Source organism: Haematobia irritans, chromosome 1 (genome assembly GCF_050003625.1).
Source record: "Haematobia irritans isolate KBUSLIRL chromosome 1, ASM5000362v1, whole genome shotgun sequence".
Taxonomy (NCBI): Eukaryota; Metazoa; Arthropoda; class Insecta; order Diptera; family Muscidae; genus Haematobia; species Haematobia irritans.
Genome location: NC_134397.1, coordinates 139,388,915 through 139,449,862, shown reverse-complemented (window position 1 = coordinate 139,449,862; position 60,948 = coordinate 139,388,915). Strand labels below are relative to the sequence as shown.

General features: G+C 32.7%; 3 protein-coding genes across 5 annotated transcripts; 1 reads left to right on the top strand and 2 right to left on the bottom strand.

Moving 5' to 3' along the window:
- Positions 1-601: 601 nt before the first annotated feature.
- LOC142221907 (uncharacterized) lies at positions 602-15,306 on the bottom strand. Of its 3 annotated transcripts, none has more exons than XM_075291774.1 (3): positions 14,998-15,306; positions 5,633-5,918; positions 602-3,984 (listed from the first exon to the last, which is right to left on the bottom strand). In XM_075291774.1, exons 2-3 carry the CDS (start codon positions 5,873-5,875, stop codon positions 3,250-3,252), a joined length of 978 nt encoding a protein of 325 aa, XP_075147889.1. In that variant the 5' UTR covers positions 5,876-5,918; positions 14,998-15,306; the 3' UTR covers positions 602-3,249. The 3 variants fall into 3 exon arrangements, with proteins under 3 accessions (XP_075147889.1, XP_075147891.1, XP_075147892.1); XM_075291776.1 differs by lacking the exon at positions 14,998-15,306 and adding an exon at positions 14,876-14,894; XM_075291777.1 differs by lacking the exon at positions 14,998-15,306 and adding an exon at positions 14,605-14,623.
- A 2,706-nt stretch (positions 15,307-18,012) lies between these two features.
- On the bottom strand, positions 18,013-19,129 carry LOC142221908 (U6 snRNA-associated Sm-like protein LSm5). Its single transcript, XM_075291778.1, has 4 exons — positions 18,990-19,129; positions 18,644-18,734; positions 18,246-18,442; positions 18,013-18,190 (listed from the first exon to the last, which is right to left on the bottom strand). Exons 2-4 carry the CDS (start codon positions 18,690-18,692, stop codon positions 18,161-18,163), a joined length of 276 nt encoding a protein of 91 aa, XP_075147893.1. The 5' UTR covers positions 18,693-18,734; positions 18,990-19,129; the 3' UTR covers positions 18,013-18,160.
- Positions 19,130-21,345: 2,216 nt separating this feature from the next.
- LOC142221906 ((E3-independent) E2 ubiquitin-conjugating enzyme UBE2O) lies at positions 21,346-40,253 on the top strand. Its single transcript, XM_075291773.1, has 11 exons — positions 21,346-22,039; positions 27,761-28,014; positions 28,082-28,289; positions 28,354-29,250; positions 29,350-29,498; positions 29,560-29,995; positions 30,068-30,157; positions 34,242-35,623; positions 35,688-36,025; positions 36,084-36,320; positions 39,155-40,253. Exons 1-11 carry the CDS (start codon positions 21,563-21,565, stop codon positions 39,328-39,330), a joined length of 4,644 nt encoding a protein of 1,547 aa, XP_075147888.1. The 5' UTR covers positions 21,346-21,562; the 3' UTR covers positions 39,331-40,253.
- Positions 40,254-60,948: the final 20,695 nt, after the last annotated feature.

Here is a 60,948-nt window from a genome sequence, read left to right as displayed (position 1 = left end):
GCAAAAATTTATACATTTTTCCTTTATTTGACATTTGCAACCTATTGAAATTACAATGTGGCGGCGGATATTGTTGTTTTTGTATAAGTGAGAGTACCCTTCTAAATATGCCTTGGGAAGAACCGAAATTAACTTTCGGTTAATTTCGTTTTCACATGAAACATTTGCGATAGAATTGGATTGTAATGCAAAATAAAATAGAAAAACATGAAAAAAAAAACATTTTATGTTGCAAAGACAAGATAAATTATCCTTGGTCCCTGCAAAAGTAGAGTTCCGCACAAGTTTGGTGACATGGTATCCATTTGAGTTGTCATAAAGTTTAAAAAAATTCATTCATATTTTAATGTACTTACCGAAAAGTGTCTTCATGTGATAGTGAATATATAAATTATAGGTCCTCTACAATATATCTGAAATATGTTCTTTTAGATATTATGGTTGATCTTCTTCATTCTGGGCAATAAAACCACATATATATATTCTTTATATAACTGTAAAAGTGAATGCATCAGGTCATTCACACATAAACCACAAACACTTAGGAATTTTAATTAAGACTTTAATACATGTAGGCCTATAATCAATACAATAAATGAGATTTCATTAACTGGAAGAGCCATTTTATTATTTCTATTTTGATACTTGTTTTATTTACTATTTATGAAGTAAATAGTTAATTGGATACTCTTTTTTGTATTTAACATAACTTAAATACATGTTTTAGATGTGGTTAATTGGAATGTATGTGAATCAATGGATATATTAGGGTGGGTCGATATGTTTAATTGTTGTTTGCCATTGAAATTGTATAGAACTTATGATTACAAATAACTGTTTTATATCGACAATAGTACAGACTTTAGCAAGATATCGAAAAGTATAGCCACATTTGATACCTAATTATATTCACTCTGTATAGAAATCGGTGTCTGTTGTTACATTATCGTAAATATTTTGTTATTATATGAAAATTTGGGATTTTCACAATGCATAATAATGCATATTACATATAATGCATATTGCTAGAAGTTCATTTTTTTAACCGTACACAGAAAAAAAATCCTAATTCAATCGCGAAATTAATAGATCCAATTAATTGTTTAATTGAAAATTCCTCATTCACTAAAATGATAGTATGAATCACAGAATTAATTGGAAATAAAATATATAGGGTAAGTGCAGCAAATGTGGTAAAAATGGGTGTTTTCGATAGCCAAAAATTCCCATAATTTCAGATATATTTACGAATTTATTAAAAAAATCTCGTTTAGCACGAATTCATAAAATGTACAGGTACACCATAATGTAGATCTTTTTTGTAAAAAAATAAATGCAACATATACATCGCAATTGCATACATTTTATGCTTATTTAGTAGTCGTCACTTATTTATACCCGAAAATTAATAAATTGAAAATATACCTTCACACAAAACGAAACGATTAAGAACCACCAAAAAAACAGATTCGAGCACACTTAAACGTGATTTTTTTTTTCAACTGGCACAAAGAAAGAGTTGCAAAAATTAAACTGATCTTTGATTGCGTCATTCTCTGACAGCCATAATCTATTCAGCTTGGTTTAGTTATCCTGTATGTTGTGAGATAGAGAATAAAGCTACTATACCACATTACCAGCCTGTACCACATTTGCTGCACTTACCCTACTAGATTATAAAAATAATTGATTTATTCGGCACTTTCAAGTAATTTTTTAAAGTGTACAATTAAAAATTAAAATAGATTTTGGTCGAAAAATATCAATTGTGCTATTGTTTATTTGGTTATAATTATTTTTCCTTTATATGGAACAATTTTAATGTAACGAGTTTATATTTTCTTATAAATTTTTCGACTATAATTATAGTTGGATTTTTGTTTAGATTTCAGTCAAAATTTACTGAACCAGTGAATAGTATGAAACTAAATATTTCTGAACGAAATATTCACTTATATTTTTAATTGGATTTGTTTATTTAAGTAAAATATTAATTGGGATATTTAATTTGAAAATTTTAAAATTGTCATTCATTATCTTAATTCGCTTTTTTTGTAATTTTATTAAACAGTTAATTATATTAACGGTTTCAACTTTTTTCAAATGGAAATATTTTGGTGACATTTTTCAGTGTACAGTGAAACCACTCCAGCTTAGGTACCAACCATCATTTCGAATGGTAGTCACTACATATTGTAAAAGTTGTCGATTTGAAATATCAACTTCCTAAAAGTTTAGTATAATAGTTTACCATAATTTCACATAAGTTCACCCAAAGAATTTTGTTAGTAGAAACAACAGAAAAGTCTGCTAAAACACCAAAAAGTCTGCTGAAAAAGGGAAAGCAATCACTGTTTGCTGAAATAGCAGACATTGTCCGCTATTTTGTAAGCTCGAAAACGCTAAAACATGTTTTTGTTTGGCTGAAACAAATAAAAATGTCGTAACACAATAAAAACAATATTTTATGAATATCTATAGTATTTACCCAAAAAAAAAACTGAATATTTATCAAATTGAGGCATAACAGCAAACAAAATGTTTGCCTATCGCATTTAGGAGCTTGTAAGCATATTAATGTGCAAAACATACCAAAAACTACTTTGAGTATTGACTTATTTTCATTATAAAATTCATTCATTGTTGGGAGCAATTTAATAAATTTATCGGGTTTAAAATTAATTATATTTAGCAGATAAACGCGATTAATTCAATGCGACTCCCAAAAAAAAGTACCGGCTTTTGTTCATTTCCATGATAACATCAAAACTCATTTTTTTGGAAATGTAGATTTTCCGATTTTGATTACAACCCGTATGATCAGTAGTAATGGATATTACCCGATTTTGCCGAATATCACATTCCTACAACTTCAATTTGGAATAAGTTTAGCTGTATGTTTAGCATTTACAGGTAGGCCCCATAGAATTCATTTCGATCCACCCTAAGATATATCCATCTAGAAAAAATATTTCTCTTTCTTGAATGTTGTATTATATATCATATGCTGTTATGGATTACTAGCTAGCATGCTTTCTATGCTGATGATGATGATTGGAATCATTATTATCGTTGCTCGTCATTATTGTTGTCTTATAGAAACTAAAGATGTTGGTGATGGTGCTGTTGAGTATGGCATTTATATATTTCTTCGTTTTGTTTGCTTATTTGTGTGATGCTGATCTGATGCCGTTCTATACTCTGACCACAAGTTCTGTGCATGATTCAATTTTTGTGCAAGATTTTTGTTTAAACAACTAGAGGAACTTCTGCATTTGTGGTCATTGATTGTGCAGCTAAAACTACTGGACTAACTGTAACTGATGTTGATGTAGTTTGTGTCTGGTTTTGCTGTTGTTGGTGATGATGATGATGATGCACAGATGTTGTAACATCTTCATGGCCATCTTCGTTTATTTGTAAATTTTGCATTTGTACAACCTGCTCAACTGGTTCTCGATTATTATGTGAGCTGCTGCAATCTTCATTAATACCGACATCGTCATGTGCAACATTGTCGGTATCCTCCACTTTAGCTCTATTAATATTCACTTGTTGTTGTTGCTCGTTTAGTTCAATGTCATCAACAGATGTTTCATTACTTAAAACCTCTCGCATGGGGTCATTTAGTGTCACAGCGTTTGTTACCACCATTATTTCGTGTTGTTGTTCTTGTTGCTGATGTTGTTGATCTTCTTTTACTTGCCTTTCATTTGAATCTAATTGTGCATGTGAAATTTGCTGTTGCCGTTGAGGATGTTCCTCGTCTTTTGTCATATACTCATTACATTCATAATGATGCAGATCGTCATCATGATGAGTTCCGGCATAACCATTTGTAAGACTTCCACACCCATTGTGTTTAGCAATCACAGCTTCTTGTATTCTTTGCCCAATGTTATTATCGATTTCTGTGATTTTCTGTTGTAGTTTATCTTTGAAATCGAGAGGCCATCTACGATTCCATTGAGTGAAGAGTTTTACCTGTATGGGTTATAAACCAAATGGAAAGAATTTTAGTTGTTTCCATACGCATATGGATGGGAAAATTTGTATGTTATAGAGAGCTCATTTAAATAATAATGCATTAATATATTCGTAGGCATCGAAGCTTAAAATTTCTACATTTGATTACATTTAACCATCATCATGTTACAGACTTAAGTGAAATGGGAAAAGCTGAGAACTAATATTGCATGTTAAATTTTCGGCAAAATAGACCAAAATGTCAGTGAAAGAAAGTAGTATAGGGCCTATACCCACACTACACCTACCCACATCATTGTGGCCTGCGAGAGCAAGGTGGATAGATAAATCAACTTTTGTGTAGAAACAATTCAAATCACTCCGTAAAACTAATGTGAACTTTTATTATTTAGATAATGAGGGCCAACTTTACAAACGAGAGACATAATCCCAGACCTTTGGCCGATTGTTACCACACAGAAAAAAATTTCACGAAAATTTTTCCAATTAAAATTTTAATTGAGTTTTAAAAAATATTCAATTAAAAATTTAATTGATTCACCAAATTTTTTAATTGAAACGAAAATCAATCACAAAAATTAATAGCATCAATTAATTTTTTAATTGGATCAATTAATTTGTTAATTGACCTTCAATTAATTTTTTAATTGATACCATCATTTTTGTGATTGAAGACATTTCAATTAAAAAATTAATTGGATCAATTAATTTCGTGATTGAATCAGAAAAACAATTTTTTGTGTGCACCGACAATTTAATTAAATCAAGGGGATTCTTAAGCTTTATTTCATTTGGTAAGCTACATTTGAATATATCCATCACCTTAACATCCCAGCAAAAACAGCGTCGCCAAAAAAGTAATGAAAATGTTCTTTTTGGATCCGGAAGTGGTGCGAAATTGGCTCAGAAGCGATGATTTTAACATGGGCTTGTCATAGGACGGATATGGTGGACATCCGTCCTATGACAAGCTAATGTTAAAATCAACAGACGTTGCACTGAATTTGCATCACTTCTTAAGGTGTGATGCGAATCCAGTGATTTGGATGTGAATTAGAATTGGATGTGTTTTAAAATTTTTTTATGATTTTTAATGCATTATAACGCTTGTCTGGAACGTTTGACATCAAATATTTTCAAAAATTCGCAATTTTTCTAGAAGGGATTTAGCATATTTTTCGGCAAAATTTAAATAATTTGCACTATTTTATTAATTTTTCGTCTGTTTTTAACCAATTTGAAACAATAAAATTTTAAATTTCCAATTAAAAATATGAAAAAGCGAGTTATAAAAAATTGACTCAAATGAACTTCCTGTGCAGTTAAAATAAAGAACATCCTTGGGAGGACATTTTTGGAACTGCTTTTAAAGTTGTGCCTTAAGAAGAACTTCCAAATTTTTCTTGCTGGGATGATGCGTTATCAGTTAGTATATAGACTATTTTTTGTTTATGCTAAGATTTTTCCTATTTTATAAAAAACAGTATTTATTTCCTCGTAAACAACAGAATGTATGTAACAATTTTACATTATGTAAAAACACGTGTGATAATCATTTTTTTAACAAAATATTAACTACCTTCATCACCTACGATACTTTCATTTTTGATTTGATTTGTTCGGCTTTGTATTGCTTTGCACTTACCCGACACTGAAATAAAGACATTGGTTTGTCGTTTAGATTTAATGACCGTTCCATGTTATTTGTTAAACCATTCATGTTTATTGTTGCTGGAACTGTTGGATCTATTGTGGCAACATGGCTAGTGTCCGTTATGTAGTCAACCATTATGGGTATAAAGTCATCTCTTTGCAATTCACTGAACTCGTTAAACCATTGTACGATATAACGGAATTCACCATCAACGGTTAAATTATTCATGGACATTTTAATTGAGAGTGCAACTGATATTACTTTTTAATGATGTGATCTAAAAGGTAAGACGGTAAAAGGTATTGTATTTAGTATATATTGTTACAATATTTATTGGAGAACCAAAGATGTTTGGGCTATAAATAAAACATAATTTGAAAATCAACCATAATTTCTATGTAGTTGGCCACTCCATAAGAAACATATATATTTGCGACCACATAAGGTATATAATTTAATGGGGGTGAAATTCGAAAAACTACATATGCCGGTCTTTCACCATGTTGTTGTATTCAAGCTGTATCCTTCCTTTTTTCTTAGAAAATTGTGATATAACCCCAATGGAAACCAGTCACTTGATATGACCTAAGGGCAAATTTGTCCTAAATTCAGAATAATAATGAAATTGGCCTAAATTCTAATAGAATATAAAACGTATAAATTATAAAACATTAATGTTAAACACTTAATTTACAATGATTTTATTGGACTTAGACAAATAAAACATTTTTATTCACGGAGAATGAAATTCTCCAGACCATAATCATATTAATATTATGGTAACTTTTTCATTTTAAGGTGAGTACTATGTTCGGTTTTTTCACCAAAACACTAAACTAAAAGTACAAATACATATATTTATGAAGACGATTATATTTTGATCGAGTCTTGCCAAATAATAGATGGAAAAGATCAAAGGAATTGATTGCAAATAATTTTATGTTTCTAAATTAGTTAATAAAAAAAATTAACCGTGAAAACAAGCTGGTTTTCAGCTTGAAAACTGAGCATAGTACTCAGCTTTAACCCGTATTCTCCCGAGTTATAAAATAATCATCCGATTATAATAACGTTTGATTCACAACATGTATAGGCTACCTTTAGTATATATATGAAAAAAAAAATGGTCATATCGGGTTCAGGTTTCCGGAAAATGGGTGTCACAATTAACAAAGAATACCCTTGTTGTTTTTTATTTTTTTCGGTGCAGCGATAACGGTACACTGGTGCATTGAACATGCCAATGTTTCTGTCGTCATATGACGACGCTGTGAGAATATGGGTTAATGTCAATATCTAGATATGTAATACCTCATCCACATTACACTTCGAAACCCCACTTTAACTAGACTTTAACTGTCATTTGCTTTATAAAAAGGTATTTCAAATCCATTGTTTTGGTAGATTTTGAGCGTATTGTGAATAGACTATAAGTGTATGAACATTTTAATAATATTGTTACGAATGTGATATTTCTTGATTTAAGTTTATTTAAATTAGTTTGCGTTAATTTAAGTTTCAAATTGTAACGATAAAGTTACGTCATAGCTTGTTAGAGTCATTTCTTTGTTTTCTAGTACTTTCTTAAACATCTTTTGTGTTTCCAATCGTTCATTGTAAAAGTAACGCCTTTTGTTGTATGCCTGCACGACATCTACCTAATCTAGTAGAATGCACTAGATTATTAGCATAAGCCTAAAAGTATGTGTGCCATATCACCTATAAAGTAACGCCGAAAGAATATTCCAGATGGCTGTAGGCAATGAAGATAACCAGTTGAATATGTGGTGTTAGATAAATTGAACAAGATAGTTCTAGATGGTTGTAGGCCAGACTATCCAGAATTTTCGAAATCGTCAAATCACGGTATATAAGCCCCTGGCGGAGGGAGCAGTCAAGTCAGTCGTAAGCTAAAGTTTATACAGTACACATCGTAGAGCAAATAAGTGAAACCAATCAGTTAAACAAATAAATTGTAGATTAACGTTATTGAAAAGAACTGTCTTTTTAATTATCGGGTAATTAAATACGCCTCAATATAAAAACGTAACAATTGGTGTCGGAAGTGAAATAACGAAAAAAAATCTACAATGAAGTTTAATCAGCTCCGAGTGGAAGACTTGAAAAAGGAATTGAGCAAAATGGGGCAGTCGACTACAGGAAACAAGGCTCAATTACAAAAGCGACTACTGGAAGAGTTCGAGCGGCGCAGTATTGATATCGAAACACATGAGTTCGATTATAAGGAAGATCTTGACGAATCAGTAGTATCCAGCGCCTTGGAAACTCCATCTGTAGCTTCTAATGTTGTTGATTACACATCGATGGTCAATATTTTAAGCAAAATGATGGAAGAAAATTCTCTAAAAATGCAAGAGAATTCTAGAAAATTGGAAGACAAATTCGACGAAAATTCAAAAAAGATGGACGAAAATTCTAGAATTCTAAGTGAGAATCTTCAACAAATTGCTGAAGGCATGGAAAAACGTGTGGACCATATCGAAAGCCAAATTGGGGAGCTGGATAAGAAGATTATTTCTGTGGATGAGAAAATTATGGTTCATGATGAGAAGTTTCTACACATTGAAAGAAAAATGTCAGAGCTGGAATTTAAAGGCGGACCAGTGCGCGTTATCGAGGGCTCAAAAACCAAACCTCCTGTTTTCGATGGCTCAACTTCATTTGATGTCTTCAAATTCCAATTCGAAATGGTTGCTTGTAGAAATTTGTGGAACGACAACGACAAAGCAATTGAACTTCTATTGGCATTAAAGGGCAATGCCGCTGACGTGATACAAAGCATTCCCGCTGCCTCTAGAAATAATTATAATGAAGTAATAGCGGCACTTCAACGTAAGTACGGCGGAGAACATAAGCAAGACATCTTCAGAATGGAATTAAGAGGAAGAGTCCAGAAGTCAAATGAGACTCTACAAGACTTTGCAACAGAGATTGAGCGGTTGGTGCTTTTGACATATCCAGGAGAAAGTCATCCACTTGTGGACCGCATCAAGATCGAGACCTTTGTGAATGGAATTAGAGACCCTGATATAAAATGTGCAACATATGCGTCACAAAAGGCTACATTCGCAGAAACAGTAACATTTGCACATGCACAAGAAACTGCGAGATTGTTGGCACGGCCTCAAATTCACAAAGTACGCAGAGTAGAGACCCAGTGTGAAGAAACGCAATCGGTCATTGAATTGGTAAAAGAGGCTCTAAGACAGATAATGCAAGAAATGAAGCAGCAGGCAAATAAATCTAGAATAAAATGCTATAACTGTGATAAGGCTGGACATCTATCCCGGGAATGTAAAGCGTGGCGTAAAACGTCGGGGTCAATCTCGCCATCTCCATTAAACAATAATCATAAGAAGGCGACCACAAAGCCAAGCGACTCAAATTTAAATTTTGCGGATAATAGAAAAGGTGGCAAACAAGTTATTGATCAAGCCTTGACACGACGGCATTGCAATGTAGAAAGCACACGCCACTCGAAGGCTGAACCACAGGAGACAGTTGTAAATGTCAGGCAGTTACACATCGAATCTGGCACAGACTGGTCAACAGAGCAACGTAAAGATCCCATTCTGAGAAAAATTATTTCGGCGAAAGAAGAAGATAAGAAACCCAGTAAGAAAGACATCGCAGCCGAAAGCCCACTTATGAAATCATACTGGGCTCAATGGGACAGTCTATGTCTGGTCAACGGAACCCTACAACGTAAGTGGGAAAGTGAAGATGGCAAGAATAGCCGCAACTTGATAATCGTGCCAGATTCTAAGGTAAAGGATGTTTTGACGGAATTCCACAATGGACCTAGTGGAGGTCACTTAGGAATAACCAAAACAGCCGAGAAAGTGAAGCAACGATTCTACTGGGTTGGATGCCAGAAATCAATTGCTGAATGGGTGGCAAATTGTGAGAAGTGCATAAAGGCGAAAGGGCCAAGACGAAAAAGTAGAGGCCTTATGCAAGAGTATAGGCCAGGAGCGCCTTTTGAAAGAATAGCAATGGACGTTGCAGGGCCTTTCCCAGTAAGTGATTCTGGAAATCGATATGTCCTTGTGGTCATGGACTACTTCAGCAAGTGGCCAGAAGTTTATGCCATTCCTAACCAAGAGGCGAAGACGATTGTAGATGTAGTCGACAAGAACTGGATATGTCGCTACGGTGTGCCGACCGAGATACACTCAGACCAAGGAAGAAATTTTGAATCGGCCATATTCAAAGAGATGTGTGACTCCCTTGGTATCAAGAAAACAAGGACCACGCCATTGCATCCGCAGTCTGATGGCATGGTAGAAAGGTTTAATCGCACTCTGGAAGAACATCTTCGAAAGGTGGTGGATAACGGCCAACGAGACTGGGACGATCATATACCAAAGTTTTTGCTGTCATATAGATCAGCCATACATGATTCTACGTCACGAACACCGGCCAAGGTCCTATTCGGAACGGAATTGAAGTTGCCCGGAGATTTGATATTTGGCGCTACACCCAATGAGCTCGCCATGGAAGAAACCAGTAACGACATACCAAACACATTTGGTAAAGTTCACGAATCAGTGCGAAACAAAATAAAAATGGTTAGCAACAGAATGAAGGCGAGATATGATCGTGCAGCAAACACTGAGGGCTTTAGTGAAGGACAACTGGTTCTGCTATTCAACCCGCAACGAAAGAAAGGATTATGTCCTAAACTACAAACACAGTGGGAAGGCCCATATAAAGTCATCAAGAAGATCAATGATGTTGTATACCGCATTCAAAAAGACGACAGCCCAAGGTCAAAGATGAAAGTCGTTCACCTGGAACGTTTGGCTCCATACGGAACGGGTTCTGTGCCTATTCGGGACGAACAGGCTTAAGCGGGAGGCAGTGTTACGAATGTGATATTTCTTGATTTAAGTTTATTTAAATTAGTTTGCGTTAATTTAAGTTTCAAATTGTAACGATAAAGTTACGTCATAGCTTGTTAGAGTCATTTCTTTGTTTTCTAGTACTTTCTTAAACATCTTTTGTGTTTCCAATCGTTCATTGTAAAAGTAACGCCTTTTGTTGTATGCCTGCACGACATCTACCTAATCTAGTAGAATGCACTAGATTATTAGCATAAGCCTAAAAGTATGTGTGCCATATCACCTATAAAGTAACGCCGAAAGAATATTCCAGATGGCTGTAGGCAATGAAGATAACCAGTTGAATATGTGGTGTTAGATAAATTGAACAAGATAGTTCTAGATGGTTGTAGGCCAGACTATCCAGAATTTTCGAAATCGTCAAATCACGGTATATAAGCCCCTGGCGGAGGGAGCAGTCAAGTCAGTCGTAAGCTAAAGTTTATACAGTACACATCGTAGAGCAAATAAGTGAAACCAATCAGTTAAACAAATAAATTGTAGATTAACGTTATTGAAAAGAACTGTCTTTTTAATTATCGGGTAATTAAATACGCCTCAATATAAAAACGTAACAATATGCATATGGAAAATTGGTGCATATGGTGCCACTAGCCGACCTATTACAGGATCGGTACCGAAACTCCAGTTGATCGCAATTTTTAAAAATTTATATTACTAAATTATATACTGTCTTCGTGTTAATATCTTATTGGAAATACAATTATTAGAATAATCTAATCTATTGCCCAACATATTGGAAAACTTTTTCCTTTCCTGACGGTTCGCATGTTCAATATAAAACAGGTTCTTAAGATGTTGTCAAAGACTAGTTCTAGGGACCTGTCTAAGGATTGGTCCTACAAAACTATGCCAGGGCGATTACTTGGGAATGAGTCCACCGAAACGTAATATATTTTGTTATTTTCGGCACATCCCTACGGGAAATTGGTGCAAATTGCCACCGACGGACCCATCACAGAACTGGTACCGATGCTCCAGTTAGTTGCAATTTTTAAATAGTCGTAATTTATTGATTTCCGTACTCGCTTGATATTAAAATCTGTTTGAATCTATAAATTTGGTGAAATAAAATTATCAGAATAAGCTATTTTTCGACATATTTCAAATGGTTTCAAATGTTCGAATGCGATTCGCATGCTGAAATAGTTTTTTAGAGTTTGTCCGAGTGTGGGTCCTGAGGACCTGTGTCCTCCTGCTAAATTGTCCCAGTACGTGTCCTTTGGAATGTGTCCAAGACGTGCCCTAAAGTGTAAATTTACCCCGTCAATGACAAACCCATGTTAAAGTGGCCGGTCCCTTCCATACATTTTGACCAGAACTAGGACTGGTCCATATACATCAGGGACTAGTCCTGTACCGGTCCTGTGGTTGTTCCATTTCCGGTAGGGATGTTTTTGTATAAAATTATTTCTTCCATTTAAAATTAACAGAAAATTGATTTTTTTTGTAATGTGCATAATCTTCAAAGGTTGAAATATCCAAGGGGGTAAAATTTTATTTTTACGACATTTAATTGTCCAAAATTTAAATGTTCACTTTAAACGGCCTAATAGCGTATTTTCTAAGATTTATCCAAGAGAACTTCATCGGAAGTGAAAAATATTTTTGGAGGATCCGCGGATCTACTTAAAAAGGAATGTTTGTGGAACAACCATGTTAAAGTAACTGGTCCCTTTCAGATTTTTTGGCCAAAGCTGGGAATGGTCCATGCACACAAGGGATTAGTCCTGTACCAATCCTGGGTTTGATCCATATCCCGTAGAAATTGTTTTAAATAATAATTAAAAATTAGTTTTATTAGTGAATCTAGCACGAGAGAGAAAAAATCACAATACACAGCACTGTAAAAATTTGTGTAATGGATTTGTTTGTTAAAAATACTTTGAAATTAAAAGTTGGACTGTTTTTAAAATAATTATTTCTACCAGCATTTCATTCCCATCGCTACCATAGACTCTTTTAAGTAGAACTATAACGATCGTCAACTGTAATGGGTAAATGTTCAAAAAAAAAAACTTTAAAAGTATACAGTGTGACGCAGAGTATAAAAATGTTGACAAAATTTTCTATAGAAATAAAATTTTGACAAAATTTTCTATAGAACAAAAATTTTGACAAAATTTTCTATAGAAATAAAATTTTAACAAAAATTATCTACAGAAATAGAATTTTGGTAGATTATTTTTGGCTCGAGTGGCAACCATGATTATAAACCGATATTGACCAATTTTTGTGTGATTGGGGATCGGCTATATATAACTATAGACCGATATGGACCAATTTTGGCATGTTTATTAGCGGACATATACTAACACCACGTTCCAAATTTCAACCGGATCGGATGAATTTTGCTCCTCCAAAAGGCTCCTGAGGACAAATCTGGGGAGCCATCACCAAGAGTAAACAGATTCTTATAAATTGTTCGAAGAAAACTGAAATGAAAACATTTCTACGCTATTTTTATTATTTTGATCAAATTTAGATATCGCCTACGACTGTCTTCCACTTGGTGGTGAGGGCCATCTGAAAATCCCAAAAAAAATGGCAAGAAACGGTATAGGAAAGTCTTGAATGCGCATCACAGGTAAAATGCTCAAAGAAAACGACAGCAAAAATATGTGCATGATCGCACCAGGCAACTATTTGAACAAATGAATGTAAACATTTTTCCAGGAGTATTTTAAAAAATCTAAATATTATGGATGAAAACTCTAATATTGTTATGTTTATAGGTATATGAGATAAAAATGTCAAATCAAATACTTGTCCTGTGTGACCGGTTGCCACTCGCGCCAAAAATAATCTACCAAAATTTGTAGAAAATTTTAACAAAATTTAAAAAAATCTTATTTTGTGAGCATGTATCTGTATCAGTTTTGTAATTAAGTCTCTTCTCCGATGGAACGTCTTCTCCGATGGAACGAAATATTGGCTTCAATAAAATAAAACTCAAATAAAAACATCTGGAGTTTTTTTCATTTATGACCTCGAGATGGATTAAAAACAAAAATAAAGTTAAACACAGGTCAACAATCCAAATTAAATAAAATTTTAATTCTATAGAATATTTTGTCAAAATTGTATTTCTATAGAAAATTTTGTCAAAATTTTATTTCTATAGATAGTTTTGTCAAAATTTTATTTCTATTGAAAAGTTTGTCGAAATTTTATTTCTATAGAAAATTTTCTCAAAATTTTATTTCTACAGAAAATTTTGTCCAAATTTTATTTCTGTAAAAATATTGTCACAATTTTATTTCTACAGAAAATTTTGTCCAAATTTTATTTCTGTAAAAATATTGTCAGATTTTTTTTTCTATAGAAATTTTTGTCAAAATTTTATTTCTATAGAAAATTTTGTCAAAATTTTATTTCTATAGAACATTTTGTCAAAATTTTATTTCTATAGAAAATTTTGTCAAAAATGTATTTCTATAGAAAACTTTGTCAAAATTCTATTTCTATAGAAAATTTAATCGAAATTCATTGGAAAATATCAAGGTAGTTTCCTTTTTTTCATGATTCAATATTATTAACCATCGGCCAAGTTTGCCCCCATCCCCATTGCCACCATAAGGCTTACCCCTCCATATTTAACGGTTGGCCTGACGTGGTGTTTTTGGAGACTTTGTCCTTACCAGGTTGTTACTAGTAATATTCTGAAGTCATTACCAGTTCTTTTGCATCGGATGGAAAGCGGGTTATTTTTGTTTCATATAACTTATTTCCAGTCATCAACGGTTTGATCTTTGTGGGCTTAACAAGACATTTTCTATCTACTAAAAATTACAAAAAGTGAAAACATGCACACGGCTTTGCTCCCCACTGTAGATATCGTCTACGAATGTTTTCCACTTGGTCGTGAGGCCCATAAGTGTCTCGAAATCCAAAAAATGTTGGCAAATAAGGTTTTAGGTATGTCTTGAATGTGTATCACAGATAAGACGTAAAATAGCAACTGAAATACTAGGGATATGCTCGCACCAGCAAATATTTGAACAAATTAGTGTTAACATTTTTTCCAGGATCACGTACATTTTCACTTAAAAAAATATCTTTTTGGTACATTTAAAAAAATTGTGTTTTCCATCCCTGGAACACAATTATAAAACTAGTCGCCACAAAAGATCATTTAACGGTATACCCAACGACCGATGAGAACTTGATATTAATTTCAAGTGGGATGACGTTTAAGCACAACTGAATAGATTGAAGCTTTGGAAATTTTGCAACACATCTAAAAACTAAAAAAAGCTCTTTTATATTGTGTCTTATACATTTCCCATGCACTTTTTATATATCCGACCTGTGGGATAAAATTTATACACGAATTCCATTTGCATTGTACATATTTTTCGGTAATATAACTTTGTTTTCTTGCAATATAGTTTTTCCACTAAGAGTACATGCATGTTGACATCTTTTCACCTTTTTGATATTCCGTGGAATTTTTTTGTTGGAACGCTTTATGTAGTTCTTGTGCTCTACTGTTATTATCCGTAACTACTGTCTGGCCCGTTCCACTGCTAATGTTTAACTACTACTAGTTTCCTAACGTTTCAATTCCTCCACTCACTGCCACTAACAAGCAGTTAAAGAAAAAGCAATTTATGAATGCAATCAGATCAACAAAAAAAGTTTTGTTGTCGTGTAGTGCCAGCTAGCTGCACTTTAAGCAGCTCTCAAAACTAGAATTTAACCAAATCTCTTAGCCGACTCTTGTTGAAGTTGGCTAACTTGATTACGTTCGTTTGCTTTGTTTATCTGTTCTTTGTATTTTGTTTGCGTTTGTTTTTGTATCACTATTCGTGTTTGAAAGGATAAACAAAATGCAACTCTAATCATAGAGTTAAAGACGGCTTCGCACTTAGAGACCGGCATACAGGTCTTCTTTGGAAATGCTTTACAATTTTTGCCAGCAAAATCTTCTAACGGCATTTGTATCGAAATACATAGCAAAATTATATTTTCAGCACGCAAAATTACCAATGCATTTCTTATGGGTACCTATCTTTAAACCCGATATGCAGCTGCAGCGAAAATGCATGCTACGTGCCGTGATAAAACAGTTTCCATGTGTTTCCTATGAGAGAAATACAAAACAATGGACATAGGTATTTCTTATGGATAACAGAAATTTTTCTAAAGCTCGTTGAGCAGTTCATGCGAAAATCCCTATCGCATAATGAATTCTGAAATGTATTTATTGTGGTAGCAAATTGCATAACCATATCTCACGAAATTTACGGTAATTTACGGCAATGTATTTCTTATGAATACCCGGCCTTAAACCCTGTATGCATCGCAATTAGGACTGTCACCCGGGATAAATCCCATCCCGAAATCGCCGGATTTTCGGGACGGGATTAATCCCGAATTCCGGGATTTTTTATTTTGTATCCCGGGATTTTTCGGGATCTCGTAAAAATAATTTCAATTTGTTAAATTTGTTGTTTTTGAGCATTATTTATTAATTAGAGTCTTTCCGACAAATTGGGTTAATAAACAAAAAAAAAAAAAAAATGGGTTAATAAACATTTATGGTACACCTTGAGTGTAATATGGAATTCGTTCCACATTAAGGTGGGTACTAAGTTCGAATTTAGCCGCTAAAATCAAAAATGAATCAGTAAAAAATGTATAAAATTATACCTCTTTGATGCAAATTTTGATATAACTTAATTAGCAACATTTTATAAAGTTTATATTCTTTAAAATGGATTATTTAAGAAAAGTAATTGTGAAAAAATTGCGATTTTAGCGGCTAAAGGTGGGTATTAAGTTCGAGTTTAGCCGCTAAAAACGTTATTTTTTCACGATTACTTTTCTTTAATCATCCATTTTAAGGAATACAAACTTTGTGAACATTTGCTTTGGGCTTTTCCCCATCAAGTTATAATAAAATTTGCAACAAATATGTATAATTTCATGCATTTTTCTTACTGATTTAGTTTTCACTTTAGCGATTTTAGCGGCTAAACTCGAACTTAATACTCACCTTAAACTCGAAATTAATAATCACCTTAAGATAGCGATATGAAATTCCTTTTTAAATTATTTTTGTCATAATTTTTTTTTCTCCATATTGTTGGACTAAGTGTTCGTTAAGTGTGATAGCAATTTGAAATTGCTTTTTAATTTACTCTTATGTTCTTTTGTTATAAAATTGAATTAAACTAAAATGGTTTAATGTACAACAATTTTTTGTCGCTGTAGTTTTCGAGATCCCCAAAGATTCCATATTTTGAAATCCCGAATCCCGGGATTTATAAAAATCAATCCCGAATGACAGCCCTAGTGGCAATAAGACAGTTTTACGTTATCGCATTTTATCCTATCACCTACCGATACTGCAGATTTGTAAATGTCGATAAGCACGTTTCAGGGACTTTATGGCAGAAAAGTGTACCAATGCATTTTTTTGAGTACCTGTCTTTATAAACTTTATTTAGCTCTAGAGAAAATGAGTGCTACGTGTCGATAAGAAATTTTGTCAGAGGTTTCTTATGAGAGAAAATGTTTCAGAGGTTTCTTATGAGAGAAAGATCTGCCTGGTGTGCAGATCTTTCGAAATTCATGTTTCATGCCAATATTATCGTTTAGCCCAAAACCCAAAAGACATACTACAAATATAAATAGGTCCGGTCTTCCGATTTAACTTCTTAACGATATACATGCCTCTATTCGATTTGCTTGGAATAATGAATTTAAAATTGCTCAGAAGACATTGCTTGTGAATGTAAACAAATTTTCCATTTAGTAGTAATTTAAGTACCGAATATATTCCGCTGACACAAGTTACATCCAAAATTAGTTGTTAATAAGTTTCTATTGGTATATATCGTGCATACGATTACACATTTTCCGAAGGTAATAATAACACTAGTTTACACTGAAAATGTACATTTTATGAGAGGTGATTTTTCTTATTTTGATCTGCAGAATTCGAAAAAAACGTTAAAAAAATTTCCGGAGGAAAGGGGTCAATGTAAACAAGATTTTTTTGTAAATTTGCCCTTTTTACATCAATGAACAACTTATCACAAATCCAATTACACACGCTTATTCGTCATTTCAGTACCTTTCATTAAAGTATCAACAACGATATAGTCGGACATTTCTAACTCGAGTGCGAAAAATACCAAAAATAAAGTGATATTTCAAAAACTGTTACATAAAAAAAATTTCAAAAATTTTTTTCGAATTCAGCAGATCAAAATATATAAGAAAAGTCACATCTTATCAAATGTACATGAAAAAAAAATTATTTTGTAAACTAGTGTAATCAATGCCCACTTTCATATTTTTTTGAATACCGCCTTTTTAAAATCGTCACTCCCTACGACATTTTTTAGATATTAGTTTATCTTTTCCTTAAGATATTAAACCTTTTTTTAAATCAATTATAGCCGTTTTTCTCAATTACGAAAGCACTAAACACAATTATTTCAAGTAATTTATTCGTATTATTTCATATGATTCTGGTTACAAGGATTGACAAAATTATAATATTGCCTATGTACAAAATTTATCCCAATCTCTTGGTTTTACATACAGTCTTAACTAGGGAATATACGAAATGGGATAGGTTTTATTCCGGAATATCTCCACCAGGTACTAACTGAAAAATTAACTTAAATTAATTTAATAATTCTTTTGTAAAAAGTGTTCTTCACCATTGTTATGTTATTGCCATTCAGCAAGATTTGGTCAAGCTTAGTTATCCGCCTCCCTTCGGGTGTGTTCTCATATTCAGTAACATCATCTAACAGCATGTTGACGAAATCATCGAATCCCAGTAGTGTTCCTACCATCTCCTTATCGTTTTTCATAATAATGTGAATGCGGGATCCTATGCATTTGTCAACCAATTCTGTGAAAAGTATAAAATGATTTTAAAACAAACAAATTCCAATCATGTCTTGTAAAATTTCAAAAACATTTCATTTTCCTCAACATTTTTGAATTACTTCAGATAATGGAACGTTTTATGAAGTAAATTTAAATATAGAGTACTGGATCTAGCGATATGAACTGCAACTTTCATGTTTCTGCCCGTGTCCTGAATACTCACCCAAAGGTAATAATGTTGACACATTTGTGGGAGGAGGTACAGCAGTCATCTTTTCTAATTTTTTAAAGTCAACGTGTGTGGATGAATTTTCCTACAAATACATTAAGTGGATTAAGTTAGGAAGTTCAACAGTCATAAAAGATAACCAAAGAAGAGCATGTTGCAATTTCAACCAGTTGGGAATCTGTAGAAACTTTTAATCGGTAGCGACTAAAGTGTATTTTCTTAATTTCTGATAATCAATACCGACAGTTCTCAACATGAATAGTTTCTAATATTAAGGAGTATCTCTAGGTGAGGACAAACGCCTCTCAAAATAGTTAATGTTTTGGAGTTTACTACTTACCCGGCCTTTCTACTTTTCTACCGTTCCTCTTAAATACAGCACAAATATTTTGTTGCGAACGTCAAACCACAAGCAGCTCAAAACGTTTGAGAGAATTGTTTTTGTGTAATTCACAGATATTGATAGCTTGTAAACTATGGTAGGGTTGCCATTTTCCTGTGTATAAATGCTGACATGAATAGCATGGTCCGTCTAGACAAGCAAACTTATGCGCTTTACAGACTATCAGTTATTCCGGACGACAGTGCTCGTGTCGAACATATCCCATATATTGTGCACATTATAAGTTAAGCCCGAAGGCATAATCGATACTGCTGCTTGTTTATGGGATCGATAACACATTTAATGATTATTTAGTCATCGCCGACAAGTCGTATCGATCCGACACACTGTAAAATTCTTTACAAACACCGACATTCCGTCCGGAATAACTGATAATCTGTAATTCGCTTTACAGACTATCAGTTATTCCGGACGACAGTGCTCGTGTCGAACATATCCCATATATTGTGCACATTATAAGTTAAGTCCGAAGGCATAATCGATACCGCTGCATGTTTATGGGATCGATAACACATTTACCGATTATTTAGTCATCGCCGAGAAGTATCTATCCGACACACTGTAAAGGGCACCTGATACGGTCGGATAAACCCTGCGACACAACAGGTTGCGTCGACAAATCCGATAGTATAAGGTCGTGTTCGGCTGTCGCGGGGACGTGTTGGCATAAAATCAAAACAGCTTTGATATTCTCTGGTTGGGTGGTACAAGCCATTAAGGGGATGTTTGACAAACATTATCAAAAACAAATTTATTTTTACATTAAAAACAGGCATTTCTGCAATGAAATTAATGATGGATCGCCAATTCTGGTTGAAAATTAAAGAAATATATAAATCTATACCAGTATTGTGGCAAAAACGTGGAAAATTTCACTTCCAATCAATGGAAAACCAGGCGACAAGTATTTTGAAATTCATCAAATAATTTGTAAAGGCCGGTACTATGTTCATTCTTGCGAAAAATTTTTATGGAAACCATTATTTCGCACATAGAAAGCGGCGTTTTTTTAGGTAGCTTGGAGCGCTATTTTACAGGGAGCGATATTGGATTAAGTTGGTGGTTGTTGCTTGTTTTTACAAAATAACATTTTATTTTTCCTTGGGCAATTGATCTGCTATTCCTTTGATCCTTTGTATAGTTTCGGAACAAAAATATGGCCCGTGTTTGATTTATAAACCCGCACAAATAGTTTTTAATAAATAAATTATTATTTCTTAATTCACCGGCCTTAAAGGCCGGTACTCTGTTCGGTTTTCGCGTTGAAACTCCATACAAAACCAAAAAATGCGAAAAATTTGCGAAATTTTTTCCATTTGTGATACTTTGTTTTTTCGTGTTGAAAAACTGACGTTTATAGCACGGCGCCATTTGCAATGTGAATTAAGAAATAATTTATTTATTAAAAACTATTTGTGCGGGTTTATAAATCAAACACGGACCATATTTTTGTTCCGAAACTATACAAAGGATCAAAGGAATAGCAGATCAATTGCCCAAGGAAAAATAAAATGTTATTTTGTAAAAACAAGCAACAACCACCAACTTAATCCAATATCGCTCCCTGTAAAATAGCGCTCCAAGCTACCTAAAAAAACGCCGCTTTCTATGTGCGAAATAATGGTTTCCATAAAAATTTTTCGCAAGAATGAACATAGTACCGGCCTTAATATATTAAAAAGTGGATTACTTCAGGAATCATTGTTTTGATACAAATATCAAGATTTTTTTTATTAATTTCTTCCATTTTTTCAGTAAAAAATGGTTTCACCCATAAATCTTCATACAACTTCATTGTTTGTTTATGCTCCTTCTTATTTTGTTGATGTTGTCATCACATTTGTTCCTGCAGTGTAAGGGCAAAACTTGAACGAACACACAACAAATAGACGAACCTCTGTCGCAGTGTTTATCCGAACGTCTAAGGCCCGCTTAAGATTCTTTACAAACACCGACATTCCGTCCGGAATAACTGATACTCTGTAAAGCGTATTATGGGAACAAAATTTTTCGCTAGAGGTACATACTGGCCTTAATGGGGTGCTTTTCTTTCGAATGGGATTCCGTACGATATACAGGAACAGGATTTTAATATTAATTTCTAGTGTATATGCGCTTCAAAAAAAAAATAAATAAATAAAAATAATTAAACAAAAAAAAAATAATTTAAAGTCTGTTGTTTTTCTTTTATTTTATTGTTCATTTCAAATATGAGATGACCGTTAAATATTTTACAGTTGTCAGCAAATGTCAATTTTATTGTTTCCTGTCAAACGACGATGTTCGTCTTTGGTATCTGTTAGTTCTTCAAGGCAACAAGGAAAAAGAGGAATAGGAAAATTTTTTAAATATATTTATTAAATTAACTCAACGAAAAACAAGAAAAAAATATTGCAAAATTCCTATTTATTAAGCAGATACAATTTACAAACGATTATAATTTAGTTTATGTAACGAAATTAAATTTCTCAAGCGGGGAAATACGATAATTTTTGCTAAAGTGAAATATAATGGAAGTGGTGGACACTGAAGTCCCTAAAGATGGCCCGTCAAATATCAGTAATATTCCCCTTGAAGAAAATAGCGAAAATAACAAATTGCCACAACATGAATCATCATCCTCTACAGATTCGAATTCAAGTGTGAAAACAAAAGAGTCTGATGCCATTAATAAATCTGGTGCCTCACCCAAATTACAAATAATAACAGAAAATAATAGTATCGTTTTAAGTTCACCTCAAAATGGTAATGACTCAAGTTCTTCCGCTATTGTTGCGGAAGAAGGAACTCCTGCAGATAACATGTATTTCTATGAAGATGAAGTATTTCGCATCGATAAGAAAGGGCGTGTTAAATTTGGTTGTGTTTTGCAAACAGCAGCCGACCAAGATGATAATGATGAAGAGTTTGGTGAGACATTGTCCAAGGGCGAGGTGCGTGTCGCCTGGTATCCAGAAGACAAAGATAGAGTTCATGCAGAAAATACGGTAAGTTCAAAAAAAACATTTCCAAACAAAACTAAGTCATTACCATAATTTATCAACCAATTCTCCATAGAAACAGTTATGCAATTTTACATTACTCTGAAGGATAACTGTAAATTGCTATGATTTCTTATTCGCTTCAAAATTGTTTATGAAAAATATCAGGTAGAGGGGATGAGCTGATTGTTGAAGCAATGAGCAAAAAATGCGACAATTAGAATAGACATAAGCAAGAGAAAGAACAACAATAACTGTCACATCTATTATTCGAAGGTTATTTTCTCCATATTTCAATGTTAAAGCTGTTTGAAGGTTATTGAAGTTTCAGCTCCCGGTTCCTCAAAGGAATAAAGTTTAAAAGAAAAGGAAAAAAGTAAAAACTTAATTGAATGCATAGAAGGATTAGTTTGACGAGAATTCTAATCCAAGGTTTCTGATACCATCTTCACTTTAGCTTAACCTCTTGTACCCATAAAATATTTAGAGGAAAAATGAAACTGGAATAATTCATATAGTTCATATATCTCACGTTAAATTTGCGAATCAAAAATGTAATGAACCAGTGATTAATCCATAAAATATTTTAACTTAAAATGTTTGGATAATGGTCCATTCAACCATATGCCACCATGAGAAAGTGGAAGCTGCGAAAGCTCACTTTTAGTCAATTTAAACGACGAGTTTGTGATGAGGAGCAGGATACATTCAGGATTATTTAAATTTTTTTCTCTGTGCTCCACATTCCATATTCAAAACAATTTACTGATAGTTTGTCGAAAAATTTGGTCTAAAGTTTATGTAAAACTTGTAGTTGTATGGTTGACTTTTCAGTATAATTTGTGGAGTTTGTAAGGCTTGAGCCATGTTGTAATAAAACAAAGTCTTAGGTTAGGTTAGTTGGCTCACTTAGACTATTCAGTCCATTGTGATACCGCACAATGGTGAACTTCTCTCTTATCACTGAGTGCTACCTGATTTCATGTTAAGCTCAATGACAAGGGACCTCCTTTTTATAGCCGAATCCGAACGGCGTTCCACATTGCAGTGAAACCACTTAGAGAAGCTTTGAAACACTCAGAAATGTCACCAGCATTACTGAGGTGGCATAATCCACCGCTGAAAAACTTTTAGGTGTTTGGTCAAGGTGGGCATGCTAACCATTGCACCATGGTGGCTCCCTAAAATAAAGTTTTGGTTTTATAATGTTTTATTGCGACATATTTCCAATATTTCGAATACCATCGTTTTCAGTCCTCAGGGAAATAAAGGAGATAAAGTTATTAGCATAGTTTATACATAAAGTTAAACACAGTGGCGAGCTAGTTACTTTATCTATTAAAAATTGATTTTTCTTGGGACATACAATGAAGGTGTTCGACATATTCGAAAAATATCACAATCAAAAACTATAAAAACAAAGATTTTTGGAAAATGTTCTAATTTTTTTAAAGCACTTCTAAAAATGTTCTAGTATAGGTATTCTTTATGTTTATTACACGGGAAGCTCTTTTAATGCACACTTTTAACGGGTAATTTTAACTTTTTTTGTTTCAAATAGTTTAAAAACAGAGTAGGAACTAATAAAATTGTACAAATTAAAGTTTGTCAAAAAAAAAAATGCTAAAAATATTGCTAATAATGCATTAAAAATCATAAAAAAATTATAAAAATTATTTATTAGGCAAAATATCACAAAATTTTTTTAATTCACATCCAAAACACTAAATTCGGATCACACCAAATTCAATGTAAGGGCTGTTGAAGCCAATGTTAAATGCTTCTGCGCCAATTTTGAACCACTTTCGGAACCAAAACGAATATTTTCACTACGTTTTTGGCGACGCTTTTTTATTGGGTTGCTATGTAATTTGATGTGCTGATGCTAACACAGATATGCCTAGTTATGAAATAGGGGAACTTTTCCATTCAAGTTTTGGCAAGATAAATGTCCAATTGTCTTCATGTATGTATTTGCACTCTTAATTTCAATGTTTTTTTGTAGAAAAATCAAACGTTGTTTGTTTGTACCTCAGTTTCGGCGGAACATCAAAATGTGTTTTCATTTTTTTAAAGCATGACTCTCCGTTCGGAATCACCTCTATCATTGAGCTTACAGAGAACATCAGCTTTTATAACTTATCTAGGTTAGGTTAGGTGGCAGTCCGATGTATCGGGTTCACTTAGACTATTCAGTCCATTGTGATACCACAGTGGTGAACTTCTCTCTTATCACAGAGTGCTGCCCGATTCCATGTTAAGCTCAATGACAAGGGACCTCCTGCCTGATAGGCGAATTTGCAAAAACTGTTGGTGCGAAGTATAATGACTACTGTATGAGCTGTCATGATGCGGAGGAAAAGGAATCAATTAAACACCTCTTGTGTGAGTGTCCTGCATTTTGTGTAAGGCGTAAGCGAATTTTAGGGGCATATAGCTTTAGATTACTGGCGGACCTGGAAAAAGTTAACTTAAGCAGTCTGTTAATGTTTTTGGAACAATCTGGTTGGTTCAACAAAAGAAAATAATAGAGAAGGTTCAGTGGTTAAAACTAGAAGTCCCCATATGTAATAGGTACTTTTAGTTAATGTGGTATCACAATGGACTGAATAGTCTAAGTGAGCCTGAAACTTAATCGGGCTGCCACTTTAACCTAACCTGACCTACTTCAGTTACGGGAATGGAATAACAATTTTATTTAACTCATGGGACTTCGATTGGAAAAAAACGTACAACATTATTGAAATTGATGGCAAAATATGAAAGACACTGTCATAGATTTTGGATCCTGTATCCCTCACAATATATGTTGAATTAACAATAACTTTGGAATAATACTATCAAATACTATCATTTGGGCGAAAATACATTGTGGGAAAAGGTAGTGTAATATATTTTAAGCGAAACGAAAACCCACTTAATTAATTTAGTTAATTAAACTTTATATTGATAAAAATAAACATTTCAGTAAATTAATTTTTAATATTAGTATGTCTACAATTGGCATTAATGGCCTATTCCCGTATCTCATATGAAATCTTTTTTTTCGTAATATAAACGAATTTCATATGAGATACCTCAGGCCAACGTTTTGAAAATACTCATTTCTGATAATCAATGTATCGATGTCCTCATTCCAGAATACACTAAGTCGAATTTGAATTTTTTGATGGAGTTCGTTGTTTTTTATTCGGGATGATGTGAATTGCATCCTGTGAAAAGTTCGAATTTATTGGACACTTCTATCAAAAGTTATGGTTAATATTGTATGTAGCTTGTGACTAAATAAAGTTTTAAAAATTTCCAATCCGAAAAGGGGAAAAAGCTTTCATCGGTCTAAAGTGGTCTAAGTCATTTTTAGCCATGTTCTATTATCACTATTTTGAATTCGTACATTCTAAATGAAATCTACAATAAATATGATTTTAAGGCAAAAAAATACTTTGAACTTGTTTCCTGTAAAATTCACTTTTTAGACTTAGCGTACTTTGAAATGGAGACATCGATATGATATTCTCGTGCAAAAGAAATAACATTCCAAAATAGAAAACCCAAAATTGATTCGAATTCGAGTGACTGTTTTAGTTTAGGTTAGGTAAAGTGGCAGCGATTTATTTCAGGATCACTGAGACTATTCAATCCATGGTGATAACACAGTAGTAAACTTCTCTCTTATCACTGCGTGCCACCTGTTCCATTTTTAGGCTAATGGAAGTACAAATTTATTTATTTTATTTATTTATATATTTACAATCACAATGAATTATGAAAAAAAACAGGTAATATAGGTGCTAACAACATGGGTTTTCGGCCTAAAAATATTTTAAAAGAATTAGCCATTTTGTTTAATTTTTAGATGGAACTTCTTATTTGCCATTCATATTTGGTTTTTAAAAAACTCTATTGGGATATAAATATTCTTCTTCTTGACATTGATAAGGCATCTCAAATTAAGGTGCACTAGTTTAACAGGGTAAACCATATATTGCTGGTTCTCCCTAATTTTATCTCATAAATGTTTGAATTTGAATTTATCGATTTCAAATTCTGGATCATGGTGTCCATACGTCATGGAGACGAGGCCCTCACGGTCGGAAAGGGCGGGAAAGTGGGCGATGGGACCGTTCGGCCAGGCCGAATCTTATGTACACTCCACCATGGATTGCATAGAAACTTGTACTAAAGACTGTCGTCCCCAATCGAATTACTTGGGTTGTGGTAACACTTGCCGAAGGCAAGGTATCTTAAAACTTATTAACACCGTCTTCTCAATTGTAAGTTAGTCCATACGGGGTATATATTAAACAAATAAAAAAGGCCGATTTAAATACGTATATAATTCAGTTTGACAAAATTTTCTATATTATTAACACCGTCTTCTCAATTGTAAGTTAGTCCATACGGGGTATATATTAAACAAATAAAAAGGCCGATTAAATACGTATATAATTCAGTTTGACAAAATTTTCTATAGAAATAAAATTTTGACAAAATTTTCTATAGCAATAAAATTTTGACAACATTTTCTATAGAAATAAAATCGTGCAAAATGTTGTATAGTAATAAAATGTTGACAAAATTTTCTATAGAAATAAAATTTGACAAATTTTTCTATAGAAATAAAACTTTGACAAAATTTTCTATAGAAATAAAATTTTGACAAAATTTTGTACAGAAATAAAATTTTGACAAAATTTTCTATAGAAATAAAATTTTCACAAAATTTTCTATAGAAATAAAATCGTGACAAAATTTTTTCTAGTAATAAAATGTTGACAACATTTTCTATAGAAATAAAATTTTGACAAAATTTTCTATAGAAATAAAATTTTGACAAAATTTTATATAGTAATAACATTTTGACAAAATTTTCTATAGTAGTAACATTTTGACAAAATTTTCTGTAGAAATAAAATTTTGGTATGGACCGATATGGACTAATTCTTGCATGGTTGTTAGAGACCATATACTAACACCATGTACCAAATTTCAACCAAATCGGATGAATTTTGCTCATATATGAGTCTCCGGAGGTCAAATCTGGGGATCGGTTTATATGGGGGCTATATATAATTATGGACCGATGTGGACCAATTTTTGCATGGTTGTTAGAGACCATATACTAACACTATGTACCAAATTTCAACCGGATTGGATGAATTTTTCTCCTCCAAGAGGCCGGATCGGTTGAAATTTGCTTCTCTTATAGGCTCTGCAAGCCAAATCCGGGGATCGGTTTATATGGGGGCTATATATAATTATGGACCGATGTGGACCAATTTTTGCATGTTTGCATGGACCAGCAATTTTGCATGGTCTGAGCGTCGGTTTAAAAGGGGGCTATACGTAAAAGTGGTCCGATATGTCAAACTTGCAATACCATCCGACCTACATCAATAACAACTACTTGTGCTAAGTTTCAAGTCGATAGCTTGTTTCGTTCGGAAGTTAGTGTGATTTCAACCGACGGACGGACGGACGTGCTTAGATCGACTAAGAATTTCACCACGACCCAGAATATATATACTTTATGGGGTCTTAGAGCAATATTTCGATGTGTTACAAATGGAATGACAAAGTTAATATACCCCCATCCTATGTGGAGGGTATAAAAATATGTTGAACAAAAAATATCTTTTGTTTTCCTATACATTTTTTTTACATTTATTATAAGAAGATATAAAACCTTTGCACTAAAAAAATCCTTTAAATTTCATTCACTTGTAGATCGGTTTAGTAGATCGTACATTAATGCCTGGAGATGTGGTGAGACGTTTGTTACGTGGAAAAGAAACTCAACGAGGTTACTGCCGCGATATTAATATGAGAGCAGATGTCAAGGTATTGGGCACTAAATATGTAATTAAAAATGTTAATGCTGAACGTTTAAGAACGTTCGCAAATTGGCAAGTGGATAGTGCTGTGTATTTAAATTCATGGGTAGGCAGTATCTCAGAGGTGGAAAAGAAAGCTGTTATAAGGTAAGAAACCATAGAAGCGTAGTCCGTCCCATAGTATTGTAAACAAAAATTCGGTCTTTTCTTGCAGATCAATAAATGGTTGTCGTATAGAAATTTCATCAAGCCATTTCCATTTATTTGAAGATTTTGAAGGATATAAACGGGGCAATTTCGCTCCTGCATTCTATCCTGGTAATACAATAATTGGTTCTTTACCTCCAATGGAAAATATCAAGATATTAACCCCGGATATACCATTGAGCAAGAATAAGAAAGGAAAACCATTACTTAGAAAGGTATATTCGAAAAAACAAACAGAAATTGAGTTTTATGTGATTATTGTTTCTTTGAAATTTGTAGTTTAAAATTGAAAGTATCTATACCGCTTCCGTTTGGGTCCATTGGCAATGTAAAGCCCTGTCAGATGAGGCAAGTTTGCAGTCCATTACATCACAGCCACCATCTCGTATAACTGGCGAGGATCTGAATAACCTAAAACGTTTGAATCTCTTCGAATCGCTTATGCTGCAAATCGATGATCAATGTTATCTAACATTTTCTTCCTGTGATACTATTATGAAAAAATCAGATTGGGAAAACGAACAATCAGAAAAATATAAAATTATTTTTGAAGAACAGATGAAACTCCATCAACAATTTTTCTTTAATCCACCAACATTGAATGGACCAGCTGCAGGCGGTTCAGCTGGAGGTTTACACCATAATTATGAAAAGTTTAAGAAAAAACTGAATCTAGGTTTAGACGATAAGGCCACAATTAAATCCAAAAGAAATTCACTTAAAAATGGTAAATATAATAATAGCCATCCCAATAGAGAATCTTTAGCAAATCTTAAAACCACATCGGCTAATGAAAAAGAGGATGAAAATGAATGGATATCCATGGAGGAAGATGTTGATGATGAAGATGATTTTGACCCTGAAATCGGCCTTAAACCTTATAATCTTACCGATGATGCACTTAGCACTACAACAACTATGTCAACAGGATCAAGCCCCTCGCGCACCAGCCCTGTCCATCTAACAAAACGTCAACTCAAGAAAAAAGCTCGCAAAAACTATAAGAAACCATTTTTATGTGAAAACAAAAAGGAATTTTGCCCCAAAGAAGGTGAAGATTTAGCAACAGAAGCTCTCTTGATATATAGTACTGCAACAGTTGTCTGGCAAGATGGTACCATAGAATGTGATATACCTTCGACGGAATTATATCCCATTCATCATATTGATAATCATGTAAGTGTAAGGGATTTATTTCAGTAGATATGCAGCAGTGAATTTTTTATCTTTTATATACACATACCTTTTACTTTGCCTTTTTATTAATAATTCTAGGAATTTTTCCCCGGTGACTTTGTTATATCAGGAATCGAGGAGTCCGATGTCAATTATCGTGATTATGGTGTCATTCAAACTGTAGATCACGAAGGAAGAATTGCTCGCGTAAAATGGTTTACAACCTATACATCTGCAGATGAACCCAAGTAACTATAACATAAAATGTAAAGTAATTTGCATAGTTTCTCACAGGCATTGTTCCCTTAGGCCTTCCTATAAAGGTGAATCGGAAGTTAGTGTTTATGATTTAAAAGATCATCCCGATTTTCAATATCGTCCTGGTACCATGGTTATACGAGTGGCAAATTTTGTTGGCGATGATGCTAAATGTACAGCTGGTCAAATTATTGATAATTGCATTGATGGTCATGTTAAAGTCTGGTGGGTTGATGGTCACATTAGTATGTGTTGGCCACAGGATCTTTTCGAAGTTGGCCAATATGATCAAGGTGTTTGGGAACGTGAGTCAGAGGATTCCTGGGAAACAGAATCGGAAAATAGTGAATATGGTGGTGGAGCTGGCAGTAGTTTAAAATTGTCCATGTCGGAATCTCATGTATTATCGAATATTGAAAAGGCCCGAGTGGCTGTAGCACGATTAGAAGAGATTTTCAATTTAAGCCCGAATTTACAAAATCCGGAGGTAAAGAAGCTACGAATGAGATTCGAAGCCTTTATTAATTATATCTATTTTATTATTTTTTATTATTAATAGGTTATGAAAAAACTACTTACAGTGTATAAAGGTTGTCGTTACTTGGATCGTTTACTAAATACAAACTTCTTTCATGAAGACAATTTCATGGTAGGTATTTATTTTTAATGTTTGAAACAGAACAATTTAAAAAAAGTTTAACATAATTTGTTCAACATTTGATTGATTGCTCACTTCCGGTCTGAGTCGAAGCCAATAGCATTAAGTAGAAGGTTGTAGTTGTTTGTCTTCTTATATGAAGTAACGTGTGTGAGGAAAACATTTTTATCGTAAGGTGACATAAATCTAGCAATAATCACCGCATCTTGAGAAAGATTTTTCTTTGTGTTATTTCTATTCTTCAAATGGTGAATAGACTTCAGTTTCGTTACGGACACATTACAGTTGGTACAAATCCTTCCACAAACATCGTTTAGATTTTCACTCTCTTCGAAAGGAATCCCATTTATACGGACATCCGCAGCTAATGGGACATTTTCTTGCCTGAGCACTTGGAGCTTCAATTTCTTTACTTCATATTTTAGGTGTGCGACTTCCTCAACAACATGCTTTAATTTAGTAATTCTTTCATTTATGTCAAAGAATTCCTCTCTAAGATCGCAAAGTTTTCTATCAAATTCGTTCAGGAGACGTTTTTCGGATTCCCTTAACATAGTATTGAAACGTTCTTCAAAACCCTTGTTAATAGTTTCAATATGATCTGTCGAGTCACGAAGCACAACGGTCGTCCGATCTTCAAATCTCTTACTAAGTTTTTCAAAACGTTCATCAAGGAGCTGCATCAAACGAAGGGGAGAGTTAGTGAGACGAGGCGTCTTGGGAATATTTCCCACCAACGATCTGTAAATATGGGAGTCACAAGCTCGTTTATTGGTGTTTATGGTATTCGCTCCCGAACAAGTATCTATTGGTTTAATAATCAAAATTTTCTATAGAAAGTTTTGTAAAAAATTTGTTTCTGTAGAAAATTTTGTCAAAATTTTATTTCTATAGAAAATTTTGTCAAAAGTTTATTTCTAAAGAAAATTTTGTCAAAATTTTATTTCTATAAATTTTGTCAAAATTTTATTTATTTTCTATAAACATTAAATTTTGTCAAAATTTTATTTCTATAGAAAATTTAGTAAAAATTTAATTTCTATAGAAAATTTTGTCAAAATTTTATTTCTATAGAAAATTTTGTCAAAATTTTATTTCTATAAAATTTTGTCAAAATATTATTTCTATGGAAAATTTTGTCAAAATTTTATTTCTAATTATACAATTATTTTTCGAGCTTTATGGACAGATATAGATTAAGGAACATGGTTAATAGAGCCATTGAAAAGAAAACGCCAGATACCAATCTATACACGCCTGGACTGTACATGTTTCGGTTCGGGCGAATGAACCTTTCCACAGCCTTTAGTATAGATCTGGCTGGGAGAGATAACTCAATTTTGGGCCCTTTATGCTAACTCCTTATGGAGAAAACATTTGGGAAATTTTCCTCTTACAAATTGAATCATCTTTTCTCCCACTGTACATCATCTTTTCATATAACTTACGAGTCCCTTAATCTTATTTTTATTTCGTTTTGTTACATAGTAATGCAACAACACGAAATTTATTTTTAGAAAGCTAATTTGTTAGAATTCACCTAAGTGGTGACGTCAATTGCCTGTTTCGGTATCAGGCTAACATGTAATATAATAAGCAACGATGAGCCCGTCGTAAAACTAGGAAAAACACGACTAATGTACGCGTTAGAATTGTTGTTGTATCCTGGAAACCAGTTTCTGTTAATTGTCATATGTTGTAGTTGACTGTAGAAACAATAAGCATTGTTCGACTGTTCACCACTTAGGTGAATTCTAACAAATTAGCTTTCTAAAAATAAATTTCGTGTTGTTGCATTACTATGTAACAAAACGAAATAAAAATAAGATTAAGGGACTCGTAAGTTATATGAAAAGATGATGTACAGTGGGAGAAAAGATGATTCAATTTGTAAGAGGAAAATTTCCCAAATGTTTTCTCCATAAGGAGTTAGCATAAAGGGCCCAAAATTGAGTTATCTCTCCCAGCCAGATCTATACTAAAGGCTGTGGAAAGGTTCATTCGCCCGAACCGAAACATGTACAGTCCAGGCGTGTATAGATTGGTATCTGGCGTTTTCTTTTCAATGGCTCTATTAACCATGTTCCTTAATCTATATCTGTCCATAAAGCTCGAAAAATAATTGTATAATTAGATATAATGCATTTGGACGTCAATTGCCTGTTTCGGTATCAGGCTAACATGTAATATAAAATTTTATTTCTATAGAAAATTTTGTCAAAATTTTATTTCTATAGAAAATTTTGTCAAAATTTTATTTCTATGGAAATTTTTTTCAAAATTTTATTTCTTTAGAAAATTTCGTCAAAATTTTATTTCTATAGAAATTTTTGTCAAAATTTTATTTCTATAGAAAATTTTGTCAAAATTTTATTTCTATAGAAAATGTTTTCAAAATTTTATTTGTATAGAAATTTTTGTCAAAATTTTATTTCTATAGAAATGTTTGTCAAAATTTTATTTCTATGGAAAATTTTGTCAAAATTTTATTTCGTTTTTGTCTTTTATTGCAGCTTAAAACCATACATTGACTAAACTACAAGTGTAGCTTAACCAACAGAGGAAAAGAATGTTTGTCAAATTTATTTGGGCAAAGCCCTATAGACTGCAAGATGGTTGGATGGACGCACGTTTCGGAATTACCTCATTCCTCATCAGCATCCTCTACTTGCAGCAAAACTATCAACCAATTATCAGAATAAATTCAGGCATTTTATTAAACCCAACAAAAACCACACTTGAACCCTCCGAAAAAAGGTTTTACATTGATAGCCGGCTTATGCCGAAATAAATTCGAAACAAACATTTTTTTTGCTGCAAGTAGAGGATGCTGATGAGGAATGTGGTAATTCCGAAACGTGCGTCCATCCAACCATCTTGCAGTCTATAGGGCTTTGCCCAAATAAATTTGACAAACATTATTTTCCTCTGTTGGTTAAGCTACACTTGTAGTTTAGTCAATGTATGGTTTTAAGCTGCAATAAAAGACAACAACAATGCTTAAAGAACAAAACCAACAATAACAAAACAAAACAAATGGAAAATTTTATTTCTATAGAAAATCTTGTCAAAATTTTATTATTTCTATAGAAAATGGTGTCAAAATATTATTTCTATAGAAAAGTGTGTCAAAATTTTATTTCTATTGAAAATTTTGTCAAAATTTTATTTCTATAGAAAATTTTGTCAAAATTGTATTTCTGTAGAAAATTTCATCAAAATTTTATTTCTATAGAAAATTTCATCAAAATTTTATTTCTATGGAAAATTGTGTCAAAATTTTATTTCTATGGAAAATTTTGTCAAAATTTTATTTCTATAGTAAATTTTGTCAAAATTTTATTTCTATAGTAAATTTTGTCAAAATTTTATTTCCATAGAAAATTTTGTCAAAATTTTATTTCCATAGAAAATTTTGTCAAAATTTTATTTCTATAGAAAATTTTGTCAAAATTTTATTTCTATAAAAAATTGAAAATCCACCATATGTGGTGTTCTTTCTTATCAATTTATGATGCCCAATTATATGTTTATCTCAATGACAATTGACCTTCATTTTATAGCCGAGTTCGAACAGCGAGTAACATTCAGAAACACCGACAGTATTTCTGAGACGAGATAAACCAAACCCGAAAACCATAAAAACGTTTAAGTTTTTGGACGAACCCATGGCCCTTTGTATGCAAGGCGGGCATGCTAGTCATTGCACTATAGACGCTCCCAATTTGTCTATTTTTATTTTAGGACAGCAACCTCCTGCTGGAAAAAATATTTTTAGAAGGGGAGTGGCAGATCTGAGTAGGATCCTTGAAAATAGTGTAGCTAAACCGGTTCGGCCATAGCACATCATCGATTCGCAGTCTAGTTTGGTGGCTTGATTGTGTCCAATAATCTAATACTAGTGACAGTTTATCAACCTAGAAATTGGTTAACAGGCCCATAGCGAAAAGAAGGATTTTTTTTATTTTTGTAAAGAAATCGATTATTGCAAACTTAATTAGGTGTTTATTTGAAATTTATTTTTCAATTTAGTGTATATTGTATTGTCAATCACCCGTTAATCTCTTCCATTCAGGGCCTTATTGAACGAGTTCGCCGTGTTGGAAAACAGTCTCTATGTGATCGTGCTCAAGATCAGAAGAATCGTCTATTCAATGATGGAGCACAGGCAATCGCAACCAGTCCTAGCCCAACAAAATCTCAACAACATATTCAATACTATAGTGCTATTGTGGCAGTGAATAGCTGTGGCCAAAAACAATCCATGCAATCAGGACAACAAATCTTAAGTGGTTTATCGTCCAAGGAATATGCTCCAAAAGTACTCTTTAATATATCTTCCACACCTTTCAAATGTGCCAGTAATCATGCGACCAATGCGACAATGTCTTCGACTAATATAAAAAAGCGTTGCTCACCGGTTGCTGCACGAGAGCAGAGAAAGAGTGATAAAGTGCCAATAGAAGAACAAACCTCGGAAACTAACTGTGATGATCAACATTATGGTGTTGAAGCTGCCGCCACAGTACAAGTGGTAGTACCACAATTCGAAATATCACCTAATAAAAATAAACAATACAATGCCGAAAAGAATCAACTTTTAAACTCGGCCATGCTGAACATTGAGAAGGCCTTCGAGAAGACAAGTCTATTGAAGACCTTCACGGACGATAGTTCGGGCAATGCAGTACATAATATATCCACATCCCAAGATGATTCGGGTAATTACTCGCGTAATGAAAACTGTGATGGCAGTTCGACAAGCTGTACAAGTTCCTCAGATCTAACAAATATCGATACGAATAATTCCATAACCAAAGTAAATGATAATCAAAAATCAATATCCTGCAGTAGTATAGAAATACCCGAAGATGTTGCCCCCGAAATGGTGTGTGTCCGGTTATGTTCTTTACTCAAGGAACAATTGGTGAAATGCCTTGATGAAATACGTGAAAAATACTATAAAGATGATCAAGTTAATTTAAGCGATATCTTTGATATCGATCAAATGGATGATGAGACTTTAGAAACTGTTATAGATTTTCAAAATTTAGAAGATCAAGGAAAAGAAACCAAAGATAATGCTACTGATGTTTTACCACTATCTATGGAAAATCAGAATAATGATAACGATAATGATGGCGGTGAGGACTTGGACATAAATATGCAGTTGACCACCACAAAAGAATCAGTTGTAAATTCAAATGATGCGGGTGAAACCTCTACGCCACCTTCTAATTCTGCAACTGATAGTTCTATTACTAAAGCAATTGAAGCTGGTCTTCACCCTATAGCAAACGCAAGCACCGAGTGTTTCCAAGTATTACCTGCAGCGCCTAAAAACCACAAATTTCATTTAACTATATTTCATCCAAATAATACGCAACAATATTATAAGGCTGTGCAAAGAGAGCATCGTATGCTAAAAAATTCTCTTCCACCGGGTGTGTGGGTTAGGTAAGTTAGGGTGAATGTTATCGCCGAATATCATTTGGTAAAATCCTTTAACTTTTTTCCGCAGAATTTTTGAAGATCGTATGGATCTGTTAAGTGTTATGATTGAAGGTCCCAAAAAAACTCCATACGAAGATGGTATGTTCTTCTTTGATATACAACTGGGACGTGATTATCCCAAGGATCCGCCATTGTGTCACTACATTAGCTATTGTTCGGATCGTTTAAATCCCAATCTCTATGAAGATGGTAAAGTGTGTGTATCACTTTTGGGAACATGGACTGGAAAGGAAAGCGAAATGTGGGGTCCCAAAAGCACTTTGTTACAAGTAATAGTTTCCATACAAGGTCTTATTTTAGTACCAGAACCATATTTCAATGAAGCTGGCTATGATAAGCAAAAAGGTTAGAGAAAATGTCTGGGCACAAAAATATTGGCTTTCATCATTTCTTTAATCCACAGATACTCAACAAGGCCGAGAGAATTCAAGAATGTATAATGAAATGGTTATGATTAAAATGGTTCAAGCTACAACAAAATTGATACAAAATCCTTCCGAAATATTTCGCAATGAAATTATAATACATTTTAAAAAGAGTGGTATGCAGATGTATGAACGTATTAAGGGTTGGATGGAATTATCGAAAGAAAGTCATAGGCGTATGTTGCCAAATACCAGTGTGGATACCGGAAAAGAAGGTAAATAGTTTTATTGGTTAAAGGGTCTGGGAATATTAAAACTTATCTCCTAGACTTGTCAACCAAACGAAAAAAATCGATTACTCAATTTTTGCTAATAGAAATCGGCTTTTCAATTGTTTTTGTTCGTTTTTACCTACCACCATATAATTTTTTGCTGTTATGAATAAGAAACAAGTACGATAAGTCTAAAGTCGGGCGGGCCGACTATATTATACCCTTCACCACTATGTATACCAACATTTTTGATACCATCTTAACACCTTCAAATTTGTTAGGAGCTATATAAAGGTTTATTTTCACATATACAAATATTTATGAACCGATTTTTTAAAATTTCACAAAATCTCTAGATTCAAAATTTAAATTGGTTAATGACCGGGACAAAAATCTTCATTTATGATTTATAGGTCGATATATACGAATTAGAGTATAGGTAAATTTGAATCATTTTTGCGAGTTTTCGACTTAACAGTGACGATTTTACAAGGAACATGTGGGTATTTTGGCCATATTTGCTAAAATCGGAAGAACATATATATGGGGGCTTTGTCTAATTCTGAGCAGATTTTGATAAAATTTGGCACACATTGCTAAAATTTTAATTGAACTCTCAGTGCAAAATATCAAAATTTTCGAAATTAAACTTTGGCCTCCGTAGTCATATGAATCTGAGTCGGGCGGAAGATATATATGGGAATTTCATCTAAATCTGAACCGATTTTAACCAAATTTGGCATGTGTTGCAAGAATGTTAGTCCTACTGTATGTGACCTCTGGGGCCATATAAATGCGTATCGGACGAAAGATATATATGGCAGCTATATCTAAATCTGAACCAATTTCATCTAAATTTGGCATGCATATTAAAAATGTTATTTCCATTCCCTGTTCACAATTTTAAGTAAATCGGAGGAAATGGTCATATCTGTAAATCGGACGACAGATATATATGGGAGCTATATCTAAATCTGAACCGAATTCAACCAAATTCGGTATGCATATTTTAAATGTTAATGCTACTCCCTGTGCATTTACGTAACTCTGGGTAAAACTTTGGCATCTGGGGCCATAGGAGTGTAAATCGGACGAAAGCTATATACGGGAGCTATATCTAAATATGAACCGATTTCCACCAAATTCAGTGTGGATATTTATAATGTTAATTCTACTTCCTGTGCAAAAATTTACGTAAATCGGAACAACAGATTGGCCCCTGAGGACATAGGGCAAATCGGGCGAAAGCTATATATGAGAGCTATATCTGAATCTGAACCGATTTCACTGATATTTTGCAAAATTTACGAGACTCACAAAATATTCGATTATACGAAATTGAAAGAAAATCGGTTGATAAATACGTCATTTATGACCAGATCGGTTATAAATATATAAATGCAGCTATATCTAAATCTGAACCGAAAATCAATAGGGATCGTCTTTGAGCCGAAAAAGGACCCTATGCCAAATTTGAGGACGATCAGACTTAAACTGCGAGCTGGACTTTGCACACAAAAATACATCAACAGACAGGCAGACGGACAGACAGACGGACAGACAGACAGACGGACATCGCTAAATCAACTCAGATCGGTATACTAAAAGATGGGTCTATGACTACTCATTCTCGGCGTTACATACAAATGCACAAACTTATTATACCCTGTACATACAAAATTATTAGGCTCATATTTGGCATTAAAAGTTGATTTGTCAACTTTGACCAATATAAAAAAGAAGACTTTTAAAACTCAACATTTCACAGAAAAAGTATAGCCAATATTTTTTTCAATTGAGGTAAATCAACAATGCTGCCCGATTCCATGTTAAGCTCAATGACAAGGGACCTCCTTTTTATAGTCGAGTCCGAATGGCGTTCCACATTGTAGTGAAACCACTTAGAGAAGCTTTGAAACCCTCAGAAATGTCACCAGCATTACTGAGGTGGGATAATCCACCGCTGAAAAACTTTTTGGTGTACGGTCGAAGCAAGAATCGAACCCATGACCTTGTGTATGCAAGGCGGGCATGCTAACCATTGCACCACGGTGGCTCCAAAAAAAGTTTTAATCATAATTTATTATATTAATTAATTTCATGATTGTAGACTAATTTTTTTTTTCTGTGTATTAAAAGTGGGCTACGAGTTTTTGACTTTTTTTGCCAAGACTTTTTATATTCCTACGCTCAAACGAAGTGAACCCTCTATTTCACTAAAGCCAATTTAACATTATTTTAGTTCATGGAAATATTATGTTTGGAGAATGTTCCCTTTATTCTAGTAATTTTTTGCGTACGTTAGTTAAATGAACTAAAACACGGGAAAAAAATTATACACAAATGAAACATAAAGATTTACTAGGATAGGTGGCAGCCCGATGTATCAGGCTCACTTAGACTATTCAGTCCATTGTGATAAAAAAAAATTTACTAAATTCGTACACAAAACAGTTCATTATTTCTTTAAATTTGTACATTTTACTACAAATGCGCCCATCTTGAATTTCGTATGGCACTAAAGACATTCTTGCAATTTTGAAATCCAATTTTTTCCTTCAAACTACAAAATCTTTTTAATGAGTGAAAAAATTAATTATGTAATAATAATAATAATAAATTTTCTTGATTTAGTCGAAAAATATTTATTTATTTTTGTGATATCGGCGCGATGTCAGCGTTTGTAATACTGTTAAAATTTTCTAAAAATAATTTAACTTTTCTAAAATTTACCAAAAATTTTCATTTTTGTTGGTTTTATTGTTTTTTTTTCAGTGTGGTTGATTACATTTAATTTAGACTCAACTTTAAAACTTTTCTAATTTTTTAAATTGCAGATCATGGACTACAAACCGCCAATGCTACATATAATATGCCTGATTTTCCATTGGTACCAGCGAGTCGTGGATTTTGTTTGAGTTTAGCCGGCCTATTGGAAACATTTCGAAATAAATTGAGTTCGTGTATAGAAAATGTGGTCATTGCTGATGTTCCAAAAACATCAGAAGAATAGTTACAAATTAATTTAGTTTTTATAACAAAACATATATAGTTGAATTAATAAAAAAAATATATATATAGGTCTTCTTAAAATTATTAATTTGGTGCTAATGCCTCCATCACCAATTTGTCTTTAAAACAATGTTCTATTCTTTACTACAAAATCTTTAATCTCTATAAATTATCGAAATATTTTTAATAAATTTATTAAACTCTTATGGTACATAATTTAAATATGGTATTAAAAACATAATACTCAATATGAAATATGAAACGGAAACAAGAAATTTCTATTTATTATTAAATTATGTTACATGTTGTCTTCGAATCGTATAGTTTTACTATTTTTTTTAATTGCCTCGAATAATTATCTTATGAAATTTTCAAGGAAAGCAAAATTAATATGTTTTGCTTTTAAATATGTAAAATGTAACTTGTCGCATATACGTTTTAATAATAAAAATAATTTTCGTACATTTTGCGTCCATCTACAAGAAAATCGATAAATAAAACTAGGATATTAACATTGTTTATTTTCATTTATTATTTACAATCGAAACAGTATTATTTATGAAACGAAATGCTTTAAATTTATATTGTTTGCAAAGCACATTTACATTAATTTAATTAAAATAAAAACATGTTTAAAAAACATACACGTACATTAATATATAAGTGTCATCTTTTCCATTTGTATGTTTTATAGCAAATATGCACATTACCAAATGTAATTAATAAGTATTATTTTGTTTGGTTTTAAGCTTTTATTTATTTATTTATAAGCCTAGCATTTTTTTGTTGTTTTGCTTTATAAGTAGCATTTTCTTATAAAATTTGTTAATTTGTTTTTTTTTCCTTGCGAAAAGCCTTTATGTATCACAAAAATTTCCATTATATTTTTATAAAAACAAATCGTAAATACACATTTAAAAACCACGAGCATTTATTTTTATTATGAAATTAGATAATAATTGTTCACAAAAACGACGTAAATTTGCATTATATGCTTCTGTTTTTCCTGTAGTTCACAATTGCTTCAAATTCAAAAATGGCTAAAAAGTTAATTTAAAGCAATTTCAAATAGAGTCGATCTGAAATATCATCCTATTGTTACCAAAAACATGGAATAGACCTTCGATAGCAGAGAGGATGGGCCATGTCCCTCCTAGAAGAAGTTTCTAGCTATATTTTGGTTGGGAAAAATAATGGTATGTTGTAATGGCTATTACTAATGTCACAAATTGAATTTCAAGCAGATCAAAAAATAATCACTCATGTGCTCTAGACATCAAATCTGGGAATCGGTTTTCATGTATGCTATATTCAATTATGAATCTGGAAACTATGGTGCAATTTTTGTGTATCATACACGGTTGCCACTCATGGCAAATATAATTTACCAAAATTTGAAAATCTACCACATTTACCAAATCTAATTTTGAAGTTTTTGATAAAAATTTTGTGGATCGAAAAAAGTTTTTTCTTCGAAAGAAATGTTTTAACTATTTTAGAAGTTTATTTCAGTATTTGCAATATTATATATTATAATCATCCTAGAAAATTTTGTCAAAATTTTATCTCTCTAGAAAATTTCTGTAAAATTTTATTTCTAAGAAAATTTTTCCAAAATTTTATTTATCTGGAAAACTTTGTCAAAATTTTATTTCTATAGAAAATTTTGTCAAAATTTTATTTCTATAGAAAATTTTGTCGAAATTTTACTTCTATAGAAAATTTTGTCAAAATTTTATTTCTACAGAAAATTTTGTCAAAATTTTATTTCTATAGAAAATTTTGTCAAAATTTTATTTCTATGGAAAGTTTTGTCAAAATTTTATTTCTATGGAAAATTTTGTCAAAATTTTATTTCTATGGAATATTTTGTCAAAATTTGAAATTTTACTTCTATAGACAATTTGTCAAAATTTTATTTCTATTGAAAAATTTGTCAAAATTTTATTTCTATGGAAAATTTTGTCAAAATTTTATTTCTATGTAAAATTTTGTCAACATTTTATTTCTTTAGAAAATTTTGTCAAAATGTTATTTCTATAGAAAATTTTGTACACATTTCATTTCTATAGAAAATTTTGTCAAAATTTGAAATTTTACTTCTATAGAAAATTTTGTCAACATTTTATTTCTATAGAAAATTTTGTCAAAATTTTATTTCTATAGAAAATTTTGTCAAAATTTTATTTCTATGTAAAATTTTGTCAACATTTTATTTCTTTAGAAAATTTTGTCAAAATGTTATTTCTATAGAAAATTTTGTACACATTTTATTTCTATAGAAAATTTTGTCAAAATTTGAAATTTTACTTCTATAGAAAATTTTGTCAACATTTTATTTCTATAGAAAATTTTGTCAAAATTTTATTTCTATAGAAAATTTTGTCAAAATTTTATTTCTATGGAAAATTTTGTCAAAATTTTATTTCTATGAAATATTTTGTCAAAATTTTATTTTTATAGAAAATTTTGTCAAAATTTTATTTCTATAGAAAATTTTGTCAAAATTTTATTTCTATAGAAAATTTTGTCAAAATTTTATTTCTATGAAAAATTTTGTCAAAAATTTCTTTCTATGGAAAATTTTGTCAAAATTTTATTTCTATTGAAAATTTGGCAAAATTTTTTTTCTATAGACAATTTTGTCAAAATTTCATTTCTATAGAAAATTTTGTCAAAATTTTATTTCTATACAAAATTGTGTCAAAATTTTATTTCTATAGAAAATTTTGTCAAAATTTTAATTCTATAGAAAATTGTGTCAATATTTTATTTCTATAGAAAATTTTGTCAAAATTTTATTTCTATAGAAAATTTTGTCAAAATTTTAATTCTATAGAAAATTGTGTCAATATTTTATTTCTATAGAAAATTTTGTCAAAGCTTTATTTCTACAGAAAATTTTGTCAATTTTTTTACAGAAAATGTTTTCAAATTGTTTTTCTACGGAAAATTTTGTCAATTTTTTTCTACATAAATTTTGACAAAATTGAAAATTTTGTCAACATTTTATTTCTATAGAAAATTTTGTCAAAATTGTATTTCTATAGAAAATTTTGTCAAAATTTTATTTCTATAGAAAATTTTGTCAAAATTTTATTTCTATGAAAAATTTTGTCAAAAATTTATTTCTATGGAAAATTTTGTCAAAATTTTATTTCTATAGACAATTTTGTCAAAATTTCATTTCTATAGAAAATTTTGTCAAAATTTTATTTCTATACAAAATTGTGTCAAAATTTTATTTCTATAGAAAATGTTGTCAACATTTTAATTCTATAGAAAATTGTGTCAATATTTTATTTCTATAGAAAATTTTGTCAAAATTTTATTTCTATAGAAAATTTTGTCAAAATTTTAATTCTATAGAAAATTGTGTCAATATTTTATTTCTACAGAAAATTTTGTCAAAGCTTTATTTCTACAGAAAATTTTGTAAATTTTTTGTCAATTTTTTTACAGAAAATGTTTTCAAAATGTTTTTCTACGGAAAATTTTGTCAATTTTTTTTCTACATAAATTTTGACAAAATTGAAAATTTTGTCAACATTTTATTTCTATAGACAATTTTTGCAAAATTTTATTTCTATAGAAAATTTTGTCAAAATTTTATTTCTATAGAAAATTTTGTCAAAATTTTATTTCTATGGAAAATTTTGACAAAATTTTATTTATATAGAAAATTTTGTCAAAATTTTATTTCTATGGAAAATTTTGTCAAAATTATATTTCTATAGAAAATTTTGTCAAAATGTTATTTCTATAGAAAATTTTGTCAAAATTTTATTTCTATAGAAAATTTTGTCAAAATTTTATTTCTATAGAAAGTTGTGTCAATATTTTAATTCTATAGAAAATTGTATCAATATTTTATTTCTATAGAAAATTTTGTTAAAATTTTATTTCTATAGAAAATTTTGTCAAAACTTTATTTCTATAAAAAATTTTGTCCATTTTTGTCAATTTTTTTACAGAAAATTTTTTCAAATTTTTTTTGTACAGAAAATTTTGTCAATTTGTTTTTTTTTCTACATAAATTTTGTCAAAATTGAAAATTTTGTCAACATTTTATTTCTATAGAAAATTTTTGCAAAATTTTATTTCTATTGAACATTTTTGAAAAATTTTATTTCTATAGACATCTTTGTCGAAATTTTATTTCTATAAAAAATTTTGTCAAAATTTTATTTGATAGACAATTTTTGCAAAATTTTATTTCTATAGAAAATTTTTTCAAAATTTTAATTAATTAAATTAATTAATTAATTAAAATTTTTCCAAAATTTTATGTCTATAGAAAATTTTTGCAAAATTTTATTTCTATAGAAAATTTTTACAAAATTTTATTTCGGTAGAAAATTATGTTAAAACTTTATTTCTATAGAAAATTTTGTCAAAACTTTATTTCTATAGAAAATTTTGTCCATTTTTTGTCAATTTTTTTACAGAAAATTTTTTAATTTTTTTTCTACAGAAAATGTTGTCAATTTTTTTCTACATAAATTTTATCAACATTTTATTTCTATAGAAAAATTTTGCAAAGTTTTATTTCTAATGAAAATTTTTGAAAAATTTTACTTCTATAGACATCTTTGTCCAAATTTTATTTCTATTTGGTCAAAATTTTTTATTTGGTAGACAATTTGTGCAAAATTTTATTTCTATAGAAAATTTTTGTAGAATTTTATTTTTATGGAACATTTTTGCAAAATTTAATTTTATAGAAAATTTTATTTCTGTAGAAAGTTTGTAAAATACCTCATAGTTGGAGAGGAAAACAAAACACCAAGAATTCTACCAATCTACCAAACAGTAAAAAAACTACATTTTTTGTTTGAATTCTTCCAACTGTGGCAACCGTGCCTATATACCGATGGCGTCTTTAGTGACGCAACAATTCAAATTCGGTTGTCTTTGTCTCATTTATTCGTCTTTGTACTGCTTCCAGTGTCTTGGTCTGCTCCCAACGTACTGCATGTTTGTTAAAGAGGGAGGGGCAATCTTCAAGATTTTTCAAGAATCTTGGGGGAATTCTCTGACCATAGATGTGCATATCGTTATTTATGCTGTGCACTGACTTTTGTTTCTAAGGCACCTCTAACGAATTCTTGCAAGCCTATCCTCTATGCCCTACTGATAAATCTACGTGTCTACAGGTGCAAATTGCACCGTACATCTGATCTCATAGTTAGTATTTATTATTGTATTGGGGTGGTCTAGCTCGGGGTAGGCTAATAGAATGAGATGCGCATATTGACGTGACTATAGTTGCCGCCGTCACGTAATTGGGTCATTGGAAATTCGGGGTGTAATTACCACCCTACTGAGTCCGGAGCAACACAGGTGTGTCCATACACAGCTATACTTTATGTTGTAGTGCTCGGCCGAACAGTCAGGGCGGTACTGATGAGACTACCGTTGCGACCGTCACCTATATGGTTTATTGGAGAGTCGGCGAGTAATCATATCCTTACTGAGTCCTCAACGTATGAGAGTCCATTCACGACTAAACGTCGCGGTGTAGCCTCCGCGAGTACTCGCCCCAAACTGACGGGACACACAAGTCCCCTTCGGCAAGGATATCTCCCATGGAGTGTTTGCAGTCCTTGAACTTGGTTGGGTTGGGTCTGTGTCAAACCCTGGTACGAAGAACCGGCTGCAGTGAGGACAGATTATGCAGTGTTTAGATAGATATCAAATCAATATATAGCACGACCATATAGCAATCGCCTGCACTTCAGCTGTCTTATAGACTGGCATCTACATTTTAATAATTTCCTAACAATTCAAAAAAATCACTTGTGATGTTTTTATTTAAAGCAACAAGATCAAAATCATAAATTTAAGCTAATAAATTATTCACGATCCAATTCACATAAGATCCAACTCTCGTATAGACACCTGGCCAACCATCCAAACCACAGGGTCTTGGACCGTACGACACAACACCAGCAACATAATACACATCACGCTTATTTATTTTTTCCGTTACCATCAAAGGTCCACCAGAATCACCACGACACGTATCAATGCCATCCTCACCACCTGCACACATTTGATACTCTTTACTTATGTTCATCTGGAATGTATTGTATGTGCTTTGGCAGCGTGTTATATTCCATACATTCACCATAATTTTCAATTTCACTGGACTAGTATTTCCACTCTCGGTAACACCCCAACCGGCCACATCCATGGCCTGAGATGTGAATAATTGTGAGCGTATTTCTTGCGCTATAGGCAAACATATTGGAATTATATATGAAGTTGCGGTGACACTCTCCACCAAACGAAGTATAGCTATATCATTGAATTGATCTTTTGATGTGGCAATATAAGATGGATGGGCCATGGCATAGTCAATTCGAATATCTCTATAGGGATCTATACATTCTTTTCGGCCACGAGTATCTTCTATACAATCAGGATTAACATTGAGGTCCCATTCTCCCAAACGGACGGCATATAGTTCCCATGTTGGTGGCATGTCTGGGTGTTTAAGGCAGTGACCGGCGGTCAATACATAACGAGTATTTATAAGACTGCCACCACAGTAAAATCCAAAGCTCTCCGGTCCTGAAAATGGAAAACATTTTTTGAATATGACTGCGAGTATTCAGAGAGATTCTATAGAAATAAAATTTTGACAAAATTTTCTATAGAAATAAAATTTTTACAAAATTTTCTATAGAAAAAAAAATTTGACAAAATTTTCTATAGACATAAAATTTTGACAAAATTTTCTATAGACATAAAATTTTGACGAAATTTTCTATAGAAATAAAATTTTCTGTAGAAATAAAATTTTGACAAAATTTTCTATAGAAATAAAATTTTGACAAAATTTTCTGTAGAAATAAAATTTTTACAAAATTTTCTATAGAAATAAAATGTTGACAAAATTTTCTATAGAAATTAAATTTTGACAAAATTTTCTATAGAAATAAAATTTTGACAAAATAAGTTTTTTTTGTTTGGTAGTTTTTTGGTAAAAATTTCTCCATACCATATGTTTGCAACACCCAGAAGGAGACGAGATAGATACATGGTTGCTCAGGGCCGGTCCCAAATTGGACCAAAGTTCTCCGATTTGCTTAAAATTTTCAGGAAAGTTTGAAGGGGGAGTCTAGACAAAGATCTGCTACTATATTTTTCGATATTTGGTCGGAGGTAAGGGGCCCACCCCTTTGTCCGACTTTCATTAAAGTACAGTGAAAAAATAAACTAAAATTGACCGACGTACTGAAAATTTACAAAGAACTTGGGGGGAGATTATAAAATTAATATGGGGTACCTGATTTTTTAATATTTGGTTGGGGAAGGTGGATCTCCCCCTAAGCCCGACTTTTTCCTTAAGTACATACAGTGAAAAAATGAAACTTCACCGATTTACTTGAAAATTACAGAGGACGTGGGGAAGTTACGAAATAAATATGGTGTACCTGGGGCCAAATCACCGCATTCGTCATCGAGTTATGTTTCGTATCGAGAAACATTTCGATCGCTGTAAAATTTTGGATCACCGCATTCGATCGTAATTTATTTTGTCTACTACTTTTTTTTACATTGCTGTAAACATATGGTAATAAGAAAATTGTAGCAAAAGATGATTTCAAAATAACTTTTTGTGATCAAAATATGTATATGTGTAAAATTTGTTATGAATCCATGTGTTTTTGTTTTCCTCGTCTTCGGATTCAGAGGATGAGTACAAAGTGGAATTAATAAGGAAAAACATTCAAGACAAAATCAGTCGTTTGCCTGAGGTGCATTGCCTGTAAGTGATTCTATTTTGAAGTGAGTGCTTTTAACTAATTGTGTTTTTAACATCCATAGATTTAAAAGACGCTTTCGTCTGTCAAAAGAAGCTTTTAAATATGTTCTTGAAAAGTGAGTTTTTTTGAAGCGGCTACTGAGCATTCCTTTCTTTCTTCCGTTTCCCTAAATGCAAGTAATATTATATTTTCTTAAATGTATTTTGCCAAAATATATAAATAATACTTCCATTTTCACCAACTACTTGTTTCTTTTTGTTTACCTTTTTTCTGCTCAAAAATCACTACATATTTCGTTTTCGATAGCATGCTACCTGTCGTGTTCAACTTCGAGTAGAAACAATTCGATAACGACTGCGGTGATTCGCGTAAACTACATTACGACGACGAAGTACTCGATTTCGACTGCGGTGATTTGGCCCCTGATTTTGTGATATTTGGGCTGGAAGGGGGACATCCCCATTGTCATGCTTTTTGAAAATTGGGCCTATGTTCTCCGATTTCCTTTAAATTTTTAGGGTGGAGGATGGTGTCCACACAAAGATACGCTACATCATTTTTCGATATTTGGTCGGAGAGGGGGACCTCCTCTTTCCCCGGCTTGTTTTGGTATAAAAAAACTTACTTGAAATTTGCGAAGGACGTAGGGGGAGGTTACGATTTTTGCACATTTCGACGTGGAGGGAACCTTCTCCATGTCCCACATGTTAATACTCGAAGAAATGTTAATTGATTCTTGAAATTGAGAGGGAAGGTTTAGAATGGTATCCACTTCTTTATATTTTCGGTATTTGATCAGGGAAAGGCACTTCCCTTAAAAAATAAAGCAAAATCTAAACTTCTCCGATTTACTTGGAATTTACAGAGAACGTGGGAGAAGGTGATTACATTCATACGGATATCTGGTGGGGAAGGGGAATAGTGAAAAATCTAAACTTCGTTGATTTACTTCTCCGATTTACTTGGAATTTACAGAGGACGTGGGAGAAGGTGATTACATTCATACGGATATCTGGTGGGGAAGGGGAATAGTGAAAAATCTAAACTTCGTTGATTTACTTGGAATTTATAGGGAATATTGGGGAGTTTATGTAATTTGTACGTGATTTTTCTTGTTCGATGTTTTGAAAATTAAACGTAGGGGGTTGTCCCCAAATGGGAACTCCGTACGTAGCTTGATATTTACACTCGCTTCTTGCTAGACTTTTTAAGTAAAACAAGACAGGGTTCTCCCTAGTCCGATGTTTTGAAAATGGAACGTAGAAGGTTGTCCCCAAATGGGAACTCGGTACATAACATGATATTTGCACACGCTTCTTGCTTTGCATACACAAGGTCGTGTGTTCGATTCCTACTTCGACCGAACACCAAAAAGTTTTTCAGCGGTGAATTATCCCACCTCAGTAATGCTGGTGACATTTCTGAGGGGTTCAAAGCTTCTCTAAGTGAAATGGCCGAACGCCGTTCGGACTTGGCTATACAAAGGAGGTCCCTTGTCATTGAGCTTAACATGGAATCGGACAGCACTAAGTGATAAGAGAGAAGTTCACCAATGTGGTATCACAATGGACTGAATAGTCTAAGTGAGCCTGATACATCGGGCTGCCACCTAACCTAACCTAAATACCTCGTAAAAAATGATTTTAGATTTCAAATCAAGGAGTTATTTCCTTGATTTGAAATCTAAAATCTGTAAAAGTAAATTCTGGAAATTTTAGTTCCAGTTTTAGGCAATTTTCATGATCAGTGGGCCTCCTATACCCTAAAAACGTGAAATCGGTATATACACAGAAAAAAATATCACCAAAATATTTCCAATTAAAAAGTTAATTGAAGTTGAAAATTTTTTCAATTAATAAATTAATTGATACAATTAACTTTTTAGTCATGATAGAAACATTAAGTTAATTAAGTCAATGATTGAAATTTTTAAAATGTTTAATTAAAAAATTAATTGATACAATTAACTTTTTAACCAAATTCGGAAGACTAATTCAGTTAAAAAAAGTGCTGATTTTTTTTTACTTTTTTAATTAAAAATGTATTTCAAACAATCATTTGTTAATCCAAATAAAAACTCTAAGCCAATCTAACTAAGTAATTAAAAATAGTTACCTTTTTAAATTAATAAATTAATTGCGTTTTGCAATCAACATCAATTAAATTTTTAATTGAATCAATTAAAAAATTAATTGAATTTTGCTGAAAAAATCAATTAATTTTTTAATCAAGAATATTTTCTATGCCCAATTAAAACTGTGATTGATACTATCATTTTCGTGATTGAAGACATTTCAATTAAAAAATTAATTGGATCAATTAATTTGGTAATTGAATCAGAGAAAAACATTTTTGTGTGTATGGAGGCTTTACCAAATGGACCAATAAAAACTAAATCCAATACAGATTTTTGTGGTCTAAAATACCAGTATATTTACAATTTTAGGCAAATCACACCATATTCAGCACATCTAATTGTGGCCCTGGAAAACCTACAGAATCTAGACCCCAAATCGAAGGGCCGGTTTATAAGGGGTATATATCAAAACCTGTATCGAAACACAATATATTTGGCACACCTATTTATAGTCCTAAAAAACCTATATATTTGAAATTTCAGGCAAATTGGATAGAAACTATGGTTTCTAGGAGCACAAGAAGTATAATCGGGAGATCGGTATATATGGGGGCTATACCAAAACATGGACCTATACACACCATATTCGGCACACCTATTTGTGATCCGAAAAAAAAACCCAAAAACTAGGGATTCTAGTGGCCCGAGAAGTAAAATCGGGAGATGGGTCTATATCGGGGCTATACCAAAAACATGGACCAATACTCACTATTTTCGGCACACCTCTTTATGACCCTAAAATACCTCTAGATTTCCAACCTCTTCCCCGACAACCTCTTCCCCGATTAAATATCGACAAAAAATTATGCGTTTGTCGTTCAGAGACAACCTTAAACACCAAGATCCAAAATGTCGAAAAAATATCGAAAAATATAGTGGCGGATGTTTGTCTACTTGCCAACCATTTCCTGAAAATTTCAAGCAAATCTGAGATCTTTGCTCCAATTTCAAAAAAGTCGGACAGGGGGAGGTCGCCCTCATTGACCACACGGATGAAAAAGACTGTTTTTCATATGTTTGGCTATAAACATTATATGTTTGGAACACAAATTTTTAAACACAATATTTTTGAGTGCAAGCATATAATGTTCATAAACTAGCATAACATGTTTGGGACATATATGTTAATATGTTAGAACATATTATGTTTGGGACATAAAATGTTTGTAAATATAATATGCTTGGATGCAAACATATATTAATTTAGAAATAGCCTATAAACATATATGTATTTAGTAGCTTGGAGCGCTATTTAAAGGGGAGCGATATTGAATTAAGTTGGTGGTTGTTGCTTGTTATTACAAAATTAACATTTTATTTTCCCTTGGGCAATTGATCAGCTACTTCTTTGATCCTTACAAACTGTATGGTCCGCTGTTCGAATCCCCGTCCGGCAAAAGGTAAAATTAAAATAAAAAAAATCATAAAATTGAATAATTTCTTCTACAATGTTTGTATTACAGAAAAAGGTGCTAAGAACTAAAAAATCTCGTGGAAGTGAGAAAGATGTGGGGGAATATACAATTGGGCAGAAACAAAATTTTGAGCATTCAGGTCGAAAACCTATGTTGTTAGCACCTACACAGTCTTACACAAGTTTACATACGGTTTAAGAAATTGTATTTTCTTTAATTATTAAAATATAATAAAATATGCATGTATATGCTTTAGATTTTGTAAATTAATTTGAAAAACAAAGTATTTGTCCATTTTCAAGAAGATGTTTTTATTCTGGATTATAAACAACAACAAGAAACATGTTTAGTTATAAGGTAAAAACCTCAAGGGTATGTAAACTTATGTGAGACTGTGTATATTACCTGTTTATTTTCATAATTCATTATGATTGTAAATATATAAATAAATAAATAAAATTTTGAGAATTTTTTTTAAGCATATAATAATTTTGGGTGCAAAATGCTTCCAAACATATTATATGTTCATATAATAACATATTGTTGTTTTGGAAGACAACATTATTGAATTTGGATGCAAAAATACAAAATGTTTGGAACTTAGACTACCCAAACATATATTGTTTAGACCAATATGCTTTCAAACATATTATATATTGGAAGAGATCAAACATATAAATGTTTGGGCAATACCCAAAAATGTATATGCTTGAAGCAAAATATGTTTGGGAGTATATGTTACAGAAGCGATTTTTTGTGAGCGTGTACAACAAACACATTTAAGAAACCAACAAATAAATGTCTTTCTGTATTCTATCATGAGTGAGCAGTGTTGCCAGTATTTTTCGGGCTCTTGTCCCCAAAATAAGACGCTTTCATCCGCAAAAATCCCCAATTTCATTTAAAATTTCCCACAAAAATCCCTGTTTAGTGTAGTTTTTCACCTTTTATTTTGTATAAATGAATTCCTAACATTGAATTATATCTCCACTTATTTCTAAGCTTCAACTTGAATTAATTGAATTAATGAATTATCATATCAATTTGAAAACAACCATGAGTTGTAAAATTGTAAATGAAATCCAAACCAGTATTTGTATCACTAAGTGGCAACACATTTTTTCAATCCGTTTTGAGCCGGGATGACTTGGCAAAAAACATTGTTACATACTTTCTTCTTTTTTCACTACAACACCCTCACAAAAAATCGCTTCTGTAACATATACTCCCAAACATATTTTGCTTCAAGCATATACATTTTTGGGTATTGCCCAAACATTTATATGTTTGATCTCTTCCCATATATAATATGTTTGAAAGCATATTGGTCTAAAAAATATATGTTTAGGTAGTCTAAGTTCCAAACATTTTGTATTTTTGCATCCAAATTCAATAATGTTGTCTTCCAAAAAACAATATGTTATTATGTGAACATATAATATGTTTGGAAGCATTTTGCACCCAAAAATATTATATGCTCAAAAAAAATTCTCCCAAACAATACTGTGCTCAAAATTTTATTTATTTATTTATATATTTACAATCATAATGAATTATGAAAATAAACAGGTAATATAGGTGCTAACAACATAGGTTTTCGACCTGAATGCTCAAAATTTTGTTTCTGCCTAATTGTATATTCCCCCACATCTTTCTCACTTCCACGAGATTTTTTAGTTCTTAGCACCTTTTTCTGTAATACAAACATTGTAGAAGAAATTATTCAATTTTATGATTTTTTTATTTTAATTTTACCTTTTGCCGGACGGGGATTCGAACAGCGGACCACACAGTTTGTAAGGATCAAAGAAGTAGCTGATCAATTGCCCAAGGAAAAATAAAATGTTAATTTTGTAATAACAAGCAACAACCACCAACTTAATTCAATATCGCTCCCTGTTAAATAGCGCTCCAAGCTACTAAACACATATATGTTTATAGGCTATTTCTAAATTAATATATGTTTGCATCCAAGCATATTATATTTGCAAACATTTTATGGCCCAAACATAATATGTTCTAACATATTAACATATATGTCCCAAACATGTTATGCTAGTTTATGAACATTATATGCTTGCACTCAAAAATATTGTGTTTACAAATTTGTGTTCCAAACATATAATGTTTATAGCCAAACATATGAAAAACAGTCTTTTTCATCCGTGTACTTGCTGTAAGCACACCTCATCTCACTCCACCTCATCTCATTCCACCACACTTGAATAAATGTAAGTTTGTAAGCAAATCCCTCTTCTTTTTACCATATGTTACACTGGTGTTTGTGGTAAGTATTTTTCGCTGCTGAGCCTTCTCTGGCATGAGCCAAAGCTCCTCGTCACATCTTTTACACGGTAGTGTGACTCCCAATAGTATTTGAACCTAAGTTCATCTTCAATTTTGTTCTTAAGCCAATATAAGCAGACTGTCCTTTGGACGGAACCTAAGTTCCGACGTTTCTTCTATAGTATTTTCCTAAGGAAAAAATAGAGAGTTCAATCCCCAATATAGTTTTTGGCAAGTTTTTTGTAAAAAGGAATAGGCTCTGCTGTAACAAATCCGTCAAAAATTGGAAAAAATATGCAATTTTTGTTATACCAGTTTGCGAGTTACAATAAGATTAAGATTTCAAAATCCAAAAAATGAGGCGGGTGCTCAAAATATTATCTGATACAATCCCTCATCAGAATTAATTATTGGTATAAATAATCATCATTATGCCCAGGGATCCGGAGCGGTCCATTTTTTTCGCTCCGCTCCGCTCCCGCTCCGGAGAAAAAAAAAAACGCTCCGCTCCGAGAAAAAAAAAAATCGCTCCGCTCCGCTCCTCTTCGAGAAAATTATAGTACAAACATTGTATTATTTGTTCAATTGAGTTTTATTTTATTTAGAAAAATCGGGCGGTACATATATGGGAGCTATAGCTAAATCTGAACCGATTTCGATGATTTTTTGCACATATAGTTAGTGCTATAGAAGATTACATTTCGCCAACTTTGAGTAAGATCGGTTGATAAATAAGGGTTTTATGACCTAATTTGACAAAATCGGGCGATACATATATATGGGACCTATATCTAAATCTGAACCGATTTCGATGAAATTTTCAGACTTAAAGGGTGATACAGAAGATTATTTTGTGCTAAATTTGACGACGATCGGTTAGTAAAAAAGTGCAACGTGACCCCATTCGTCGAAATCGGGCAATACATATATATGGGAGCTATATCTAAATTTGATCCGATTTCTTCCAAATTCAATAACGTTCGTCCTTGTGCCCAAAAAAACTCCCTGTACCAAATTTCATCAAAATCGGTTAATAATTGCGACCGAACTCCTGTGAACAACAAATACATGGACAGAAGGACGGATGGACGGACGGACGCCAAGCGCTAGATCGACTCAGGAGGTGATTCTGAGTCGATCGGTATATATTTTATGGGGTCTAAAATCAATATTTCTTGTAGGCACATTTTTTGGCAGATCAAACTTATTATACCCTATGTGGTTTAGGGTATAATGATTTTAAAACAATGTGTTGAAATATTTTATTAATTTGTTTTGTTTTGTTATTGTTGGTTTTGTTCTTTAAGCATTGCTTTTGTTTTTTATTGCAGCTTAAAACCATACATTGACTAAACTACAAGAGTAGCTTAACCAACAGAGGAAAAGAATGTTTGTCAAATTTATTTGGGCAAAGCCCTATAGACTGCAAGATGGTTGGATGGACGCACGTTTCGGAATTACCACATTCCTCATCAGCATCCTCTACTTGCAGCAAAACTATCAACCAATTATCAGAATAAATTCAGGCAGTTTATTAAACCCAACAAAAACCACACTTGAAACCTCCGAAAAAAGGTTTTACATTGATAGCCGGCTTATGCCGAAATAAATTCGAAACAAATTTATTAATTTTGAAGATTTTTTCAGAAATATTAAATCCATTTTGACTTCATTAAAACGAAATTTGCATTCATGTTAGGATACACATTTTTATGTCGAATCACTTAGCTATAAGGACAAACAGACTTCATTGAAAAGTTTAGAGACTTTTAGACAAGGAAAAACTTTTTTTCAGAGAAATACGTCTTCTATTCTAAGCAAAATTCGTATTCGTATTTTAAGCATGTGAAATATTTGGCCTCCCGCCAATATTCTTTGCGGTGCACCATCTACTATTTAATATGTGATAGAAACCAAATTTATGAAAATGGACCAAAATGGACCAAATTCTGTTTGGTCTGACCATCGGACCAAATTTAAAAATTAGAAATCTTTTGGACCAAAATTGATCGGACCAAAACGGCAACGCTGATTGGAATTGAAAGTCTATACACAGAGTAGAAGTAACTACTCTCCGAAAGTTTTTTTTTGTTTTGCAACAGACGTAGAGAAGAGGTTTTGTTCAAAGACTATTAATAAAGAAGACATGAGATAAGCTTGCTCTTCCTCTTTTTCTTGAAAAAACAGAGATTAATATCATACATGTTCCATGAGACGTTGCAACTTTTTTTCGGTTTCTCTTTTCATTTTGCATTCGTAACAAATCTTAATTCGCTTATTTTAGCAATTTTTTTAACTCATAAACGAACAAAAACACTTTGTGAAACATTTTATTAATAATTTAGTGCAACCGACACAGAAATTTGCGTGAAATGTTGGAGAAAATAGCTAAATAAAAATTGTCTGCATCAAACCAGTAAGTTCGGAGCGCTTTTCCAACAAGTATGATATTAATAGTTACACCCTCTAACATAATTTAGTAACATAGAATAGTATGAAGTTATTTTACCTATCCACCCTTTGGTTCATTTGCTTCATTCTTTAAAGCTTATTTTCTTTTTCGCATAATCAAATTTCATCCACATAATTTCAAGAAACTGCTAATTTCGCGTTTCCCAGACTCTTTTCCAAATTTGCCAATTTAGCGTTTCCCACACTTCGGTTGGAAACGCGTGTATGTAACATGATTCCAATGCATAGGTGAGAATAATAAATGTGCCACCTATGCATTTACGAAATGGGAAGTCTCTGTCAACAGCTAATAAAATAGAAAGGTAGACTTAAGTAAATTTAGTGTAAGAACTCAATTCAATAAAGACACTTCTTTACTATAGTAAAGAAGACAAAATTAAAACGAACTTGTGTTTTTTTTATATAAAGAAATCGCAGTTCCGTATTTGGCGCAGTCGGTAGGATACCCGGGTATCCTTTTTAAGAACGAAAATCGAAAAAAGAATACTGGGATATCTCAATATCCCTAAAACGGGTACCGAAGTAAAAAAAAAAAAAAAACAATAAAAAAACAGTGTTTCTGTCCGTCGCAAGGGTCGTGATACTACCTTGCTCAAAAGAAAAAAAACATAAAACAGGTTAAATCAAAGGCCGCGATACTGCCTTACCCAATAAGGGAAATATAAAAGAAAAATAAAAAAGGAAAAACACACACTGTAAAAAAAAACAGTATTTCCGTCATAAATGTGAATACCGTGATACTGTCCTGCACGACAAAAAAAAAAACCACAAAGGAAAACCAGAGCAAATTGTTAAAAGAAATTGGCTAAACACCACCCAACATATAAATTGAACAACCAGCAGCACCTTAAACTACAACAAGATCGTCACCAGGTGTCATCAGCAACAGGAAGAGGCGTCATCAGCAACAGGAAGGTCAGATAAAAATATATATTTATAAAATACCTATACTTATATTAAACTTATACTTAGTATATATACTTATAAAATACTTATACAAAAAAAAATATATAGAAATGCCTAACGATACAGTACAACCGTCAATTGCTTTAAACCCAATAAAATACTTGGAGAGACTCCCGGAATTCGACGGAAATAAAAAAGATTTGTACACATTCATAACATTAGTCGAACGTGTACATCCTGTTCTCCAACAATATGACCAAACTTCACAACTATTTTTCTCAGATTTAATAAAAAGTAGGTTGAAAGGAAAAGCGAGGGAAACGATCGAAATAAATTTCCACGCTCAATCATGGACTGAAATTAAACAAGTGCTCCTCAATAACTTTGGAGAGAAGCTAAGTGTTGAGGAACTCTACGACAAATTAAGGGCTGTCACTTTCAAGACAAACACGATTAATTTCTATAACGAGATAAGGGAAAGACTTAGGGATATAAACAATAAAATTTCGATGCAATTTGGTACTAATGAGGAATCACAAATAGCTGCCAAAAACAATATGCGAACAGCTCTGCACGTTTTTAAGGCAAAAATTCCCGAACCCATGAAGACAATCCTCGCTTGTAGAAACCCCGATACCCTCGAGGAGGCGATGGACATATTATATCAGTCAGGATATGCTAACTTTGGGGTCCAGATAAGTAAGGACACCATCCTTAAACAAAATGACCCAAGGAAAGCAAATAGTGCAGACAACCGTAAATTTTCTAATAGCAATTCCAACAATATAAATAGTCGTTTGCCAGGACGTGACCCGTCGTTATTCAGGAATAGAAATAATAGCAACCAGTTAAATTACGACAACCCCCATAAAGGCGATTGGCGTCCGACCCTCTCTCTACCTCATACCCAGAATAGAATAGGATATGTGAATCACAGCCCACAGAAGACGGGACAATATTCCAACTCTGGCCCTCAGCTAAATTCCAACCCTCCACCGGAACCAATGGATGTTAATATAGCTTACGAGGATTCTGAATCCCTCGAGAATGACAATGAACCTATTTTAGACACCGAGCAGAATAATGAAGACTCTTCCGAAGAAAATTTCTTCGAAAATTTTCATTTTCTGGCCTCACCGGACAATTACCTTATATAGTAATTAAAGAGAAACTCAAATTCATTATAGACACTGGAGCCACTCATTCGATTGTCAATCCAGGAATATGCGACCCAAAATGGATAGTAAAAACCAAATCGATCACATTGAAAACCCTTCAAAATAACTTACACCCCACTACTATTTTCAAGGTACCCCTTTTCTCAGAACTAGGCTCTACTGACGAGTGGATGCATTTAATCGAATGCGATTTTCATACAAAATTTGATGGAATTATCGGGAATGACATACTGAAAAAATATAATGCTATTATAAACTTTGGAAATAACACCTTAACCATAAACAATAAGACTATAAACCTGCTATTCCCAGGTTCGAAATGGATACAGGTTGTTACCGACATCGAGAACGGTCTAGTTCATATTAAGGAACACCGTAATCGTAAAGGGGACACCATCATCCCCGAAGGCGTCTATAACTCGAAAAATTTCAAGGTCGAAATATATACCAAATCAGACTGTCGAGACATAATCCGAATTGGACCCCTAAACCACTGGCCCGTGTCAGTTGAAAACTACCACCTCGTCGATGATAATATCTTAAGAGAGACAAAGAAGGATATTCCTATCCTCGACCAAATTCGAACGAGCCATATGAATTCAGAAGAACATAAAAAATTCTCCAAATTAATTACAGGGTATTCGACATTATTTCACGATACGAATACGAATCTAACGTTCACGAATAGCATTAAACATCGAATCAATACCGTCGATGACATTCCAATTCGTTCGAAAACATACAGATACCCATTCGTACATAAAGACGAAGTCCAAAGACAAATAAGGGACATGCTCAAAAATGGTGTAATTAGACCCTCAAATTCCCCATACTCTGCACCTATATGGATCGTACCCAAAAAGAACGATGCAAGTGGTGTGAAAAAGTGGCGTCTCGTAATAGACTATCGCAAACTTAACGAAAAAACTATTGACGATAGATACCCTATTCCCAATATCGACGAGATATTGGATAAATTAGGGAGAAGTATGTATTTTTCTACACTCGACTTGGCAAAAGGATTCCATCAAGTTGAGATCGACGAGAAAGACATACACAAGACTGCTTTTTCGGTCGAAGGCGGGCATTACGAGTTCTTGAGAATGCCGTTTGGTCTTAAAACAGCACCCGCCACATTCCAACGACTCATGAATAACATCCTAGGGGACTTAGTGGGCAAGGTATGCTTAGTATACCTTGACGATATTATTATATTTTCGACATCCCTCGAAGAACACATTACGTCCATGAAGTTGGTTCTAGATAGTCTGAAAAAAGCAAATCTTAAAATCCAATTAGACAAATGCGAATTCCTCCGTAGAGAAGCGGACTTCTTGGGTCATGTGGTCACCCAACATGGAGTAAGGCCAAACCCAAAGAAAATCGAATGTATTGCAAACTACCCAATACCACGCACAGCCAAACAAATTAAACAATTTCTTGGTCTAAGTGGATACTACCGTAAATTCATACCTAATTATTCAAGTATAGCCAAACCTATGACAAAATATCTGAAGAAAGGTATGGACATCGACATGGAAGATATTGCGTATATTCAGGGGTTCAACGAACTGAAGAATGCACTCATGAGCGAACCCGTACTAGCATACCCAGACTTCGACAAAGCTTTTGTTTTGAATACAGACGCTAGCAATGTTGCATTGGGAGCTGTACTGTCCCAAGAAGGACACCCCATATGCTACGCAAGTAGAACCTTAAACGAACACGAGGCCAACTATAGTACAATAGAGAAAGAGTTACTTGCTATTGTCTGGGCTGTGAAGTATTTTCGACCATATCTGTTTGGTAGGAAATTTGAAATACAGACAGACCACCAACCTTTACAGTGGCTTTTTAGTATAAAAGAGCCGAATTCAAGACTCGTTAGATGGCGTCTAAAATTGGAAGAATATGATTATATTATACGGTACAAAAAGGGTTTGCACAATGCAAACGCAGATGCCCTATCTAGAATTATCCCCGAAGTGAATATGGCCGACGCAACAGCGACAGTAGCGATCCCTGAGACAGAATCACCAATAAATATGTTCAAAAACCAGATAATATTAGACGTTGTAGAATCCGGTTCTCTGAAAATAAAGACAATACAAATCTTCGGCAATCAAAGAAAGACCATAACAGCTAAAAATTATGATGAAGAAACTCTGTTAACAATAGTAAAGAACCATTTCAGTCCAAGTAGAACAAATGCCGTAATTATACAAGATAACGATTTATATGACAAATTACACCACATAATTCAAACCCACTTTAGCGACAATCAAAATTTCAAAGTCGTGAGGTGTCGCCAGTTATTGACAGATATATCAGACGAGGACGAACTGACTATGATTATAAATAACGAACATTTAAGGAACAATCACAGGGGAATAAACGAGAATTTCCTCCAATTAAAGTTCAGTATATACCATCCGAAGCTTAAAGAACGTATAACCAAAATTATAAATAACTGCCAGATCTGTAGTAAAGAAAAGTACGTCAGAAACCCTCCAAAAATTCCTTACAAACTGACTGAAACCCCTATGAAACCCTCCGAAATCGTTCACATTGACGTATTTTACACTCTAGAAAAGAAAATGTTCCTGACATTCATAGACAAATTTTCTAAGTACGCCCAGGCGTTCTTGATAGACAATAGGACTTGGACAGAATTCCGTTCGAAACTAATGCAATATATCAGTATTATGGGAAAAATGAAGAAAATTGTCGTCGACAATGAACTAGGATTTAAAGCCACACCCATTCGACAGTACCTAGAACAGGAACAGATAGAAATACATTACACGTCAAACAGCAATCACAGTTCCAACGCCGACATAGAACGCTTACACAACACAATAAACGAACATATAAGGCTCTTGAAACACCATAACGACAATCATTTATTATCAGTAGAAGAAAAGATTCTACGTATAATAAACTTCTACAATAATTCCATCCATAGTACGACCAATAAGAAACCTATAGATTTTATAAACGGTACTATCCACCACTCAGAGTACCCGGACATACACGACAAAATGTTGGCGCAAAAGGAACGAAAACTAAACAAAATTAATAAAGGGAGAACCGACAGACGAATTGATGAAGGCATGAATTTCATAAAAGAAATACGAGGGGGCAAAAACCACTCGAAATATCGCATAATCGACAGTACTAAACCGGACGATGACCATTTGATTGATAAATCAAATGGGCTAAAATACTACAAACCCCATGTAAAAATGAAAAAGAAATTTGAAGACAGAAACTTACTCCAGCTCCATGAAACGAGAACTAGAAGAAGGAATATGAGTATATAAACCATTCTTACTTTCTGTACCTTTCAGGAAATGGCACTTTACGTAATACTACTTACACTACTTGTCGGGACGACCCACGGACAACTAATGGACATCGAAGATCTAACCGACAATCACGGATATTTGC

Coding starts and splice junctions, on each gene's coding strand:
- LOC142221907 (XM_075291774.1), bottom strand. CDS start 5,875: ATGTCCATGAATAATTTAACCGTTGATGGTGAATTCCGTTATATCGTA. Junction 3,985..5,632: donor TGTCTTTATTTCAGTGTCGG/GTAAGTGCAAAG, acceptor TAACCCATACAG/GTAAAACTCTTCACTCAATG.
- LOC142221908 (XM_075291778.1), bottom strand. CDS start 18,692: ATGACTGCTGTACCTCCTCCCACAAATGTGTCAACATTATTACCTTTG. Junction 18,443..18,643: donor GTCAACATTATTACCTTTGG/GTGAGTATTCAG, acceptor TACTTTTCACAG/AATTGGTTGACAAATGCATA. Junction 18,191..18,245: donor ATGGCAATAACATAACAATG/GTGAAGAACACT, acceptor TTAATTTTTCAG/TTAGTACCTGGTGGAGATAT.
- LOC142221906 (XM_075291773.1), top strand. CDS start 21,563: ATGGAAGTGGTGGACACTGAAGTCCCTAAAGATGGCCCGTCAAATATC. Junction 29,499..29,559: donor ACATCTGCAGATGAACCCAA/GTAACTATAACA, acceptor TTGTTCCCTTAG/GCCTTCCTATAAAGGTGAAT. Junction 36,026..36,083: donor TGGCTATGATAAGCAAAAAG/GTTAGAGAAAAT, acceptor TTTAATCCACAG/ATACTCAACAAGGCCGAGAG.